We start from the raw sequence: 70279 nt of genomic DNA on the forward strand, positions 1-70279 counted from the left end.
CTCTTTTCTATTTTTTGGATGAGCAAGCTTCAGTAAGAAGCTATCGTCGAACCGGCTTGGATTTCTCAGGATATCGTCGATGAAACTCCTGTATTTTTTGCGGCGCATTCGTGAGATTTCCGGCCGGCTCCCATGTTCGTTAATTAATATCGTAACCGCTCCAATGCACAAAGTATTCTAATTTACCCCGTCTTTGCCGTGAATCCAGGACCTTTTTCACCTCATATTCTTCGTGGTTCTCTATTTCTATGCTAGGTGGTAGACATTGTACTCTTCCATGAAAAGACGATTCTCGATAAGGCTCCAACAAAGAAACATGAAAGACAGGATGTACCTTCATAGTAGCTGGTAACTCCAGACGATACGCTACAGGATTGATTTGCTTTTGGCCGCTTGGTCTTAATATTTCGTCGAAGCAGCCAAACTTTGTCTCCAATCGTGAATTTAGGTGCCTGATTCCGAAATTTGTCCACGGACGCCTTGTAAGATTCTTGGGCAGTTTGCAATTGAAGCTTCAATGTAGTTTGAAGCTGCGAAAGCTCCTTCACCAATCCTTCAGCTGCCGGATTGTTAATCGTTGACGAACTCCATAAGTCAAGCTTTGGATGGTATCCATAATTGGAAAAGAATGGCGTTTGTTGAATTGATGCATGAAGGGTGTTGTTATATGCGAACTCGGCTGGCGGTAGATATGCGGCCCAATCATCTTGTTGATAGTTGATGGTGCAACGTAAATATTGCTCTAAAACTTGATTCACCAGTTCTGTTTGGCCGTCCGTTTGAGGATGAAATGCCGAAGAAAGCTTGATATCCACCTTCAATATCTCAAAAAGAGATTTCCAAAACTTTGACACAAACTGGGTTCCTCGATCCGATACGATATCATTTGGTAGACCATGATATCGATACACATTATCAAGAAAGAGTCTTGCTGTGTCTTTGCTTGACGATGTCTTCTTGCAAGGGACAAAATGCGCCATCTTTGTAAGTCGGTCTACGACAACAAAAATGCTGTCAAATGAATTCGATGGTCGTAGATCCGTAATAAAGTCCATGGAAACCGAAGACCATGGTCGGCGCGGAATAGGCAATGGCTGTAGAAGTCCATAAGGCCGATGTCGAGGGTTTTTGGATCTTGAACAAATGTCACAAGATACAACAAAATCTTTCACATCCTTCCACATTTGAGGCCACCAGAAATCGCAGGAAATAAGTTCCAAGGTCTTATTGAATCCAAAATGTCCCGCAGCTGGAAAGTCATGACGAGATTGAAGAACTCGAAGTCGTGCTGGTCCTTTTGAGATATACAACCGCTCTTCGAAATATACTAGATCTCCTTCCATCTTGAATTTATCATCACTAGCATGTTGCTTGATATCAAGGGCTAGAGAATCTTCAATGGTTGCGGTCCGTACCTGGTCGAGGAAGTCAGCATCAATTGGTACAATTGCTGCGTTGAGCCAAAATTTCTCTGGCTTCAACAATGTCGTGCACTGTTGATCAAATGCTGCATCTTTAGCCTTTGGCACGAGATATGATCTCCTTGATAATGCATCGGCCAACCCTTGTTGCTTCCCAGGCCGATAAGTAATAATAAAGTCGAACCTGGATAGCGACATACTCCACCGAGCTTGACGCCGATTCAAAACCTGAGTCGACATAAAATACTCCAAATTCTTATGATCTGTATATACGGTCACTGAATGTGCAGTTCCTTCGAGAAAGTGGCACCACTCTTGGAAAGAATCTACTATAGCAAGGAGTTCCTTATCATGGATCTCATAGTTGATCTCAGCAGCAGAGAATTTTCGAGAATAGAATGCAACTGGATGGAGCTTCTCATCTACGCCCATCTGTGAAAGTACAGCTCCCAAAGCAAAATCCGAAGCATCTGTCTCCAAATAAAAGGCCTTTGTAAAGTCCGGATGTACCAAGATTGGAGCTGTAGTAAATACCATCTTCAAATCTTGAAATGCTTTTTCTGCGATAGGTCCCCATTCGAGCTTGTCCTTGCACGTTAATCGAGTGAGGGGGGTAGCAACTTGAGAATAATTCTTGATGAAGTTCCGATAGTAGTTAGCAAATCCAAGAAAACATTGTACGTCTCTAACCGTCTTCGGAACTTCCTAAGACATGATTGCTTCCACCTTCTTTGGATCCATCTTCAAGCCTTCCGTAGTCGCGATGAATCCCAAAAACTCCATCTTAGTTTGGTGAAATAAGCACTTCTCCAATTTGGCATAGAATCCTCGCTCCCGTAGTTTTTTGAGTACCAGACGAACGTGCTTCTCATGTTCTTCCTCGTTCTTAGAAAATATCAAAATATCATCTAGATAGATGACAACAAAATCGTCTAGATGCTCTCGAAAGATGTCATTCATCATGTGTTGAAAGACCACTGGAGCATTAGTAAGACCAAATGGCATGACATTGTATTCAAAATGGCCATACCTTGTTCGGAAAGCTGTCTTCCATTCATCTCCTTCCTTGATTCGCACAAGGTTGTAAGCTCCCCTTAGGTCAATCTTTGTAAAGATCCTTGCACGCCCAAGTTGTTCTAGAAGACCAGATATCAAAGGCAGTGGGTAGCGATTCTTTTTTGTCACCTTGTTGAGACCTCGATAGTCCACGCACATCCGTAGTGAGCCATCCTTCTTCTTCACAAATAAGATTGGTGCCCCAGCTGGCGACTTTGAATGACGGATGAAGTTCTTGGCTAGATTCTCGTCAATGTACTTCCGCAACTCAGTCAACTCCGTCTGCGACAAATTGTAGATTGGTCCAAAAGGTGGTTGTGCTCCTTCTTACAATTCAATGGCACAGTCATAGGGTCGATGCTCTGGCAGCATATCAGCATTCTTCTTTTCAAAGACATCTTTGAATTCTTCATACTGCTTTGGAATAACCAAAGTCGGAGTTGCATCTTCTCGAGTCGGAGTTGCATCTTCTCGAGTCGGAGTTGCGAAGATGACAAGAGGTGTATTTTGCTTGGCTTCCTTCATGAAAGCCCTTGCACCTATAAACAAGGATTTGTTTCTAGACATTTTCTTGGCAGATTCCACCTTCAAGGAGTTTGTTGGAAATGTCACTTTCCGCAACTTCCAATCTATCAATGGATTATATCTATCAAGCCAAGATAGTCCCAAAATGATAGGACATGAAGGGGTCTTGATAACATTAAACACAATATTGCTCTCATGGTTTTCAAGACGTACCTTCAATGGTTTAGTTTCATAGATAACATTGCCCTAAGACAATGGTCGTCCGTCTATGACTTCTATATGGACAGGCTTAAGTTTCTTTACAAGAGAAATATTGTGAAGCTTGGCAAACTCTTCATCTATAAAGCAAGCGGATGCACCCAAGTCTAATAAAGCATCGACTTGTAGTTCTTGAATACCCAGATGTAAAGGTACCATAAAACAATCTGAAGGTTGAGCTGAGAGAAAGGGACCTTGATTAATTTTGGATGTTGAGATGTCCAGCCGCACGGTCCCTATTGTGGCTGGGCGTCCTTGTTTTTCTACATGCTTGTACTCCTGAGTCTTGTTGTTTGAGGCTTCTGTTTCTTCCGACAATCTACAGCTTTATGGCCCACTTCTCCGCAATATAAACACAAGTTTTGTTCAAACCGTCGCTTCCTTTCCTCAGCTGTGAGGGGTTTGAAACGTATCGCATCAATTTGCATGGATTTAGGATCTGTGGAGTGATTCTCTGGACCTTTTGAAAATGTAGAAAATGCTCCATCATTTCTCCAGCCTGATCGTCTTTCTTGTCATAATTCAAAGAGGCGGTTGTCACAAATAATTGCCTGAGATATAAGTTCTTTTAAAGTATCCGCCTTAGGCATGGTGATCAATAAGTTCTTGACATCATCTCTCAGTCCATATCGAAATCGTGTCATGAACGCCTTATCATTCCAATCAAGATCACATGTAAGCTGTTGAAATTCTGTAGCATAGATTGCAGCAGAACGTGATCCTTGTCGCAGATTTTGTATCTTTCTTTCAGCCACTCTTTCTCGGTCGCTATCTCCAAACGCAGCAGTAAGTCTCTCTATGAAAGCCTCTAGGTCGTACAATATTGGAGAATCCTTCTCCAATAGTGGAGCAAGCCAAGAGCGAGCATTTCCTGATAGAAGAGTACCTATGAAAGCAACCTGGGTAAATCCATTCGGATAACGAGAAGGATATAGGCGTAGATAAAGCCGTACTTGTTGCACAAAACCTCAAAAGTTGGCTCTTGTTCCGTCAAACTTGTCTGGCATACTCGCTTTTGGTTCTTTCGTACTAATCCTTGAAGTATCTATAGGGGTCGTATGTGACACATGTCTTGCTTCTCTCAGTCGAATAATCTCTTGTTGTAGGCTATGAATTTCGTATCTAGCTTCTTCGATCACTAGATCAATTTGAGGTTCTTTATTTGGATTGCAAAGAAATGCAATCTCCTTTCGTATACTATTCATAAGAGCTTGAAGATCTGCAAGAGTTGCCACTCTATTATCTACTTGTGGAGATGCACTGTCTATGACCTCGTCTACTTCCATATTTAGAGAATAGATGGATTAAAATTTTGAGAGAAGAAGAAATTGCTAAGTCTCTTAGAGAAAATTGTAGCACTACCTGTCACTAAAACCTACTCGGAGGAAAGAAAAAAAAACACTAAACGATTTCAGTTTTAGAGGAGGGTAATCCGCAACCTCTAAAAATGCCTCAATGCTTTCGAGAAGAGGGGTAATCCGCACTCTATCAAGAAGGCAAAGCTCTGAAATCGATGTTAACAGTCTTTTCTACTAGCTATGCTAAACAAAAAGAAGGAATTAATATCAGTCCAAGACAGGGTAATCCGCAACCCTTAGAACGCTCAAGTATCTCCAAGGAAAGGGGTAGTCCACTCTTTGCCTCAAAGAACTAAGCTCTGATATTGTGATTGAGAAAATATCAGTTTAGAGGAAGGTAATCCGCAACTCCTAAAGCGCTAGAACACCTTCAAGAAGAGGGGTAATCCGCTCTCAAACAAGAAGGATTCAGCTCTGATATTAAGATAAAGGCAGTCTCGACAAACTGTCACGGACCAAAAATACAAACAAGAAATCTAAACAAGAAGTTCAAGAAGAAATGACAAGAACTAGATTATCAGATGAGTACAGGAGCAACGCTAAGAGAATTGAGCTAGAGCTTTAAGAGATGCGTTGTCGAGACTGAAGACTTCTTCAGCCTCGACTCCTATATATACTACTGGCCTATGGTTCTAAGGAAGCGCATCAAGAAGCTTCCCAAGAACTATGAAGCTTCTCGAGCAACTACCCAAGAGCTAGGAAGCTTCTTAAGTAACTTCCTAGAATCTACTAGAATATTCTAAGAATCTTCTAGAGCCTTCTAAGGGAATCTTTAGGGAATCTTCAAAGAATCTTTAGAAAATCTTTGAAGAATATTCTAAAAGAATATTCAAGGAATCTTCTGGAAGTTTCTAGAGACTTCTTTCTAGAAGGTTCTAGAAACTTGTCTCTAGAAAGGTCTAAGGACTATGTCCCTAACACCGTAGTAAATGCGATCTTCAAGTCTTGAAACGCCTTTTCCGCAAGAGGTTCCCATTCCAGCTTATCCTTGCATATCAACAGAGTAAGAGGAGCAGCAACTTGAGAGTAATTCTTGATGAAGATCCAATAGAAGTTGACAAAACTAAGAAAGCTTGTACATTTCTAACCATCTTCGGAACCTCCCAAGTCACGATTGCTTCCACCTTCTTGGGGTCCATCTTCAAGCCTTCTGTAGTCGCAACGAACCCCAAAAATTCCATCTCTATTTGATGAAATAAACACTTCTCCAACTTGGCATATAGTCCTCGCTCGCATAGTTTCTCCAAGACCAAACAAACATGCTTTTCATGCTCTTCCTCGTTTTTGGAGAATATCAAAATATCATCCAAATAGATGACAACAAAATCGTCAAGGTGCTCTCGGAAAATATCATTCATCATATGTTGAAAGACCACTGGAGCATTGTTAAGACCAAAGGACATGACATTATACTCAAAATGGCCATACCTTGTACGGAACACTGTCTTCCACTCATCTCCTTCCTTGATTTGTACGAGGTTGTAAGCTCTCCTTAGATCAATTTTTGTAAAGATCCTTGTACGTCCAAGTTGTTCTAAGAGACCAGAAATCAAGGATAATGGATAACGATTCTTCTTTGTTACCTTGTTGAGGCCTTGATAGTCTATGCACATCCGCAACGAGCCATCTTTTTTTTTCACAAATAAGATGGGTGCTCCAGCTAACAATTTTGAATGACGGATGAAGTTCTTGGCTAGATTCTCGTTGATGTACTTCCGCAACTCCGCCAACTACATCTGCGATAGATTGTAGATTGGACCAAAAGGCGGTTACGCTCTTTCCTGTAAGTCTATGGCACACTCATATGGTCGGTGTTTCGATAGCATGTCGGCATTCTTCTTTTGAAACACGTCTTTAAAATCCTTATATTGCTCAAGTATACTTGCTGTCGAGATCTTCTCCCCAGTAGTTGGAGCCGCATAAGTGACAAATGGTGTACCTTCCTTGGACGATCTTATAAACGCTCTTGCTCCAATGACTAAAGATTTCTCTATTCGGGATTTTTTACTAGGCTTGCTCTTGGATGGTTTTGTAGGAAAGGTCATCTTTTGCAACCTCCAATCTATAGATCAGTTATACTCTTTTAACCAGGAAAGACCAAGAATAAGAGGATTTGATGGAATTCTAATAATATTGAAAATAATATGACTACTATGGCCCTTAAACGTCACTTCTATAGGTTCTGATTCATGGGTGACACTACCAGATAATAAAGGTCGCCCATCTATGACCTCAACGTGAACAGGTTTGGATTTTTGTACTAAAGGGATCTTATGACGCTTCGTAAATTCTTCGTCTAAGAAACAAGCAGATGCTCTTGAATCTAATAATGCTAAGGTTCTCAGTTTCTAAGGGCCAATAAGCAAAGGGATTATAAAGGAAAGGGCAGGTTGAGTGGAAAGAAAGGAACTTGATTGTTATTGCGATATTTCACTGTCCAGCCGCACGGTTCCTATTGTGGCTGGGCATCCTCGTTTTCCTGAACAAACATGCACCTAGTCCTGACAATACATCGATTTTGCTTCTTGGGACAGTTTCCAACTTTGTGGCCTTCTTCACAGCAATACAAGCATAGACCTTCCTCCATGCGTCGCTTTTTTTCTTCTTGGGTAAGGGATTTGATACGTACCGCATCAATTTGCATGTCTTTTACCTCTGAATGTAAATTCGCGCTGCTTGCCAATATAGTTGGGGCATGGCAAACTGTATGTTGTCTTGAACGTTGGTCTTGGTGACGTTGGAATAGGCGATTATCGCACTTCACAGCTTGGCTAATAGCTTCGTTGAGCATTTGCGGATTAGGAAGAGTTAACAGCAAATCCTTCACATCGTCCCTTAAACTGCAATAGAATTGACTCATCAATGCTTCTTCGTCCCAATTGATGTTGCATGCTAATTGCCTGAAGTCCGATACATAGACTGATGTAGAGCGCATCCCTTGTCGTAGTGACCGGATCTTTGTTGTAGCCCATCGAACCTTATCGTATTCATCAAATGCTTCCGCAAACGCCTCCAAAAAGGTTTCAAAGTTGTTTAGTATGGACGATCGTTTCTCAAACAAAGGAGCAAACCATGATAGAGCTTGCCTTGTAAGTAAGGTTCCAACAAGCCCAACACGTGACTCCTTCGTTGGATAGCCTTTGGACTGTAAAACTATTATCAACCTGATTTGATTGATGAATCCTCAAAACTTGGAACACGTACCATCGAACTTGTCCGGAAGGCTAATTTGGGGCTCCTTATGTTGTGGAACTAGCGGTGCTTATCGAACCTGAGGCAAAGTTGCTTCTCCAAGTGCATAAGTTTGAGGTTGGTACAACCTAGATTGTACCATCTCAGATGTTCCATCATTATGAAGCCTTGCCACGACTCTTTCAATCTCTGCAGTTCTTTGCGATAACGTAGCAAGGGCATTCATGATAGCATCTAACTTGGACTCCGAACTTTCCGTCATACTAATGTCTTGGCCTCCGGCCATTCTAAGAGAAGGACAGAAATGACTCTACAAGAAGACAATATTGATTTAGAGGAGGGTACTCCGCAACCTCTAAAATGCCTTAAGAGCTTCAAGAATAGGAATAATCCACTCTCTCTAAGAAGAATAAGACTCCAATATTGTAACAAAAGAAATATCAGTTTAGAGGAGGGTAATCCGCAACCTCTAAAATACTAGTACACTTCCAAGCAGAGGGATAATCGCACTCTAATGAGGAAGAAACTAGCTCTGATATCTGAGGTGAGTGAAGTCTCGACAAACTGTCATGGACACAGAAATACAGACTTGAGATCTAACAAGAAGTTCAAGAAGAACTGGCAAGAACTAGATTAATCAGATGAATACAAGAACAACACCAAAGAGGTGAGCTAGAGCTCCAAGAGATGTGTTGTCGAGACTAAAGAACTCTTCAGCCTCGATTCTAATATATACTCTTATTTAGGAAGCTTGTCAAGCAACTTCTACCAACTAGGAAGCTTCTAGAAGGTTCCAAAGACTTGCTTCTAGAAGGTTCTAGAAACTTGTCTCTAGAAGGTTCTAAGGACTATGTCCCTAACAATTAGTACTATACAATAAGCTCGAGAAATAGAATGGAAGAACTTCCAATTATGAAATCATTAAATTAATTTAAATGTCGGTGTTTGTAGTTCAATTAAAATTAATGCCTTCCAAAGAATGGTTACCAATATTAAATTAAAATATTAAATGGAATTCACTGTACAAAAATGAAAAAAATAATTATTAATTAAATTATTTCTATTAATTCACAATAAAAATAAAAACTTTTAAGTTAAAATTAAAAGTTAAAGTTGAAAATTAAATTCAATAGTTTAAGTTAAAAATTAAAGTTAAAAGTTAAATTTTAAAAATTAAAGTTGAAAATTAAATTAAAAATTAAAAATTAAAAGTTAAGTTAAAAATTAAATTTAAAAGTTAAAGTTAAAAATTAAATTCAGTAGTTTAAGTTAAAAATTAAAATTAAAAGTTAAAGTTAAAATATTAAAGGTTAAAACTTAAAACTTAAAATTTATTAGCTAAAAGTCAGAATGTGGAGATTACAAGTCACTATGAAGATAAAAGTAAAAATAAAATAAGAGAGATAAAAGCAAAGGTATCTTAATAACATCCAAGGATTGAAGGTTGTAACCCCCTTCTACTCCAAAATTTGCCAAAAATTGTAACTAGCTCCAAATTGAATGGTTTTTAGTGTTTTACAAGTTTAACATAAGGATGCTCTTGCTCTAATAAATCTCGTTGCATTTTAGTGATCCAATCGTGAGAATTGCTCCTTTGAAGTTGAGTGATCCAAACTGCCTTGGTGACCAACTCTCTTCACTTAGAAATTTGCTAAAAATCCAAATTATCTTCAAATCTAGCAAAACTTGAGTCTTTCAAATCTTAGCTTACAAAGCCCAATTCTTCTAAAATTTCAATTGAATCCAATCATAAGGCACTGAGAAATTCCTTCCCAAACTTGATTAATCCAAACTGCAAAGGCAGTCGGCTCCCTCGCACTCAAAATCTCACCAAAAATTCAATTCAACTCCAAATTGAGCAAATCTTATCTTGTTGGAAAGCTAAATAAAAAAGCTACAATCAAAAGGGATTTTACATTGAAACTAAAAAGAACTAAATAACTGATTGAGCAAAATCCGAGGCCCTTGAAACCCTTAGAGTACTTGGGAGGCTAAGGGAGCTATCTACCACAATGAAGCATGTTTTAGAACCCAATGACTATCATTCACAACTAGAAATCCATGCACACCCATCTACAAAGTTCACAATGAGATTTTAAAATCTAAATAAAATTAAGATTAGGATTTTTGGCCAAATTTTAGCATGGCTTCACTCTTCACCTAAAGAGGAGAGAGAGAGAGAGAGAGAGGACTTGAAAAACAAAGCCTCTCTTATACAATTGAGTGGAGGGTTGTAGAAGGGTAGCTACATCTCCATTCTTGATTTCTAAAATCCCTAATCCTGATCTATAACCTTCATTCACCCAAAAGCTAATTTCGTTATTAAGGTTGATGGCTATTGTAAGTAGTCAAAAGAGTAATTTTTGGTAAATCTAACTTCACCATTATATTCAAAACACCTTTTTATGCTAAAATTGACTACTCACATGTCTCCATATTTATTTATAATTTTTATGAAAGTTATTATCTCTAGAGATTTTAGCAATTATTGTAAAATCCTTCAAAAATGAAAATTTTAGTGCTCCACTTATATATTGGAAGAGAAGGTACCGGTCTTATTTTCTTCACTCCATGAGGTGAATCCAATGCTGCCATCTTATTTGAAAGCCTTTATTAATTGAAAAAATTACATTATCACTTGGATTTGTTGAAGTTGAAGAAAAAGCTTCAAAACCACCATCACTAAACTTCACTAAATCTTTTAGAAAGTTCTAATTCTAATGCATTCTAAATTATATGAGATGATTGTAGGTGAACTCATAGGCTCACAATCAATCCTTATAGCAATGACTAACAACCTCTAAATTATTAAAATTAATCAAATTACTATTATAATATTTTAATCCTTATTATTTTGATCTTAATTAACCTAACTCAAAGAACCAAGTTGAGATTTATACCATCAAAGGTTACAATCCTAAAAATTTAATAAAACCATATTTTACTTGTATAAATCTTAATCTACATGTTCAATTATCATAAAATAAGAAAAAATAAAAAATAAAAAAATTGGAGCATAAATGAGAGCTCATACTAAGCATGCTCTATAACTATGCATTTTATCTCATTGTATTTTATGTATAGATATTTAGGATTCTGATGAATTTGGCTTTTACTTTTATAACTACAAATTATATTCCAAATTCTACAATGATTCTATAGTCTCAAATGCAGGTGGATAGCTTATCTAATATCAAGATGGTTACACCTCTTAAGTATCTATCCCTCTTTGTAGAATATATTGTATTATTCTAAAAAACTTTACTTCCCTTAAATTAAAATTAGTTTTCCATTGCAAGCAATCATCAATATTGTAATAGTATTTTTGTAGTAGAATGATTATAGATTATGGTTACACTTTTTATATAGGTTGTATATTTTAATTCCCTTTCTCATTCTTTGTATGCCTTGCTCAAAAGACTTAATATTGAAAGAGGCAAGGATCATATTATCCATAGTTATTTTGAAAGCATGGCAAGGTTATTAACATTCTTTTCTAGGCAAGTGTTCTTATTGTGTTTTGATTGTGTTACTTTTGGCAAATAGGTAGGTTTGGCTTTTCTTTTTTTTCTTTTTTTTCTTTTTTTTTTTTGGTCTAAGAAGAGAGAGGTCCTCCCCAAATTGATTTTTTTTTTTGAAGAGTGTATGTGTGGTTGTCTTGATTTAGGCTAGAAGTGGTCTTAATACTCTTTTCTATGTGGTTGACATGAATTTATAAAATACATTGTGCATTGGAATTCATTTGTATTGTTCTAATTGTTAAAGCATAAGTGTGCTCATCATGATTGTGATGAATGCTATGCAAAGAAAGTATATCATATTATCTCTATTTCTCTTCTAACTATATCTCCATATTATATCTTCCCATTTTTTCTATAGATTTCTAACATTTTATATATTGACAATGACCTTCAAGAGTGCCATTGCTATTTTTTGGAAGAGTAGTATTATTGCTTATATTTGAGACTATTATGTGTGGTTTTTCAAGATTGCTACTTATCTAGATACTACCAGCTAACTCTCATAGGTGTTGAGATTGACAAAGATTTTGTAGAATTGTTTATTTAATATTTTTTTCTATTATCATAAAAAATATGAAAAATACCTTATATCTTGTAATTTGTGTGCTTGGATGTGAGATGAATGATATTGCTTTGAAGAATTTCTCTAATACTATTGTGATTTCATTTTCCTTTTTTTATGTATCCATGTCTTTTAGAAGCTTTGCGAATGTTAATTCAAGTTGAAGGTAGGCTTTTTCCAACTGTTTCTTCTTCTATACAAAATAGAATCCTTTTGTGTGGTATATGATGTAGAGTTGGTCTTATTAGGATCGATCATTGCTCCTTGGTACTGTGTGTGTGTCATTTTCTTTGTTTGTTGATTGTCTCTATTTATTGGTAGATGTCACCTTTCAATCTTATAATTGTCTTATAATTGTGAAGATCATTTGTACAGATTGAGGAGTCTCAGTGGTCAAGTTTTGTTCATGTATTACCACCAATTTTAGTTTGTATAACATTTGAAGAATCTGTCAAGTTTTTTGTTTTTATGAAATATTTTGAGGAGGACCATCCTTAGTATTTGATATTGCCAATTGTAGATAGGTTGGATTTTTTTGTTTCCTCTCTCTTTGTTGTCCTTTTTGGATAGATCTTAGATTTTGTTGGGATTTTGGAGCATGGATTCTTTGGTCTTTGTGGATGTTTTGCTCCTAATTCTTGGAGTTGCATAGCCTTAGTTTGCATTTCAATGCATGGTGTTTGAATATTTGATACTTAGTACTTGGTACATTAATTTAGATGTCTCAACACAATTATCTTGTATATGAGAAAAGAGTCTAGAGACAATCTTAGTAAGCTGATCTTATCTAGTAATATTATTGGATCCAAGATACTGAGTTTAAGTCTTAGTTTGTTGTTTTTCTTGTATATGAAGACGACTCCTCTACAAACACCACTCTCCCAATTGGAATGCTATTATCTTTAGATAGGATTCTTGCTGCACGTACTAGCTCAATCCTAGCAGATATACTCAAATCAAATATACAAGGAACTTGTACATCTCTCTATTTTCTGCTAAAAAGAATGGAGTACATGAAATAGAGGGGATTTTTTTATCTTTGTAGCTAACCAAAATGTTGATAGGCCTTCATCATTTGCTTCAATTTCATGTAACAAATTTGCATTTTGAAACCTACTTAAATGAGATAATATCAATTTTTTAATATTAAAATGATAGTTTATATAACTCGACTGTATTATTTGAAATATGGGGCTTGATAAGCACATATAGCATGCTCTTTGGAGCAATATAAAATGATAAACAAGGATTAATTATTGTTAATTAGAGACTTTTTTTAAGTATTAAATATTACAAATTAACTAAAAAATAAACCTTGCAAATAAATATGCTAAGTTGCCTATTTGGATAGTTTTGCATAAAGAGTTGTAATGCTAAAGGCTCAAAGATGATAAAATTAAGGTAAAAGAGGTTAATATAATAATTTTATTTTAATTCAAACATTCTAAAATCAAAAATAGCAAGGCACATTTATCTCAACTACATTTGAAGAGTTATCAGGACAATCTAAGACAGATTCAAAATAAAGACTTTTCATAAAAGTTTAAAATGAAGTTTGAGAAGATAAAGATCATGACTAAGAAGTCAACAACAATTGTCTTTTTTAAGATGGAAGTACAAAAATGTATAAAAGACAAGAACTGTTGCAATTGAAGCATGGTCTTGTTTAGGAAAGTTTGAGTTTAAGAAGAAAATTCCTTAATCAATAAGAATTGGGCACAAAAAACCTACATTAAAAACAAAGCAAGATGTTGCAGGAATCAAAATAAGAATACTGTTTACGCTTACAAAAAATACCTTATTAGTGGAGGCAATAAATAAGATTTCTCAGAGACTAGGAGTTGCATGATGATCATCAAGCGCTTTATGTACTGGCCATGAAACTGACCATCCAAAACCAGATCTGAACGAGAAGAACCCATTAAACATTTCAAAGCCATTCTGCAAATCTTGCTTGAAAAAAACCAACAGAAAAACCAACCTTGAACATCTTTATCAGTGATTTTCTGCTCAGCAACAGTTGAATTGGTACAACTGTTAAAAATATGTGACCGCAAACCTCCTTGGAAGAAATTAAACCGTAGTTGTAAAAAACATGAATCTCCTAGTTTCTAGAGCAGTCTCGCGGAACCACCCCAACGCACTCGGTGCTAAAAAAGTTCCTATACATGCTCACCATTCCAAAGCTCGTGCAATGGAAATGCCTAGACAAGCTACAAAAGATTGTGCAGCAACTCAATTCCAATTCAAGTTATTGAGCTCCATCGAGTGCTAATACCATCAGTAACGCTTGGAACTTCGATTACTGGTCATAACTTTCGGGCGGCGGCTTCCAGCAATCAAGCAGCTGACTCAAGCTTGTACAATAGAGAGTGGTTATATTTATCTCTTGAACATGAGGATAAGTCGTGGGCTAAGGGGGCGATTAACCCACTCATGCTGACTGCATACCCACGTATTCTTCGGCAGTTTTGAACCAAAATCCATAACAGCGTCATACTCCTCCCTGCACGTTAACTTGGAACTTAAGTTTAACTCTTAACCTCTTTTTGGATGCATCCTCGAGGGTAATTCCTGATGCATCGTGTTTGCATCAGACTCATCCCAAACTCAAAATCCTTCGGGAAAGAACGCTTACCGTCCGCCAGGATGTCCAACATATGCAACAACACTAATAAGCCCTCCGGATTGTAATACGTTGCTTGAGGACTGAAGCGCTTGTATTGTAGTGTCGACATTTGTTACCACATTGTGATCGCCACCAGGAAGGTAACCAAGATTAAAGGTTACAAGTCTGCATGTATACAATGTCCACATCGCAATAAGTGAGTTCTAATGCTGAATTGAGATGGGGTCACAAAGTTGTAAGTCTTAACAAACCTTCAGAACAGCATACTGTTCGAAAGGGCGCTCAAAAGATGCCTACTGAAGCAAGTAACTAATCTGATACAAGCTCATCGGAATGAGCAGTAGCGATCATCACAAGAGTGTACAATATAGCAGAAGCATATGCGAATATATTTGCTAATACCTTATTGGAGTCTCGCCTACGATGTTTTCGAGCTGACTGTGGCATAATCGCAGAAGCTTAACGCGCTTTCTCTGGACAATGACACACCAAAAACTTGGGATTCCATGTCACATGCAAAAGATATACGAAGTGTGATGAATGGCGATGACAAATCAGCAGGAAATCTAATATTAAAATGATATCATTATTATAGAGCCATAGTAATCTAATAGTATGACAGGTGAAATATTTCATCTCAGTGCGGACTTTTCTTTCCTCATCAAAAGGTCTAGGTTTCAAAGGTACCTGCACTGAGTCAAGACGCTGGTCAAGAAGGTAAGAAGAGTTCGCCAAGGCATCTTCTTGAACATCGAAAGCATAAACGTAACCCAAAGCATTGTCTGCACACACCATCTTTACCAACGCTAGTGTGTCGTGCCCGTTCCCACATGTAGCATCTACTACTGTGTCACCTGATCTTACAACCTTCCTCCACACCCTGCACTAGTTTGCCTCCATAACGTGGAGAATCAAGTGAGATTATATAAAGAGAAAAACACTCAACTTTAGGATTCAAGCACAAGTACTGCAATCTGTTCCAATAAGGGCAATCGTATCATACCAATGTACTGATACAGTTCAGGTCTACATCCATGGAATGCAACGAGAGACACCAATTTTAGTTCGCAGACTGGTCAATAAGAATACCCGTGAGCAACTGAGGTTACTTTCCCCCCAGTAAAGACGAACTCGCTTAGGTCTACCGCGTCTTCCACATCGGAAACAGCTACTGCAGTGCAACAAGAATGATGCGTTATTTTTCCCGTCGTGATAACTTAGGTCAAAATGCCAACTGAAGAGTAATCCAACTCAAAACATGAAGAGGCATTGCAAAGCATGGGAGTGCGAGGCAATTTCACTTCTACTAGAAAAGTGATGCTCACTATCTGATTTCTCTTCGTGCGTGTGTAGTAGACAACAACAGTCTACGCTGGCTCAGTTTCACTCAGCAGGTTCAATGCACAACTTCTGAGCGCCTTACGTGGGAAATAGAATTGCAATTTACACCGTGAGACTTGAGCTATACATAAATTGAATCTGATACCACTCAAACATTATGTGTGTTCAATGTCAAAGTGGGATATTTCTGGCGCGTGGGGTGATGCCGGTAGAGAACCAATGTCACCACCGCGAATAAACATTTTTTTTATTTATTTATTTTGCAGCAGTCTTAGGGCATTTTCCAAAGACAACTTCTGTAAATTCGGAGCTATCGAAAATATTCCTGGAAGTTGCACTAATCTTCAACAAGAAACACGAAATTTACAATACTATACCTAGGGGCCGTTCCAAACAAAAACTCTAACGCTCATAACCATGGTCTCACTACGCAATTCACAGACACCATTATAAAAAATAAAAAAAAAAAAAAAAAAAAAACACTGTTAAAGCCCTAAGCGCTACGTCGTGCAGTGAAAAAACCCAACGGAAACAGCCATAGCCGACGCCGGAAAATCATTGTAAACTGAACCAGCTGAGTGAAACACATCATTGCAATCGTAACACCGAGCAGCAGATCGTTGCATCAAAATACAAACACGGGCTGCTCCTATTCAATTGTGAAATTCGTCGAAAAATTAAAACTTTCACAAAAACCTAAGTAAAGTAAGGTGAGGGATGCAATTCAAGAAACGCCTTACAATGCACACAATTAAGAAACAGACCGACACTTATTCTGTGACGCTCCATTACCTCCCAGTAGATAAAAAGGGACCTGGCAGAAGACGAATACAGGGGAAGGAGAGGGGGGGAGGAAACCACATACCGGCACTCGTGGCGCTCACGCGTCCGGAGAAATCAAGCGTCGAGCACCTGCTCCGCAAGTGGGTTGCGTCCGGCCGAATCCTTTGGATTGCAACGCCGTCGTCGCTCCGACCAGCACTGGGTGACCGCATTCGGCTTCGGAATCGGGTAGAGATGCAGACACGAGGCTGGCGACCACCACATTGCGCTGGAGCTCTCGACGCCGGCGACCAGAGGCTACCAGCGTGCAGCTTCAACAGCGCTCTCGGAGACATAGCCAGACACAATTCTCCCTTCACAAATTGCGCCACTGTGCTACTGTCTCGCTCTGTCTCTCTCTGTCCGTAGCTGCCGTGGTTTCGCTCTACGCGTGCGCGCGCGAACTGCATCTGACGGAAGCGAAATGGCAGCGTGCAGCATGCAATCCAACCCACGAATCCAAACAGTCTCAAACTGCAGATTGCGCAGCAGCAGCAAAAACCTCGGCGATCGATAGGCCGTCTCGTCGCCCCACCACGCGAATCCGCGGCCAGTATTGCTCCGAGTTGGCTGCCACGCCAGCAAGGGCATAGTTAACTTTGGTTGGTGGCCCCATCTGCAAGCAAGTAAAGTAAAATATGGGGGAATGATAAAGCGACCCAAATTTTTACTAAAGCAACCACTCAATTTTAAGCATCATTGCACCCTTGGAACCCCCCTTGTTTGATATATGTGGGTTGTTTTTCGTATACATGGGTCCACACATAGTGGTTATATTTTACTCTCTTGCTTTTTTGTCTCCTATTATTGATTTATTTATGTATATATCATAAAAAATTTAAATAGATAATCTAAAAAAAAATTATACCATTTATGTTGTGAAGAATTTTTTAAAAAATATATTCATTGATGGAAAAACGGTATTCCTTTGTACCTTGTAACAATAGAAATACTTAGATTATATGACATCAAGATACACATCAGAAAATTTCACTCTATGGATGAAGACAAACATTTAAAAAAAAAAAAAAAAAAGTAAAAAAGTAAAAAAATATAAAAAAAAAACTCAGCTACAAACCAAGTCAACTTTTTCCCTTGGGCCTTGAAGTTGCTTTTTTATTTTATATTAATTTATTTTAGCAATGCAATGAAAATCTACACTCCACTTCTGTCACACTTCCTAGACAACTACTGACCTTGCTATTATCCTGCAAGTGGAATTAGGATAGAAAATATATATATATATATATATATAATTAAAAAAATCCAAGTTGAAGTCAGACTTGATGTCAATTTTGTTGATTGAGTCTCAAAGTAGACTATGTTCCATTCATGCCCTCCACAAAAACAATTATAAACTTAATCCTTGTCCCACTTCCTTGCCCTACTAGTCCTGCCAAAGTCACAAATTGCCACTTCATTGCTTCAATCCCGATTGCAACGGAGAAGAACTTTACAATGGACCCCTCTACTCCACCACATCAGCAACTCCAACTCTGACCGTGACTCCCAAAAACTTTGCCTCAAAACTTATGAAGCATATCAAATCCAGGAAGCCCTTTGCCAAGTGGGACGTCAACCCCAAAATTCATTGAAGTAATAAATAAATAAAAACAAACAAACTTCTGGCTCACATTGGTCAGTACAAGTGGGCAGTCACAGGCAAAGAATGCACGGGCCACCCACTCACCTTGAATGGATGAGGACACTTTTTTCCTGATATAAACCTGGTGAGAGGACTGAGGCATCGAGATTTGACGTGGTGTCCACGTAGACGCCACGTCTCGAGGGAAGGTTGGCGTGGCCCACGATCATTGCACGGACTGCGAGGAGGAGGAGGACGAGGGGACGGTGATGGGGGAGGAGGAAGAGGGGATGGTGATGGGAGGAGGCGGAGGAAAGGGCTTTTGGCATGATCGATGATTACGTGCACAAAGAAAGGCTTTGCGTGGCTTCGCAGGCCTATGGCCATGGCCATGGCTATGACTACGCCTAAGCTGTAGCTTGGCCCTTGACTGTTCCGGGGACTGGACTTGACTGCAGCGGAGACCTAATCTATGGGAAGATGCAGGAGATTTCTCAGTTGGAAATTCTCCGCGACAGATTGAGAGTCTACGGCGCTCCGCCGTGCCACTACCCCCGCTGCAGTTTAGTCGACGTTCAGCTGTCACTGCTCCGATCGATCGATCAATGCTTGATTTTGGCCTGTTGCTTTGATTCCAGGCTTGAGCTGCGGGGACGGGACCAAGAGCGAAGCGAGAGCGAGAGAGAGCAATAGCCTAGAGGAGTGAACGGAACGTGTGTGTGTGTGTGTGTTTAAGTATGTTTTTGTCGTAGCATGTTGCAATTGCTGTTTGACAGCGTTGAGCATTGACTGAGACTTTCTTGTGTTCGGCGAGTGGCGAGCGTCGATCTTCATGCTGATCGACGCCGAGAGGAGTTTTTGTTGTTGTTGTTGCTGTTTCTGAGCCTTTGGAGTGATAAAGAGAAACCCATTGGCTTGTATTCATGTATCCGCCCCGGCTTGTCGTAAGTAATTGAAATTGTGTGATCGACCTCTTCGTATAGTATTCGAAAGGGCTCTGCAGTGCAAAAGTGCATGTCCGTCGATTTAGTTTTAGAATTATCCCCTTTAGTTTTTTTTTGGAGCTTCTTGTAGTCATTCTCGCTTCGTGGGAACGAGGAGTGCTAATTGGAGAAAGAAACAACGAACTCGATTCATTTGCACGGACGCGAATTCATACAGAGATCTTTTCATGTTTGTGCTAGAGCACTTCCCTTCCAAAAGGTCTTGAAGCAGTGGCGTTGGTGTATGTCGCCTTAATTGGCTTCATTTTTCGTGCAGCAAAGAGGAGGTTGTACTTTCGTAGAGGACTCTATTTTGAACATTCAAGTGGTCCTTGAACTCCTGGAGGGATATGGATCAGCTTTCTACCCCCAAAGCAGGGAGACCGCACGGGTTGGGAGAAATTCTTAACGACGGTTATGCGCTCACAGATCATGTTGTGGTTGACGAGAACCACACTTTCGACGGGAACAACGATGTAATAGAGAAGCTCATAACTGGATTCAAGACTTTCAAGGAAGGAGTGTTCAAGTATTCAATTTTTACTGTAAACTCAAGTAGTCTATCTTTTTTCTGTTGGAGCAAATAATTTAAGTAGCAGATTTTTCCTTGCCCACGTTTGTCCATAGCTGCATATCAACGTTGTAAGAATTTACAGGCTAATTCATTTGAAAATCACAGATTGTCTTTTCTCTAACTCTTTTCATGCTTCGAAACGGCTTAGGTTTATGTGAAATACTGCTTTTGGCCAGCAGCTTTAGTTTGTATTTAATAGTGTGTTTACTTCAATGGTTGTGTGCAGACAGAAGCCAGAGCTATATGACAAACTTAGAGTGGGACAAGAGCCTAAGGTAGATTCACACCTTGATTTGGAAACATCGCTACATCTTTTTCAGGATTTTTTCTCGTGTATGTAACCAAGAAGCAGCAAATGGATCAGATTAAATTTTAAATTTTGTCTTCTCAGTAGGTGGTGATTCAGGTGATCAATTTTCAGAGCGAAGATTGAGGTATTATTATGATTCTCAGATTTTGTAATCCGGTCGGTTCACTCGTGAAAATATACTTATAGTAGTGTTCTCATGCGTTTATAATGCATGGTGTTAAAGCTGTATGTTTTTGGCAATGTAGATTATGATGATCACATGCGCGGATTCGCGTGTCTGTCCAACTATGCTTCACGGACTTGAGGCTGGTGAGGCGTTTATCGTCCGCAACGTTGCCAACTTGGTTCCTCCCTGCGAAGAATCGGTATGTACGCTGGAGTCATTCTCTGTTTTATACATGAACTCAGGAAAGGACAAGTCACCTGCTTTTTTGTTTCGCATTCTGAGAACTGGAGGGCCTTTCATCTTCCCTTTTTTTTTTTTTTTTTTTTTTTTTTTTTTGGTTCTTCTTGGTTTCTGCGAACCTAATCTTACAACCAAGATGGATACGTATCAGGTTGCCAAGTGTAACTTAGCGAGGTCGAATGTCAAATGTTGACCGATACTAGTACAAATTTCATCCATTTTCCTTAAAGTTCTCTCTGCGATGTAAGCACAACAATAGACGTATTTTCTGAGTTATCTTCTTACTTTGCTCGAAGCGAAGTAGTGGCTGAAGACTGCGGTGCATTCTTTTTTTATTGCAGGGCCAACACCACGGAACAAGTGCTGCCATAGAGTACGCAGTCACTGTTTTGAATGTAAGAAGAGTCGTTTATTGCCTGAATTCAACCTGGTAACCTTTCTTTTGCAAAGAATTTCAAACGAGGATTTGCCGACATGGCATTCTTTGTTATAATAAAATAACTCTCAATTACCTCTGTTCCATCTGCGCTATGTCGTGTTCTTCCAATTTAACTGCTGAAGAGATGAGGAAACAACCAATTAATTATTGGATCTATTTAATTTCTTCGTCTGAATCATATTTTGGCGAATTGGCAGGTGAAAAACATAATTGTTATGGGTCATAGCAGCTGTGGTGGTATCAAGGCTCTCATGTCCCGGGATGACTTCTCAGGGTACGGCGCTCAATTCTATTGTCATCAACAATAATATGCTTTTACTCTTCTGCTCTTGCAGTCTCAAGTCTTTTGTGGCAGCTATATTAGGATTGTCGTGCATTTTAAGGTACTAATACAACCTCCGCGGCGTGCAGTTCAAGGTCCTGACATGCTCAAACATTTTTGCAGAGATTTCATTGGGAGTTGGGTGCAAATTGGAATGCCTGCCAAGGCAAAGACTCTCTCTCTTTTGGGGGACAAGCCTTTCGAGCAGCAATGCAGTTTTTGTGAACAGGTATATGTTACCGATGCCAACCTTTTAAAATGACAAGTCCACATTTCAGCTTATCGAGATCCTATTAACTTGCGGAAAGCCTGTCAACTTGATTTTTGTTGACAATGGTTAAAGTTAGATGATGTTTCCTTTGCACTTGACTATGTAACTACTTCTAGAGTCGGTTTTGTAACATACGTAGCTTCTATTCTCAATAATTTACATTTGTGACTTATTCAACAATCCACACAGGAAGCGGTCAATCTTTCTTTGGCCAATCTGTTGACATTTCCCTTTATCGAAGAGCGCCTCCAGAGTGGACATCTGCAGATATATGGTATGCACTACGACTTTGTGGAAGGCAGGTTAACAAGCTGGCGCATTGAACAAAAACATTAATTGACTGGAGTGCGTAATTAGAGGTTGCCATTATTCTCTAACTTTACGAGCTGTAGAAATAATATGTACGTAAAAAGCTACTGATGTATGATAGCATGTCACCCGAAATAAATTGAAGTGTTTGGCACATTTTCATTCATTCTTTTTGTCTCGTTCACCGAAGCAGTGCGTTCTCAGCAGCATGTCTTCCCATGGTAGACATGTCCGGAATTCTTCGTCTTGAGATTTCGTGATACCATGAACTTTCTTATGTTAAGTTTGATTCAGTATTCAAACAACACTCAAATATGAAGGATAGGATTCTACGATAAATGGCGTTCTGGATATGCTCAATATCGACAGTATGTTTACAGATAGGTACTGAGCAGCGCATGCCTCCAATCTAGACCCTCTAAAAAAGGTATGAATGTCTTATATTTTCTAATTATACTTAGAACACTGAACGACGGTAACTAAATCTGACAAATAATTTTCCAATCATCCTTAGGAACGGAATTCTCCACAGGAGCCCAAAGACCTCAGCCGGCTCTGCATTTGAGGAGATGCGGAAACTTGTTCTCTGCCTCAAATCATGATTCGACCACCAGATCACAGGCACGGCTTTATCAAAATTTTGATAACCGAAAATCTCCATATGCTCCACTTCGTTCACAAGCTAAGTGAGTAAGTAGTAGATTGATTGAACAAAAAAGTAAACTCCACCCTCTCTGCTGAACACATAAATTTAGCAACGTTTTCATTTCGTTCACTCATGGGCATGAACTTTCACTCTAGCAGCATTATACTTCAAAAAATAAACAACGTCTACATTCTTGAATACTCCAGTGGTATCTGTTCAGACACTCAACTCAAGGGGTTTCTAATTTCATTTTGATCTCCACTGTTAAGAAACATGCATATTTTATATATTCAAAGGCATGGGCCTGAGTTAATTACAAAGGATTCCTTAGAAGGTGCCTCGTTTTGCTTTGGCCATCGTCTTGTCAGCTTTGGCCTTTTACGTCCATGAACGACCTGATTCAGCCTGCCCGTTGCTCACATATTTCTCGACCCTGCCCGCTGCCCAGGTGCTTTTCACTGCTGTCCGTCGCCTGCCCCCATTCCAAAGGAGGCGAAATATGTATTGTAATATCACTTGTAAATCACAGGTTTAATATGTTTTTATAAATGTAGTGATTTTAAATACATATATATATACATATTATTTACGTGATTTTCTTAACAAAGATCGATTTTTTTTTATACAGTGAGGTATACGTTTCAAAGATCTTAATAGTTCAAGTAAAAGTCTCAGTTTTTGTTTTTGTTTTTGTTTTTCTCTTTGATGAAAATAAAATAAAATAATGTATTAATTTTAAAATGAAAAATTAATGAAAGAAAGAAAGAAAGAAAGAATTAATCAATAATTAGTAAATCATGTATATTCTTAAGTATCTTTAAAAAGAAAAAGAAAATATTTTCATTTAAAATTAATGGAATATTATTTTCATATAATTTTTTTTTGTGTTCATTGTGAGTATAAGTATTAAATATAAAGATGTGATAAAGAAAACAAAAGGTAACAAAATAAAGGTACTAATTTGATACATTAAAAAGTAAATATCACCTAAATTAAATCGAAGAAAATTAAGAAAAAAATAAAAGAAAAGAAATTCAAAAGAAGGGGCTTTTAACAAGGAAAAAAATCAAATAAATCTAATTTTATTTTTTAATATTAATTTTTAAAACTATTTGTTTAGGTGGCTGTATAAAGAGAAGGTTTACCCTATTTTCTAAACCCTACCATGAGTTGGCTGAAGAGAGGATTTGGCCCATTATTTACCTGTAAGTAGATAAATGGCCATCAATTAGGCATTTTCTGCAACACAATCACAAAGGATATCAAAGATCATTTTCCATTATTTTTATAACATTCTGCTTTTGATTATAGTTTAAAATTACTGTAATTTGGATGTTCTTGCTCCTTCTATGCTCAATCTACCTATATTGAGTAGTGCTCCACTTTTTTTTCTTGTCTTTTTAAGCTTTTGTTTCTATTAAAATTTATTTATTTTGTTATTACTTTAAGAAATTAATTTATCTTTTGATAGTGTATAATATTATAAAATATTGCAAAGGAGTGTAATTTCTTGTTAAAAGAAGGGACTATAACAAAAAGAAGGGCATGCCTAATAATGTTAATATGTTGAACTTTTTAATTTTTTACTTATGCATAAATTCTTGACATTATTGTTTTATTTTATTTTTTAAAAAATGAACTATTTTTGTATTATACCTTGTTGTGTTGGCATGTCTAAGTTTTTGTATCATAAAAAATCTTAGAAATGTTGGAAGAAGATTATTATTGAATGTCAATACCAATATAGTTTATTGCTGAAGCAACCCCTCATCCTTTAACAACCCCCCTTCTCATTGAATAGCTCTACCTTTCTACAATATTTCACAAAATCCTACAATGTCAAAAGACTAAACAAGGGAAAGAAAACATTGAATGAAATGAGATTGCTACATGAAAGATGAACAATCAAAATAAAAATAGAGATTCAATTGTGACAAAATTTTAAAAATAGTTATCATTTTAAGAGGAGTGTGTTTATTATTGAGGCAACTTATTGCTTCATCACACACTAGTTTTCATAAGAAATATAGAATATAGTGAAGAGACAAATGTATATGATCAACAATCACAACTATACAACCAATTGCAATTAATATTTCTAGATGATTCATGATATACTTACATTAGAGATGACTTTGTGCCTCAAGAGTTTTGAAATGTTTTTGAATTTGTAGTAAACTTAATAAGTATATCAAATTCATGTAAAATAGCTAACCCATCATCAACCACTCCCTCATTTCCAACCTATAGGATGTGCTATTTTTGTTAGTCCAACAACTAGATTTGACCTCAATCAAAAAAAAATCATTTCCATTGATTGGAAATAAGTCATGGATTGGTTACAACAATGTTAAGCTGTGAAGAAATAAAATTCATTGTACTTGGAATGGATTTGCATGAACTATCAATAGGTGGCAGTTGTTGACTGAGGTGGAATAATAGTATAATTAGGTGCCACACTACTTTTGTGATAGCATTAGTAGGTGCTACACATCACTGTTTTGTAAAAGTTAGATTCTTGGTTTTGTAACTCACCATTGGTTAGAATTAAGTAGGCCTATATGTCCAAAATGGATCAAAGAGAATCTTCAACTTAAATATTTATATAAAAATACTTGGAATCCTCATGAATTCTATTTCACTACATGGGGGAATTTTTTTTCCATTTTTACACCAAGTAGATATATGCTGAAATGTTTAAGTTATCAGAAATGGATTGTCTACCTTAGTTTAGGTGATTGTAGCAAGTGAATATCAAGGTTGGAAAGAGGTGAGATTCAGGTGACAAGAAGATATTCAGTTGTAGCTTGAGACTGCCAGCACAGCAACACTTGTCGGCACTGAGTAACTCCTTGAAACATCACAACCAGTAGGACTCAAGGCAGCTTTATTGCACGTTCCACTCCACGCAAGTTAGGTTGATTGGTGTCGGATAGTTGGCAGCAACACGTAAAGTGCAACTTGGATTAACGTGTGATTGTAGGTCGCAGCGTTAGACACATAGAGTGCTCATATGCAAAGCCCACTCGAGGGCAGCTGATCATTGCTCACCAATTATTGTGAACGGTCTTCAATTGAGGTATAACATATTAACGAATTATAGGTACAGGAAACTTCGGGAACAATACGCGAGCGCCTAGTGGAGTCATTCACAACTGACACAAGTATCAACCGACACATCAAACACGAGTATGTGAGCACTGAGCCAGCAAAATCTAGTTTAGATTATCGGAAACCAATAGGAAAAGTAAATAGCTTTTCACAACGAAACCCTACCTGAGATATGATTAACTTAGAATGTGTACATGATGGACGTTGCAGGCCACTCACCTGTAGCAGCTTCCAACACCCTACTGTTAAGCCAAATCCTTTCCTATTAGCAACCACTGTAATACCTCTAAGCTCTTACTTATACCAGGTTATTCCTCACCCCATAATTGATTGATTGTTTGGGAGTTACCAATTTGTACAATGAAGATAGGTAGGAAGGAGGGTCGGGAGAGAGCTACTTGCAGCAAGGAACCAGCTGCAGCATGTGCATCTCGGCGTCGAATCCGAGACCAGTAGCCACTCCTGGCAGAAGCTCCCCATCGACCATGCCCCCGAAGACAAGGATTGAGTGCCCGGAGTCCAGAGCACATGCACCATGGAAGGATCGTCTGCTCGGGAGCTGACCCAACTGCTTAAGCTTCTTCCAGAACCGAGGCGCCATTTTTTCTTCAATCAAAGGTTTCTGGGTATAACTCGACATGCACGAGGATTCACATCCAACCTGTACACCAGCCCTGGGGTCAAGCACCCAGGCATCTCCTTTTCGTGACCTACGAGCATCCTCACCTCCAAAAATTAAAATTCTTCCGCCGAATATTGGAGTGGCAGAGTGGCCAGCGCGGGGAGTCGGCCGATCGTGGAGGGGTTGTTCGCAGGGACGCAATTCTACCCATTGTGGAAACGTACCCTCCATGTTGAGCAGCCACACATCGTTCAAGACTTCGAATCGTATCCCTCGTCCGCCGAAGAGGATCATTCTTCTACCACCTATCCAGGTCATTGTGTGACCCGACCGTGCGGGCGGAGAGACCGGGGTGATCACCTCGTGCCAAATAAGGGGGGATTCTGCCAAGTCTAAAACCCAAGTGTCGCAAAATCTGTTCAGCTCAGTTCCAATTCCCCCGAATATGACCACCCTGCCATCACCGCCACAGCAGCCTGCATGGGCACCGCGAGGAGGAGGCGATTTCACCACATCAACCAGCTCCCAGACAGGGCTGTCATGCATGTTCCCGCTGCTTAATCCACTTTTGATCCAAGTATCGCATTGACGCGCCCCTTGATCGTTGATCCCCCCGAAGAGCACTATCGCGTCATTGACAACCGTGCAGCTCTGTCCAAATCGTCCAGAAGGACTGCCGAGGTTGCTTCTTTGCCAAACAATACCTTCAGAGATTTCAGTGGGCAGGGAAGCAACCCATGTGTCGTCAAGGTGGCGCCCTCCCTGACACCCTCCTCCGAATACTATTAGGTTACCTGCAACTGTACAAAGAGAGTGCGACGCCCGAGGCGCAGGCGACACACCCCCTTGCTCTACTTTGCGCCAGGACCCAGCCTTGAGCATCAGCATTTGTCTGTAAACCCACTTCCAGCCCCCTCTCTCTTTACCATGCTTTGGCCACGAGTGCACTGCTCGACTGCCCCATTCCCGTACGCAAATGAAAGCCCACAGGCTGTCCCCCTCTGCGATTTCTTTGAATCTCTTGCATGTGAGTCCGAATGCAATCAATGACTGGACGGGGAGAAACTGTAAGATAACCAAAATCTGATCTAACCCAAGAAAGGCAAGGCTGCACTCTGCCGAATTGGGGTTGTGCCCATTTCCTTCCTGGAGGACCTTCATTGCTACGTTAAAATCATGTCTCTGCAAACACATTAAAATGGCTCCCGATCTTCCGCGGAAACCACGGCTGGGCCTTTCACTCTACTGTCAGCCTGTAAAGATGCCACAATTCCACCTTACCATACCCCTTTTCCCTCATAAATAGAATCCGGCACTCTTCACCTGCCTAAGAGCGAAGAAAATGCCCAAACCTCTTTTGTCTTACGCTGCTCATCAGTATCAGTATGTCTTGAACCTATGTTGCTTCTCTCTCTGACCACCCAAACCGAAAATTTACGTTCTTCTCCAAGGCGATCTCGGGGCACGATATCCAGTGCATCCACCACGCAAAATTCACATGGACAATATCATCACACGGCTATCCAAACGAAAAACAACTGCCCCCTAATATAGCTCCGAACAATCTTCGAAACATTCAGGTACCTATAGCCCTACTTTATCTCACGCTCAGTCTCTCCCTCCCTCTTGCAGGCGACGTCTTCGGCGAATATCTTCAAACCTTCTTCTGTCCATCACAAATGTGAGGATTCGTTCCCGAGGCTCCACAAGAAACAAACATCACGGCCTAGAGCGCACTATCACAAACATCACTGGGGCAAGAACTCTCGCCGCCTTCTCCTTCACAACGTCGAGTCATTCCTCACCAAAGTCCACGTATACCCGTGACTTAAGCCCCGCTCCACGCCCGCTCACGGAAAACAAACCGCGAAGGTCAGGGATGCCGATCTCGAGGTCGCCACCACACGATTCGTTACGCAAAGGGGCATGACGAGCAAGGCGAGATCAGAAGCACCCAGAGTGCCAATGGTGGTGATCGTCGCCATAGCTATAGATACTTCCGCAGCTGTGCTGCAAGCTGCGTGGATTGGACCCCCTTGCCACGCATCTTATTGAAGCGCGCCAGGTTGCTCGACGGCCATGCAACCTGACGCCAGTCGACGCAGCAGCAGCAGAGTTTCATAACTTCGTTTAGCGAGAGCGCATTGATTAAGAGCAATTCGAGTTGGATTTTAGGGTTTGGAGGAGACTTGAGCGTTTCAGGGAGGTTTTAGGGTTTCTTCTACCACATCGAATTCAATTGTGAAACAAATAAAGAGAGGATTCTTAAACTTTCTCTCAAGTTTGAAAACGGCTCAATGCAACAAGCAACACTTTCTTTTCTTTTCTACTTCTATCACAATAGAGAGTTTCAACCATGACATTTTTTAGTGATATTTCAATAGTGATGCAAGCTCAAAGTATCTTGTGATATTTCTAAATCAAAATATCAAAAGACGGGTGGGTCAAATATCAAAAACCACATTACTCACCTTAACTTTCTTCTTTCTTTGAATTTTTTAAGCTAATAGAAATAATCATTTAAAAAAGAGAAAAAAAAAAAATGGAGATATAAAAAACAACAAGAAAAACTATTAAGCTAGAAGTGAAAAATTCTTTAAGATCCATCACCTCATAGAAACATAGATCCAAATAAAAATCTATTATATATATATATATATATATATGTGTGTGTGTGTGTGTGTATGTTTATGTGTTATTAAGAAGAAAGTAAATAAACTTAAAAGAAATAAGTATAAGACGTGAGAAATTTGTAATAATTATTGTCAAATATAAAGAAAAAAAATATATTAAAATATAATAAAGATATTAATAAGATTGAGTATAACTCTACTCTTTTCTTTATATGTATTAGCTACCAAGAAGATCTAATAAAAGCTTTTTAAGTACAATAAGACTTGTAACCTAAAAATCAACTAATAGATTGTTTTGCTATGACTTTCTAACAAACAAAGAATTATAGGATAAGTTTCAATAGCCACATATGTGAACTCTATTAATAAATTTTAATTAATAAATACTTAGAATGATATTTTATTATAACAAAGATAAAAAAAATCCTCATTTATAAGAATTTTTTATTTTTTAAATATTGATTAATATTTAGAAGATTTTTTATATAAAAAGGATTTTGTAAGGCAAATAATTCATAAAATTGGAATATTAATAAGTCTTAAAGGAAATTATTCTAGTAGATGTACTATTTTATTTCAGTTTTTAATTTTAATTATTTGAGTAAATTTTAAATAGTTTTAAAGTTTAGTATATAAAGCATGGTATATATACATATATAATATTTAATTTAACATGCTTTTAATTTTTTAATTTTAAAATTAATGTAAAAAAGTACAGATTTTTAGTGTTATATATATATATATATATATATATATATAGTTTCTTAAATTGCTTCTGTTGCTAAAAAAATAAAAAGGTATAATAAATTAGTTTTAGTCTGAAATTAGAATTTAAAATAAAATGATAGATTTTATAATGTTTAATCAAAAATTATATTCTATTTTAAGATTTAAGAATTATTTTTCCATAATAATACTTTATGATGTAAATTAACATAATCCTATCAATTTTTAAAAGCTATTTTAAGAATTGAAGTAATATATGAAGGTACTTACAGAGTTTTAGACTATTTTGATGTTTTCAATTACCATGGTGAAGTTAAAGTTTAAAATATATAATATTATTATAAAAAACTGAAATAATTAGCAACTAAAAGGAAATTAGGTGCATATTTTACATATAGGTTGTAATACCTTAAAAGTAAGTAGTAGGACAAGACTAAAGCCTTGAGGTTCTTTTAGAAAATTCTACACCACTCAAAAAACTTGGTGAGGCTTAATTACCTAAGCTCATAATTAAGTGATTTTTGAAATAAATCTCAATTATCTTCTAATTTTTTATTTCAATTTATTATGGTTTTTTAATAGTGAGTCTAAACTACTTATTTTTTTTTCTTAAAAAAAAAAAGAAAATATTGTACACAAAATTATAATAGATAATTTCATCTTTTATTATATATTAAATAAAAATATTATAAAAATATATTTCTAGTTATGAATGCACATTTTTTTTATTATATTTATTTTCTTGAATTATAATAATTAATCAAAAAATAATTAAGAAAAAATCCTTAAATGAAGCCACAGTATTAATTAGTTCTTATACGATTGTGTCTTGTAATTGATCCACACAAGATACTATTTATTAAATATTAGTTGCTTTAAATTGATCTTCTCAATATCCAAAAGCCGTCAATTCTATCTACAAGAATGACATTTTTTATTTTATTTTAAATTCAACAGTCTTATTGACTACATAATCTAAGCTACCACATCAATTACTTGACTTTATTTATAGTAGGCCATTGACCACTAGAAATATATTATAATAAATATTATAGAATATTTACTATCCAATAATTAATTTTTACACTTGCTTATTTCAACATTCAATTTTCAAGTAATCATAACCAAGTGTTATTTCTTTTTAGATAACCAAAAGATGTTGCTTAGAGACCTTGAATCTTTATATACTATAAGAATTTTTTACATAATTTACTCTTATTATACAGGGTGCTAAAATATAAATATAATACAATTCAATCCATAAATAAGTAGCATAGTTTTTTACACTTACAAATGATGATTTCTATGGTTTTATTAATATTATGACGAATTTAGATGATAGAAATAACTTTTATATTGTAGAGGTGTCTATTAATACTTTAATTTATAAGATAAAATATTTTTAGAATTAAAAAATATATGAAAAAATCATAAGTATTTATACAATAATATAAATAATATTATAAAATTATAAAAAAAAAAAAAAAATGAAAGGATTAGAACAAAGATTTCTTAGATTTGATGTAATTTGAAAATTTTGATTGAAAAGATTTTATTATTATAGGGAATTTTAAGATTTAGTCTTATTGATTCCACTTATTTTTAAAAACATTTAAATTGCAACCAGTAACTCAATGTTATTCTGTGAGACTTTTTTCTTACAAAAATATTTAATCAAAGTCTATGGAATGAAATAAAAAATAAAAATAAAATAAAATAAATCAAGAATATTTTAAAAAGTTGACCAAAGAAATTACTTATATTTGATATAATTAGAGATCTTGCTAAAATAAGAATTATAAGGTTCTAAAGCCAAAGTATATTTTGATTACAAAATGTTTTGGTTTTTAGATTATCTAACATGAATGTATGTAAAATTAATTAATTATATAAGAGTGCAAAGTAAATTTTAATTTCGCATTAATACTACTTTTGTTAAATAAACCAACTTAGAAACTAAATGATTGATTATTTAATCTATTAAATAGTAGTAGTTCTATTAGATTAGAAAAAATCTAATCTTTTTATATTTGAAAGTCTACCTATTAGCTAAAATCAATAAAAGTTAAAAAGCCATGAAAAAATTACAATCAACATTAATATAATTTTTTCATATGCAAGGTAGATTATCCACTATGGTTGAAATATCTTTTCAAAAATAAAGAATTTCATGATTTACCAAGGCTTCAAAAGAATGTTTTTCTAAAAAAATCTTAAAAGATAGAACCTCAAAATCATGAGATTCTAGATAAATTTCTAGCTATTTTATAAATCATTTGTCATCTTTCTAAACATACAATCTAGGCTGTACAATTCATTTTTTTATTTTTTTTTGTTTTTTTAGTTTTATTTTTATTTTTAGTAGTTAATAATAAAAATATATTTTTTGATTCTTTTAAAGTCAGAGATTTAAATGGTTCTACCTATTAAAATGTCTTATCTTAAGAAATAATTATATATATATATATATATATATATATGGATATATTTATACATGTTTATATATTTATATAGTATTGCTTAAATAGATTCTTACTTTAACGAGGTTGTGCAAAATTAAAATTTGCAAATTTGTAAATTTGAATGATATAACTTCAATCAATTATGCTAATTATATAAGTTAACAATCTACTTACTTCCAACTCTAATTTTCTTATTATAATAATAAAAAAAAAACTAATAGTTGTGACCATAATCTATACTATAATTTTTCCTTTTTAATTTTAATTGAAGATACCTTAAATTTTATAATTTTAAATTCTTAAGTTTTTTTGTTGAAATTTATGTAAATTTTTAATTTTAAATTATTTGAAAGATTAGACTAGGTGATATTTTAAGACTTATTTAATAAAAAAAATAAAATTTGAACAACGAAAAATTTAAAGTTTTAATATTTCTATTTTTTTATAAGTAATTTTCAAGAAAAAGATTTTAGATAAATGACCTTGTTTAGTCTCCTAAAAATCTCTATAAAATAAATTCTTCTTCAACTATAATATATTATCCTATTTTCAAGCTAAAAATTATAATAAGTATGCCCTTGAGTACTCATTATAAATATTAAATTATTTATCTAGATTGTCTTTGTAGGTCCTATTTAAAGAATATGTAATTCTAATTTAGATTAGAAAATTAGAATTAAATTATAATGAATATATTTTAAATTGAATATTTTTTATGTCTAAATAAGAATATGATAAATAATGCATTTAAAACTAATTAATCATATACGCTATTCTAAAGTCTTATATAATGACTACACAAAGAGACAATTGACTTTAAATTGTTTATTTATTTATTTATTTATTATTGAGAATATTTTATTTATTTTTATCTTAAATATTTGAGTTATTTAACCTTCAAGATTTTTTGAAATTCCAAATAGACTACAAAAAATATAGAATAAAAAAATAATGATTCAAGAAGGTAAAAAAAGAAAAAAGAAAACTAACATTCATTAATTAAATATATAAAATAGAGTCAAAGCAAGAATATCAAATTCAAAATTAATATAAATCTAAAAATATTTAATATATATTTTTTTTATCAAGAATACAATATACAATGATATTACTTAATATAAACATTCACTTATTTTTTAAAAAAATTAATTATAATGTTTTTTTATGTAATGACATCATAGCTTTTATAGATTTTTATATATATATATATATATATATATATATATGTTCTTCTTATTTTATCTACTATACATAAAAAAAAATGTATGAAAAAAAAGAAACAAACAAACAAACAAAAAAACAAAACAAAACAAACAAAACAAACAAAACAAACATAAACTTTGAATAAAAAAAGTTTAAATGTGGCAACTATATAAATTGATTGTAGACAGGAATAATTATATGATAGAATGTGCAGAGAGTATTATAAAAGTATATGAGAGAAAGTGTCTAATTACAATGCAATATTTTTTTGCAATTTTTAATAGAATATCTAGTAAAATATAAAACTTGTCATTAAAAAGAGCTAATAATTTTATCCATCCAAATACAGTTTTTGAATCTAAAACAAATAATCCAGGTTTATCCATCAAACAAAAGAAAGATTTAATAGAAACTCATGTGCAAATGAAACAGAGAACCAAACCTTATAAATTAAAAAACTAAACATGTTTTATTATACAATATAATTTTTACTTGATTTCATTACATTATATATTTAATATGAAATTTGTATTTTCTTTTAATCTATTTCCTACAAGTTTAAGTAAAAGCATTTCAATTTTGACTAAATCATGCAATAAATTATTTTGAGATTTTCTTACCACTCTTTTGAAGATTATTTACTCATTTATTTATTTAATATTTATATTTGTAATTGGTTTCTTATATCTCACTACACATTATACAATAATATTGTTTTGTAAAGAGTCAAATGATTTATTATAAATACCAAAAAGAATCTTAATTTATAAAGTTTAAAAATATCAATACATTTTATGTTATTATAATTGAAATATTTCAAACACACAATGCAATTCAATATTATAATTAAGCATTTTGTAATACACATGCATTTTTATACAATTTTTCTAATTAATATTGTTACACTTTGAGTTATTTGTAACATATACTAAAGTATTTATTATGTATGATTTTGATTTAAATAACAGAATATTTAACTCAATTCAAAATCAATAAAATACTAATAAAATTATATATATATATATATATATATATATATGTATATATATGTGAATGTTAAGTAGACCTAGACTTTTATAAAACTGACCCACCCATTCTAACCATCATGAAGAAATAATTAACCTCTAGATTCATTTCTCCACTACTGGATCCAAAACCAACCACGTTTATCATGATTACCATATTCTTCACTATGGATAAGGTAGTTTAGTAAAAACTTGGGTCTATTTAACATTCCTCTAATAATAAGAATAATGCATATTATATAATACGGGTAGGACAGGGGCAGGGGAGAGAGCCAATATGGGCAAGCGGTGACTGCAGGGGCTCTGCAATTCTGGGTCATCTGCAACAACGGCATTGATAATTCGTATTAACGCTGGATGTGTTTCGACCCAGCGACAAAAAATAAAGAATTGAATGAACTTAAGTTCGGCAGTCAGAGAGAGTTCTGATAGGGTCACAAGAGCGTGTGGAGAGCGGGCATTGGAGAGCGGATTCCATGGACGTCGTGTGTTGCGTTTGGGGAGATGGTGGAATTGAATATCGGCCTGTGCTTGTCCTCTTGTGTGTGCTGTTGGTGGGTGTCGCCGCACACGATCCATTTGTATCGTGTGGCCATTCATTCATTCCCGTGTTACTGATCCCCTGACGAGTTTCACTACTTGAGCAGGCGCGGGAGGTGGGAGGTACCTATCAGACAGACAGCAGCTGTGTGGTGTGTCCGATCTGGGTCGGCTTTGTTAATTGATCACAGTACTCTCGGGATCCCGGTGAGGTTTCACGAAGTTTGCAGCTAATTCCACTACATGAGGCTTTCATTTTGTATCGAGGAGCTTGTCTGCTACGTTGTTCGAAAACGAGTACCATGAATCCTTAGCTTTACATTACATTTAGACAGCTCCTTGCAGGATTAGCGGGCTCGTGTTGGATTTGCAATCAGGTAGCGGCCTTATCTTTCTGGATATTTGCACGGACTGCAGGTTCTTGAGAATTGTTACATAGGAATTCGATTGATCTGGTGAGCGTTTCCATAGTTTAGATTTTTTTTTGTGCGTGTGTCGAATAGTTCTGCTTTCGGGACGCAGGGATCCTTAAGCTTAGTCCATTTGAGTGATTGCTTTTCTGAGATAAAATTCAAATGGAAAGGATATGCTAGAAAGTGTGAATCATGCTCATTTCATGACTGATCCGATTTGGCCAAACTTGTAGATAATTTGAAGAAATCATGGTGGCTCTTATTTGATGATGTAGTTACTGGCTACAATTCGTGACATGGAACCTCTCAGCACTGATATAGGTTGGCCATCAAAGAAACCTCGAGAAAAACAATCGCGAATTTCATAATCACCACATCAGCTTGCGAGATAGGATCAAGGAGCTACAGGCCAATTTACAATTCAGGGCGCAGCTTCTCAAACAGGATGCTCATGGGAACCCACAGACAACTAAGGCAGTGGCCTGGGCCGTGTTCCAACACAATGGCGGAGAGAACATTTCCCAGTGCCGCACCCACGGGTGGGCTGTGCGACGACCCACGCGCTTCAAGATTGAAGCGCTGATGAAGCACGCAATAACACAGAAGTCTGAGTCAGAGGCTGCTGCACCCAAATGGGATGCTGGTAGCACACTCTTCGATTCCTTCGAGTTTGACTCGCTCATGAAGACGCTGGACCAGGCTGTGCAAGTTGTGGGAAGTAATCCGACCAAGGAAGCTGCAGATGGCGACGCGGATCATGACGAAGCACCGCCCATGATAGTGGTGTACTCTCCGAAGCATTCGACCAATCGTCCCGACATGCCACACGCTCCCCCTCAACGTCTTTATAATCAATTCTACAGCCGCAGCTTCCCTGTTCGAAGAGACGGAGTTGATGAGTGCCAACTTGATGCCGTAAACGAAACGCGCTCATTGCAACGCGCCAGAAGCTACAATCTTGTCCGAAACGGGGATTATGTATATGACCATGGCTACGATGATGGGGAGTGTGATTCGACCGCTGTGACCTCGTGGCATATGACAAATTGAATTAGTGTAAGGGGAAAGGATCGTCAATTATTCGACAGCTCAAAGCAGGAGACTTCGAAGGGAGGCTGTCATCGTCAACCTGACCACCATCACCACCACAACAAGTGGAAGAGTTTCTTGCACTCACTACATCTAGACGGCGGCCGCGGCGGCCTGTTCCATAGTTTCCACAGATCCCACTCTCAAGTCGTACCAGATGAATCACTCAAGACTAGAGACCACAGGAACAGAGGTCGCAAGCCCTTTGAGGAGAGCGAGTACGGTCTTGGTGCCTATTCGGATACAAGTAGTGAAGAATTTGACGCTCACTTCCACCGCAACAACGTTCATGTCTCGAAGGATGTTGACATACCTAGTGACAAAGACGACGATGATCATGGCCATCATCACCTTTACTTTTGGAAATTTGTATATAAAGCGATCCTCTCGTCGCCGTTCTGTCGTCAACGGCAGCTCCTGAGCGAGGCTGAGGAGTCAGAAATGGAGGAGAAATTCTACGAGAATAACAAGGAGCTTCACCAGGGGCATCACTACAAACGCGTCTGGTCTTCTCTTTCGTCCATGCTTCGTCACCATGACCGTAATCACGAGAACGAACACCAACTCAAGCACAACCACATACACCATGGCCAAAGTCATGATTCTAAGCATGACCTAATTCATGGAGACGAGCATCCTTCACTTCAGCGTCAACAACATGAGGAACACAAGCACCAGTACCAACACCATCGCTATCACCACCACCATTATCACTATGCGCAATCTGAGTTCGAGGATTTCGAGCTCACCATTCAGGCTAAATCCAGGCGATCCTCCCGGTCGTCGTTCGAGGAGAAGGCTCGTAGATTCTCCATTGAAGGCAGTGACTCGCCAAAAGCTCCGCGCAACTCTCTCGAAGACCGAGACCGGACGTGGGTTAATCCTTGGGAAGCCACCAAAATCGGAAACTTATCGAAAGATTCATTGGAGAATTTCCGTCACATTTGAAGATAGGTGGAGGTGGGCTCAGACGGAACTCAAAATTCTAAGGAAGGAGCCACATTTGCTTTGAATCGATCTTCGAAGAGATTGCAACCTCAAGAATCAGAGCTGGTGAATGCCTACAGTGATATAGAATTAGTGTGTAATATAATGGACTCTAGGCTTCAACGTGCAGCTGTAATGCTCAGGGTTTTGCGACAAGGGTGTGTCTTGGGAAGAGACATGTATCAGGATCAATGGTGAGTCATGGAGCTCCTTTGAGGAGTGAAGGTAATTCTGTCTTGAATGTGAGACATTGCAGCTTGCCATTTGCAAATGAGACACTGTACACGTCAGCTTGACACCGTGCGATGAAATTGCAGTTCCGAATATGATCATTTTTCTCAAGTTTCTGGTAGCCTCATATAATCCTGTTGGTTTCAATCATGTGAATGACAGTAGTTCCATGCTTGCAGTTACCATGATGAAGCTAAATGACTATCGCTTGAGTTGCTTGAAAATATTGGAGTTAATAATTTTTGTATGGATTTGTTAACGCCTGAAGAACTTATCTGTTGCTGTTTATATATTTATATTTATATTTATTTATTTATTTAATTATTTATTTTCTCTGGTTGGATTGGGTTTTATTCCGCTTTAATGCTCGCTGAGTGCACCCAATGTGAATTTCTTTGCAAGTTGTGGGGATATTTCTCACTTTAAGGTGAAGTTACCGGCAGTGTAGGAAAGTAAACTTCTCCTTTCAGGCACTACGTTGTTGGAGTTTATGTGAGGTAAGTTTGTTTCTGTGTAGGTTGTTTTGACCAATCTGGTTGCATAACTAGAGGATGGTGGATTTCTCTTCCTTCATCCATGGTAGTCGTCCTAAACGCTGAGCTGGTCCTGACAAGCAAATAAACCGATCGCCGACTTAAGGAATAATAGTCCACCTATCGAATCTCAGATTGGTCAATGGCAATATAAAGTCCAAGTGGTACTTAAAGCAAATAATTGGTGAGGGAGTGAGCTCTGTTCCTAAACCATCCTAATTCAATCCGGCGCATCTTTCTCATCAAATCATCTCATCGGCTGTCTAGTTCATGCACGATTCCCAGATAAATATTTACACCTAATTTAATGCCCTCGGCTAGGTTTGTTTTAACATTCCATCATATTTTCCTATGTGTTGTTATAGCGTGTCTGGTCGTAGTTATATTTTTATATTAAATATATTGTGCATAGTTTCAAGCATTCATAATACAACCCTGTAACAAACATGATACCTTTCTATTTCATAAACAATGGTACATGATGCATAACAATGCACTTTTTAAAACTTTGACGCTAACCCTAACTGCAAAGGTTTTGCAATCAACAGCGGCTTCTCATCTCAATTCAATGAGAGAATGAGAGGGAGGAATGCACATTTTCGTTGGCTCAGGGTTTAAAATCCTTCGCTGCCGTTGCATGTACTCAGTGGGTTCACATCAGCTGATCGTGGATATGAACAAATTTCAGTCATGTATTCACAGTTACCATTCACTCCAAAGTCGATGTGCCTTTACACGAACTGCACATGACAACTTGAAGATCTGTACAACACCGATGGTGTGGTGTGGCGCAGAGGGTTCAAGCGTGCGTTGCGGCCACCTGGAACAAGTAATCCTGATGACCCACTTGGTCTCGCCATTGCGATGAGAACGGCGAGGTTTCGTTTCCCAGAGCTGTCAGGGACTCCATGGACACTTCCGAACTGGAACTGAGTCGATGCAAATCCTCCTCATCGGCAATTCGTGAGCTACTCACCGAATAATCCGGGTAGTTGTTGTAGTATTCGGATGTCTCTGCTTCATGGTGGTAGAAATCCAAGCTTGGCATCTCGGGATGGGTGTGGGGTGAGGTGTAATTGTTGCTGTGGGACGAGGAATCGCAGTCGAGGTCGCCATAGCCAACGGGTTTGCCGCTGCGGAGACCTTGGTGGCATGTCTGTGAGCTAGGGACGTCTGCTTGTTGGGCATTGCCGGATACGGACCTGCTGGACGGAGAGCTGGAATTTGATGCGTCAGAGACGAGCTTGGCTCGTTTCTCTTCGGTAGAGCCTGTCAATTTCTGCACCAGTTCCATGAAGTGGGTGCTCGATGCCTCGAGGATGGTGGTGGGTACCTTCTTCGAGGGCCGCTTGCGCTTCTTCTTCTCGGTGGTGCCCTTACCCGGTTTTACAGTCACGGAGTTAGTGATGATATCGTTCCCGCCAGCCATGGTTTTTGAGGATGTGTGCGGCTGAAACGTTATGTGAGAGCTCCTACCGAATTTTTATCTTCTGTTTCAAGGCGAGGGGAATGTGACTGATTATTGCTGCGGTGGTCCCAGAAATGTTCCAGCAAGTTTGAATTTAAACGATTTCGAAACGGAATGGTGGTGGAGCTGTAATTCCTGGAATACAACCAAAGAAGAGGCGTGAGAAACATGAAAGATAAGTGCCATTAATACTTCTCCGAGACGTAACACTCTGATTACGAGAGAGCCCTACGAATCTGTTCTCGCTCGCCACATCAATGCTCGACTTACAGAGCTAATGATACGAATCTATTAAAGATAAGTGCAATAGGCCGCCTTCTCAATTGAAGGAATACAAATCCAACTAAATTCAACGTCACAATATCAATTTCCAATAGTCTCTCCATTTCAATTGCGCCTCAAGGAAGACCCACAGCCCACGATTCAAATCCAGAATCCACGCGCTGTACATTCGCACAATGCGTTTGGAAACTTTCTCCCCCCACAAAACTCTGCTGCATCTTAGCACACCATTCAAAATTCAAACGCTCACTCACATTTCCAGAACTGTTAGTTCACCAAAAATCCCCAAGGTGTGTCAGGAGTGGGACTTACTGGCAGCAGAATAAACTCGCAAACGCTCCCACGCACACACCCACACATGACCTTTGCTCTCTCTCTCTCTCTCTCTCTCTCTCTCTGTGACGTGATGCTTGCTAATTGCGCTACGATGAAGTGAATATTTTTTCTTCACCCAAGTGTCGAGCAGGTGAGAATACGAAGAGCAGAACCAAATTGGTGACTGCGCAAAGGATGTGAGCAGTTGTGGACTCAACGGGGGTGAGTGTTTATGCGATCCCCAAGTCAATGCGACGCGCTTCCAGTGGAGTATTTTTATCCGGGGTCTGTTTTTCTACGAGTACACGGTTTCGTCGGTCAAGGACACGACTGACCCTAGACCACGGATCATATGTTTAAACCGCGCCTCCCGGGGACGGCATCAATGGGAATGCTCCGCGAGGAAAGTAGCGCCGACTGCTGGAAAGGCCCTCTTTACCAAAAAAACTGAACCTACTTGGTCATATTAAATCCAGTTTTCCTCGTCTCCCTAATCCGTAAATGATAGTATTAATGCTCTCAGCTTATTTCTGTTTTGTGGCAAACCATGTATCTGTAAAGAATTGAATGTGGGTCGGTCAATATTCCATGTCTATCCATGTGTTAGGGTTTAGGGTTTAAAATGTTTCACTAATCCTAAACCCTGAACCTAAGTCATATTTACACATATGTCTGTAGCTTGAGAGATTATTTGCAGGAGATTATGATGGTGTCAAATTATGAGCTTATCAGGATGGAGATCTGTAGGTGCAAATACGTATATTCTTTGCAACTCAGATAAAAGATTTTATCGAAACAACCTGTTTTGTCCACTTTGATATTAATAGACATAAATGCCAGAGATTATCCTTTTGAATCTGTTATCGTACAGCAGGAAAGAATCAAAAATAAAATAAAATACATTTCAGATCAAAGCTTTTTGTCGAATGTATTCCACTTCTACATAACCTTCATGGTACAGTTATAATGTTTTGAGATTTTTTGTAGCACACCTAAACACACAGCACGAAAATAATGGTTTAAAACCTAACGAGCGAATCATGTCCAAAATTTTAACTGGAGTTCGATGGCCCCAGCAATTGATACCCTCGTCTATACATAGGTAAGAGTATGCAATGGCTCCGACAGTTGAGTACAACATTGAATCGGTGTAACATTAAAGTGACACAGGGCATCTTTGTCAAGATCCGGGTATCAACAGATTTTACTCAGATGGCGCGTCGGACTTCAGAAACCCCAACATTCGTCGTGTCTTCTGGAACAGTTCATTCTTAGCAGAGTGAGAGATAGGGTTTAGGGTTCGAGGACGAGCGAGTGGTCATGTGAGGGACTGTTTTGATTGTTGTGGAAATTGCAAATGCAATTATCTCGCGGACACTGGCTGCAAGTCGGATACGCCATTTGCAGTGTGGCAGAACGCTTGAGATAAGTTGTTATGGAGCGGATTTGTAGGTGAAGAGTTGAGAAATGTGAGGATGATGGATGGAGGGGTTTTGGCAATTGTGGCTTCTGCGAGAGTTTCTGTAGCAGCAGGGAAGTCTGCGTCCTCCACGGTGTCGTCTGCTTCGGTGGGCGGGTTACGCACCGGTACTTCTCTTGCTGCTTACTTTTACCCCGGCGTGATTTCTCCTGCAATGTTCATTCTTAGCTGATAATGAGAGATAGGGTTTACTTCTCCTTTGCACGTCTCAAGCTTTGCCAGGGTTATTGATGTAATTGTCTTGGGTTTTTAATGTAATTGTGATTGTGTTATCTATGTATTCATGTTTTTGTTTCTTGCTTTTTGTGTTGTGGCATGATGCCGATGGTTACGTTGGATCGGAAACCGCAGGTTGGCAAGTGTGTTTGAACGCAATGAATGAGCAGTAGAGTCCTCATGCAGTTGACAGAGATGCAAGATGAAGCCTGAGCATGGCCCAGGAGTGTTTTATTCATTGGGGGAATAAAATACAAGAATGGGGGAATGGTGGTGCACTATAGACTAAAACTGAGAGATGGCGCACCAAAAGTGTGCCATATCATCTGTCTAGTCTAAATGCCTAGCCCTGCATATGAACCCTAGGGAGGCGTGCATTTGGAAAGCGGTGCAGGGTTCACATCGGGTAGAAGGTGACCCCTGGGGCCAGGGTGACCTTCTTGCAGGCGATGGGGAAGAGGAGGTTGAGGGGAAGTCGAGGAGGGATCGAGACTTTCATGAGGATCCTCCGGCCCAGCCTCCTCGACAACAATGGGGACACGGTTGGCATGATCTTAGGCACCAGCACTGGTGTAATGTTGCACCGTGGCCTCGGCCTAACGCGTGGCCTTATGCGTGGCCTGAGCAGTTCAGCAGGCTTCGGCTCTGGCTGCACAAGAGGATGCTCGGGATGCGCGGGTGTCTGCAAGGCAGAGTTCGAAGCACGGGGTGGCTTCGAGTGCGCATTGAATTTGGGCTTGGGGTTTTTGGAGGTGTGCCTTGGAAGCTGCATTGGCTTGGCAGGAAGGGTAGTTGCCTTCTTCTGCTTGATTGTGGGGGCAGAGATTATTGTTCGTGGGGGCAAAGATCGAGGAGTGAGGACGATGATGGTCCTCCTCTTGGGGGGCTGCTTGGAGATGGGTGCCATGGCTAGGGAGGAAACACAAGCAAGCCCAGGTCCTCTACGAAGAGAGCAAAATAAAAACAGGAAAATGAAGTGGAATGAAGGTGGCAGCGCACAGCATACCTAGTCATAGGAACTCCTGGAGCAAAGTGGAGGGAGGAGGGCGCAAGCACTGGGAGTTCCAGTAGGAGTTGAGTAGGAGTTGCAGAAGCCGAGAGCAGCTTCAGTCCAGGGCAGCGGTTGTGGAGCACGTGGAAAGGTTGTGGAGCACACAAGCCAGCGTGGGGAGGAGGATGGGGAATCCATGGGGTCTTCTTGGTCCTGATGTGTGCCTTATTCGTTGGCCCTCGTTCTCTGTGGGAGGCGCAGAAGCAGTGATGAGATTCGCGAGGGTTTGCGACATGTCTGATTTGGGTGAGAGAGCGAATGGAAGCGGGAAGAAGCGACTTGGGGGAACGGCGTCTGATATGGGGAGTGTGAGCGATTCCGGGTTTTGGGACGCTGTGCATTTGGTTGGCGCTGCGTGGGTGTGTGGACGGATTTGGAGCGTGCGATACGGGTGCCCACGGCATGGGCGAAACGTTTCATCACTTACTCCACGTTTAAAAATGTTGAGACCACCGAGACACCGAATTAAGGCCTCATTTTTCTTCAACAATCAGCATGTGCTTAGTAATGAAGCATTTGCGCGACGCAATGCAGTCAGCAGGCTGAAGTGTTGGTCGGTCCCCTATACACCATTTTATAACTTCTAAAGATGGCACGGTACAGGTGCTTCCATTACTTTTGGACTTGCACAGAGGGCATAGCTTTGTGAATTTCTGGTACCGTTTATGCAACGGGCTCCGCTTGAATGAGGCAGAGCTTCAACTTATCTTGCTTCTCACTTCCATCGGTTGCATAGGACGTGTTCAGTCTTTGATTCTGTGTGTCTCGTGTAATTGACTGCTTATTCTTGTAAAATTTTGGACCTTTTTAGGTAATTATCGAAAAATGAACCGACTTGTTCATTTCACTGTCACAGGTATTGCTGAGCCTGGAAGATGATAGACTTGTCGAAGCTGTTGGTATCCCGGTGACGTATAGGAAAGGAGGGTCAAGGCTGACTGACTGTGTGTAATCACAGGTCTGAATCTATTTTCTCATCTTGGATTGTCCTTTTCCCGATTGCGCTTTAAAATCCACTATTTGAATCAAACGGTGTACTTAGCTGTAATGCACTCTGTAACTTATGAAGCTCGAATCTAGAGATTGTATGTAATGAGAGTAGGTTAAGATAATGTTTATGGTGTTGTACCAATCAGATGTTGCTGTGTTTTTCTCTTTTGTTTACAAGAACTGCAAAAGTAAAAATGCTGAGTATAGTAATCTTTAATAGCTGCAGTCTTCTTTGTAGCTAGTTCCTTAGTTTTTGATTGCATGCACTCAAACGATTATGTGTAAACTTTCTGTGCAGGTTGGCTGCGCACTGAATTGTACATTTTGTTGCACAGGAAAAGATGGATTTGCACGTAACTTGAAGTCACATGAAATAGTTGATCGGGCATGTATACTTCGTTGTGCTCCTGGTTTCAGTCTTTCTACCAATTTTAGCCGTTGACTATTTGTCACTGGTGGCAAGTTCAAGGTTCTCAGAAATATACATTCAGCATCAACCCACTGGTGATGATGTGCTTACCAGTTACTTCGTGGAATTCGGTTTTTGCATGTTGTTACTGCAGGTGCTTGCAATAGAAGACTTGCTCAGGAAACCCATGACAAATATGGTGTTCATGGGCATGGGCGAACCATTAATTAACCTTGGAGCTGTTTTAGATGATCACCTATCGTAAACAAGGTTTGCATCAATCCTATGGTTGTAACAGGGTTGATGTGTGTTTTTTTATACGTTGCTGATAGTAAGTTGTGTTTGCTTAAGTTATAAAGAACTCTCCATCTCTCAATCTCTTTCTCTCTCAGAGTTCGTTCCAGTAAAACTGATGTTCTGTACATAATAATTCAAGAATCGAAAACAGCTCAGCAAATGATGGTAATCCTCACCGTGGGAATTCTAAACACCATACGACGCCTTGCACCTCACAAGTTTCACTCAATGCTAGTTGTTAGGTACAGAAACTTTTGGAGCCGCTTGTATCTTCAATTTGTTATTATCTAGGGTACTTTTGTACATTGTTCATTCTTTTGTGTAGGTTCATTCAACTCAAGTCTCTCTCGCTCCCCCTTTTTGAATGTATCACAAAATATCGAGTTTTTTTTTTTCAATGAATTTTCATTTTTGTGTCGGTTCTTTTTTCCTCGTCTTCTCACAATTCCTGCAGAAGAATGTGATGTCTTCTGATTCGACGTCGGATGCTTTTGTTCTTATTTTTAACTGTTAGCTGTTGGAAAAGCATGAAGATTGCCATTGTTTTCGACGTTCAGTTTACATGCCCCAAATCAAGGGCTTCGGTCAAAACTGGTTCCAAGTGCCAATCGATATTCACTGGACAACTGCGATCCAAATATCAAAAGTTCCCTTTACAGACCATGCATGCTGAGACATGAAGTAATATAGAGGAATTGAAATGCGTATTATTAGTTTTTCATTTGTTCAGAAATATCAGTGGATATCTGAATGAACTCGCAGTTGCTGCATCCTGGTGTGTATAAACGAAAATCGCAACGAATCTTTTTAAGAGCTTCAGTTACACATGGTAATGTATGAGTTTGCTTCGTGATATTTAGTTGTTTCTCTATCTCGAATGGAAAGCATGATTAATTCTGTAACGTTTAATTACTGGTCTTAGATTTCGATTCTGGATCGAGGATAATCGAGCGTTTATTATTTCAGAAAACTTTGAAATTCTCTGTTTCGGGCGATTAGTTGTCATTCATTGGTCCATGTATATTTGTGATTCATTTGTAATGTCTGATTCAACTAGCAAACAAATCTGCTTTGAGTGATTCTCATAAAATTAACAAATGGTGACCAAAGGTATCATTAATGGTGAACATGGAATATCAATAATGAAATAGTAAACCTCATACGATTCAAGGAATTTGTCGCAAAATCCGCAAATTTGTTGATAAATCACTTTTGCTAATGTGTAGATTTTTCACCGAGTCACTGTTCAATGTTTTGAAGCCATAACTTTCATATTCTTTTCTTCTGGATACTTTTGGCAAGCTTGTATCAATTTCGGAGCCATCAAATTCTGCCTCTGAGAGTCTACAAGTTTTCGAGGCTGATTACTGGTGATTAAACGAGCTCCGTTTCGTGTCACTCTGACACTCGCAGTGAAAGGATTGAGAGAATTGAAAGAGGATGTGGTAACAATGGTGATGTAAGCCGAGATCTATCCTTCAGAATGGCTCACTTCTCGGGGTAGCAGCCGCTGTAGGCCCATGGGAGTCTTCAGGTCCATGAGGAAGTCGGGTCGGCGAAGATTCGAATATCCATCTAGGCCAACGAAATAGTAATTTTCACTGGGCCAGACTTGAGCGTGCCGGCCTTAAGTTTGGACAGAATTTGACGCCGGATCTAAGCCCATCCCCCTTCGCCACACCACTGCACCTTTTCAGCCATCGCCCATCCCCCGCGATGGTAAGCATCTGCAGTCACGCTTCAACAAAAATTGATTTTTCACGGTGAAGTCCAGCGGGGCTGATTGAATCCCCGGGGCATGGCAGAGCCGGATCCTTTGTGAACTTGCCGGGATTGGCACCAGTACTCAAAATTCCTCACAGGTTGCTGATGTGGAAGCTGTGTTGGCAATATGGCATCCGAGTTCGCATTTTTCTGGGGTGTTCCCACTGGGTCGCTGGCGAGCCGTGTCACATGTGGCAGACAGACTCCCAGTTCAGGGATAATGTTCTTGCTAACTGAAATGTTTTGGCCGCTTTTAAACACCGCTTGAGTATTCGGGTAACCATCTGATGACGTGTTTTTAGAATAGGAAGTAGTGTTGGCAACCTGCTGATGTCACAGACGCTGGTTTCGTAAGGCGGTGTATAATCCTTCGGGTGTGGTTTATTAGGACATGCTGTCCTCCTGCCCTGATTCAATCTGGTATTGTTCGGATTGGCTGCGTACTTGACCGATCCTTCACTTGTAGGCACAGAAGAATTTCCTTACGATCGATCACATCTTAGAGAAATTAAGCGACGCCACTACTGTGCTGCTCTTGTTCTCTCTGTTCCTGTTCCCGCTCCGAATTTGGTTGTCCTTCATGTCTTCCTTGATCATTTTATAGGTTCTTGAGAACGACGAAACGAAGATCTGAATGTAGATGTTTTACCAGCTTGGAGGGGTAACGTTGCGGTTCTGCGGAACTTGTGCTTGGCAGGAATATGGAACGAAATAGATGAGTCGCGAGTACAAATCAATTTTCCTCGGTGCGTCTTCTGATTTTCGTTCGTGGAGAATTCAGCGCTACCAGATTTCTTGGATCCTTGAGTTGATAGATTTTGAGGATCGTGCGCATTGTGGACTCCGAGAGAAGATTAGATCAAAGACTGCGTGAATATGGGGCGTGCTAAGATAGAGATTAAGAAGATAGAGAATCCAAGCGCTCGCCAGGTTTGTTTTTCCAAGCGAAGAGGGGGGCTCATCAAAAAAGCCAGCGAGCTTTCAATTCTTTGCGGATCTGAGGTGGGCGTGATTGTCTTTTCGCAGGCGGGAAAAGCCTTCTCTTTCGGCCACCCTTCGATAGACTACGTTATAGACAAAACCTTGTCCGGAGAGTCTTCCGACTCTGACAGCGGGTCCGCCGTCACCGACGTTGCGAGCCAGAAGGTGCAACAAGTCCAAGCGCTACAACAGCAACAGAAGCAGGTCACGCAGCTGCTCGCTTCGGAGCGAGAGCTTCAGCGCCGACTGTTATCTTACCCCTTTTGGTGGCAGAAGCCAGTGACGAACTACCGACCCCAAGAGCTTCACTATTTACTGCAGCGCCTCGATGGTCTCTACGAGATGCTGCTAAGCCGTGCCGCAGCTTTGCAACATGGCACCACCGTCAACACATCCGTTGAAATGATGCAAAACAGACTAACCAACACAGAGTCGGGGGAGTAATCGGGTGTGATGGAGGCAGCGGCGGCACAGGAGGTGGCAAAGATGTCGCGTGCGTCTGAGCAGGAGCGGAAAATGGTGATGCTGAGGCAAGGTTGCTAGTGCTTGGGAACTTGACCCCGTCATCTGGACAAGCAGCTGGGGATTTGTATGATCGCGAGGTGTCTGCCTTTGTTGAGGATTGTCTACCAGATGGTCCATCGGCCCCGGCGGATAATGGCCAGTTTATCATGAACTTGGCGGCTCCATGTTGGGATATGTCGCCGAAGCCAGGTTTCTTTGACATGACACCATTTTCGAAGCCTGAGAGCGAATTCGAAACTAGAAATTCCCGAGTAAAGTTTCTACTAAAGTTGATCCTTACAAGTACTTGCAAAAACCTAAGAACAATTTGGCAATCGTTCGGTTGGGATGAAGTAGCGCATGCCAGGTTTTACGGTTTTGCAACGCTGTCAGGAGAAAAGCTCTTGTCGTGACAGCAACAGGAAACACGACAAGAGGCCATATACAGCTGCCTTAGTAGTACCTGCCGATCTTTGTTTTCGACAAGGTTTTTGGCTGTTGAACTTTGTTGTATAGCTACGCAAGAGGAATACGGTGTCGAGAATTCGGAACACATGGGTGGAATATACCAGATGTAGCATATTTGTGGTGCATTAAGTGAAAGATGAGTAGGGTTAAGTTCAACTGTACTCAATATGTAACTATACTATGGTGTACAATTGTGTACAATGATAGCGAACAGTTGTTAATATTATTTCACGTCTTCGAACTTTGTACAGAACTACGGCGAAATCAAACAAAAAACAAAAACTTTTTGTCGTTTCCACGTGTCCTGTTCATCTGGTAAAAGACAATGTATCATGAGTAAACTGCGCGTTCGAAGAGCTGTTTCGTGCTCAACAGTAGCTCTAGATTGCTGTAAGGTATGGCGATCAAGAATGAATTACCGATCGGAAAGTTTTGCTCAAAAAGAAGTTGAGTGACATCTCGTATTTTGCTCCTAGCAAAAATGATCGTTTTAGAAAAAACAAAGACTAAATCTGCAGTGCACACAAATCAGTGCATATTCTCGCGATCGCGTGGCAATGACACGCTTCACTCAAGTTGTGCTGCAAATAGTGGAAAAAGACCATGACTCGCACAAATTTACAACGAATCAAAGTAGTGCACTGAAACCACAGGATCATGGGTAGAGCTACCCTTCTTAACCTAATCTAATGATCAAGACACAGTCCAAGGAGCAACACGAGATCGACAAAGACGTGGACAAAATGAATAAATTCCTAACAGGATTTACTTGTATGGTTTAGCCTGAATCACATGTACATCCATACACAACGTAGGAGCAATCACCAATAAACTACACATTAGTTCCCAATTCCTGCATGATTACAGGCTGGAACCTTGCATAGAACACCTCATCGGTTGGTTTCAACAAATCGGCTAAAGGTAAGGAAATGCCACGTTCCTTGAGGAACTCGTACCTGGGTCTGATTCTATACTCTAGACTGTAACCAAAGTACTGAGGAAACTCCTTGAGGTCGTCTAAGCCACGGGCCATTTCTTCGACTAGATACTTCCACTTCGGTCCCAGGTTAGTGTCGATGCTGTAGTTAAAGATAGCCGGGAACCTAATGAGAGCCTCCACAGCTTCTCCTCTCGATAAACCAATCCCTTCCAAATACTCCATCTTCGGTATTAGCCTGTTTTCTACACTGGATGCGAGCAAGGTTGCGTTGTTTGCCACCACGCTTGACATGTGAGTGAACCCTAAGGATTGCAGAAAGCGCATCGTGGGGCGAAGACGCTCATCCACAGAGAGGGTCAAGAGGCGAGCGCACCTGTTCACCACTTTGCCCACATCTTTCTCCCGCAATCCAACGTCTGTCAGAAGAAATCTCACTACAGGCATGAAGGTTTCCTCCACGCTATACCCCAGGAGACGAGGATTGTTATTCAGCAATCTCACGATGTGCTTTCTTCGAAGGTTGTAAGATTCAAAGAAACGCACCACTTCCCGGACGTTCTCAATGGAGCAGTTGCTGAGCAAGGGGTACTCTGCCAGCAACTTACTGGAGTCTAAACTCAAGCTTTCCAGAAACAATATCACATCCTGAAGTTGTTGAGAAACTCGCCGAGGTTTAATTAATCCAGACTCCTCCTTGATGGGAGTCCGCACACCTTCCACGTAAAGCCGCCATCTAATCATATCAGGCCTGGAGTAAACATTACGTTGCTTCCGCCTCTCGCGGGTGTGCCTGGCAGATGTCAAACTTGATGCGTCCTCATCGCTACACGACGTTGGAAACTCATCAGAGCTAGCCCCAGAAGACCTTTCCACAGCGCCAGTATCGACTACGTTGTCATCGAAATCTCTAATAAGAACCTCTTTTGAGGAGACAACTGACGCTGGAGGGCCACCTTCTGCTGTAGGCCCTTTCACTCTCTGCCATGTCGCACCTTCCAATCGCCAGCTCGAGGTGTCAGCTTCGGTCTCAGCATCAATAACACTAGAACCCCGAGGACTGCAACTTATTCGGATACTCACTTTGTCGGCGCCACGAGAGGCCTTTCGAAGATGCAACTGCTTTCTGGAAGAGGTTGCAGTAGGCGGGGGCGATTGATTAGGAACCAAGGTTTTGGACTCCACCTTGCATACTCCCGGCACTATTGCTACTTGATTCAGATACAAAGCTGAATGAGGCATACTGTTGAGCTGCATCCACATTGTTACTATAACCTGTCATAACGCAGCTCGGGACATGACAATCGGTCCCCGCTCGGAAGTTACGGGTTCCAATAACTCTGGGAAGGGCCAGATATCACTTCAAAACGCAGAGAAGTAATCCGACTTGATGCAAACACTAGAATCCTTGGAATACAGTTGACGATGCCACCCTCCGCTATTCTTCCAAACCTTAAGTCTCTTTACCTCCTTGTAACCTCTCCAACAATTCTTGCTCAAAACAGAGACAATTTCAGATGCAACTGTAAAATCTATGCTCAAGGAGCTAAAATCTTGATCACCGTTGCTTGAGCTCACACCAGCAACCACCTATCAATTTCAACAATCAGCAGCAATCACCCATCAATTCCAATTTGAACATGCGAGGAAAGAGCAACTGCGGTCCTGAAGATTGTGGATTGCGGATAAGATAAATGAGATTCTCAACCCTAATATTAGAAAATATTTAACGACGCGGGCAACAGTTAACAGCGGACGAAGGAATCTGGCGGATAACAATGAAAACAAGGAAATTCACTAGAAAACCTCAGAACTCCCCTCCACGAGAATGAAAAACGATAAGGCGAGAGAGAGAGAGAGAGAGAGAAGGGAGTTCGACCCACCTGAAGTAGAAATGAGCAGCACCGCGTGGTGAGAGCATGGCAACGCAAGAAGCAAAGGGTTAAAGCGAACCCAGTTCAGAGACGCAACACGAGAGAGGGTGGGGTGGGGGAGGGGGATGAGAGAAGGGGAGGGGCCATAGCCATGCGTGGTGCCCGCTCCTCCCGTGGACTGTTGGGGAATACAACGCTGACGACGACGACGAGTCACAGCAGCAGATGCAGCAGCAGCAGCAGGAAGTGCACTGGGACTGGTGGTGCGGGAGCGAGGCTGCCACGCAATACTGGATAGACATGTTCCCCTTCTCTTTGCGTTCTCCTCGGTGACGCTGGCTGGCTGGCTGCCTAGCGTGCCTGCTGCCATTGGGCCCTGGATTCGCTGGCAATATGCAGCTTGAGCAGTGGGCCACAAGTTGGGGAACCCTCCCCTTTCCCCACATAGCCCATTTATCATCTTGCTGCTTTTTTACTATATTATGGACCTTCTTCACAACATATTCTGCATGAGGGATATTTTTCTTTTTTGTTGTGCTGAGATTTGATAACTACTACTGTAGACATGTATGCGTATGTGCGTATGGGTATGTATATAACTAATTGTTTGTGCATAAACAAATGGTTTTTGTGTAGAATGTTTATTGGATTTTAAATAGCAATGTTATGGACAAATAACATGTTGATATTTTGGGTCGCTTTAATATATATATACATATATATTTATTATTGTTGTTGTTGTGAAAAAATCAAGGTGAGATATTGTGAAATTCAAGAGGTTAATTCTAACACCTTGGCTCCATATAAAATAAAATGAATAAACAAACAAAATCCTAATAGCATTTGAAATGACATTAAAAAAAGTAAGAGTTCTAATTTTAGTTTTTAATTGTTAAGATATGTGTATAAATAAGTACTAGCATTAGAACCCTTTGCTTTGTTACAGGAGTAATGTATTAAAGCAATTTCATTCCAAATATTTATGGAGAAGGTAGAAACTAATTATTAGAAAAGTTTTATTTTTTAAATTTTTTTTAGAAAATTAAATAGCATGTCTACAATAAAATAAAAATTACTTTCAATTTTTAAAATGTTTATAAAAAAACAAAAAACAAAAAACAAAAAAAAGAAAGAAAAGAAAAGTGACATACTTCTCTTACAAAGTGATCAATATATACCACCAAGTTGCGGGCCTTTGTATAAACCTTGGATGTTGTGCCTCTCTATCTTTTTTATTTATTAAAACACTTAAACAAGAGAAGAATTGGCTAACAACTTTAGATAAATTCATTGATGGATAGAGGCATGAAGAGTTGTAATGCTCTTTATTGGAAGGTATACAAACAAACACCATTGTCCTTAGTATATAAGATATATCATATAATAGTATTATTTATATATAACTAATATTATTAATTATAAGATAATTATTCATTAAAAATAAATAAATAAATTTTTATCTAATATTGATAAAATATTATAAACACATTCAATATATACAAATATAAATTTATATATACATACTCATAAGAATATAAGACTAATATAATTTAAGAATTTTTTTTATTAATTTTAAAGTAATTACAATATAGTTTTTATTTCTACTAAATATCAATTTATTTAATAAAATATCATAAAAATAAATACATAATTTTTATTTTTTTATTTACAATAAGATGGTCTTATTACTATATACTATAAAAAATCATCAAAAATCCATAATAAAAATATTAAATTAAATGAATACATTTAATTTGCTAAAATATTTGTAGAATAAATTTAAAACAACATAAAACTATCTATAAATTATAACATGAATTTATAATATATATATATATATATATATATATATATATATACATAAATATGTATATTTTAAAGCATCTAATTATATTACATATTTTATTTATTATTATTTTATTTTTTAAAAAATAAAATTTAAGATTAAAAATAAAAATAAAAAACGTGATATTTAATATTTAAAAAATTATAAAAATACAAGTAAGATGCTCAAGCAAATTTATGTTTTAAATGTTGTCCAATAGATTTGCAACTGTTAGAGATCTTCACACGCTTGTTAACATTTTTAGAATCAAAATCTCATGCATTTTTAATATCAACCATGGGAGTAATATTCATGTGCCTTTAAAAGAAATCAACAATGAAGTTCAAAGTCTATGCCAAGAAGTTGTGCAATTGAGAGAAGCAAGTAAATCATATTCACAACTAAATTTGAGAAGACTTGCTACTACATGTATGAGGGAAGTGAAGATAAGTATGTTGAAGAAGTTTGATAGAATAAGATTAAAGTTTTGAGGATTTCTACAATAAGAGAAGCTTTATTTAAGATTTCATCTTTTCTAATATCATGATAGATTTATTCAAGTTAGATTCATAGGTATATTTTTATCTAAGAGTAGTCTTTTGGTTTGCACCTTTGACGGAAAATGATTTACGACTCTTTTATGATTTGAATTCATTCTTAGAAGTCTTCATGGCTACATTTAGAGAAAGTGATTGAGAAAGTATAGCAAAGACCAACCTTGTATCTTTACAATAAAGATCACATTCAACCACTATATATGCTATAAAATTCCAAAACCTTCCTTGCAATGCAGATTGGAAGTACAAATTCTTATCAATCAATTTTAAAATGATTTGAAAGATAATATCAAAGATTTATTATTAATAACATCAAGAGCAAATTTATTAGAGCAATTTATTGTTAAAGTCATTGCATGCAATAATCGATGCTTTGAAAGATGTCAAGAATAAAGATTTGGTTGGAGATGTACAAGTTAAGTCATAAAAATAACTTCTAAGTTTTGATAAGCTTATTTATTAAGGCTAAAATCTATGCAAATTGACACAATAAGTTTCTAATATTATACTGAGCAAGAAAAGACTTCACATTATTAATTAGATTTATACTTATATTATAGAGAACCTAAATATACTATTCAATATTATTCAAAGAAGCAATCTAATCAAAAAATAAAAAACATGGTTATTAAAGAAAAAAATGTATTGGAAAATAAGTTTCTTCAACTATAATAAAAAATGTGCAACTAGAATCTTGTGCAACACCTAATAAAGGTCTTATTCTTTACTTAGATTTTTCACATTATTTTATAATGAATTTTTTTTTATGACCAAAAAATTTCAAAGTCTTTTTTTTTATGAGATTTAAGAGCCTCAATTTCTTTATACATGAAGACTTTGTCAAAAAATTAGAAATATCTTTAGTCAAGAAAACTAAATCCATATATGTAGAAGTAATAGATGTTTATTTATTATCTTTTGGAGATGCTACTAATAAAACTATTTCTTTAGATATAACAATTAATGGTCATAATAATTTAATAATATTTAATATAATTAGATCTTTTTTTTAATCTAATTATTTTTGGATTATTGAGGCTAAAGAAGTATAATCCTTAAATAGATTGGATTTCTTGTACCTTGATATTTTCTATGGTTTAATTCAAAATTTGAATAATTAAATAAAATTCATAAGTCCAATACAACCAAATCTCTATTAGTAGATGCAAGCGCTTTTATATAGGCTGTAAAAAAATGGTTGTTTTTTCATTACATATGCCATATCCATTTTTGATGGTAAAAAAATTATAATTAATATTTCAAGTCAATACCAAGATTATCAAGATATTTAAAAAAAGAAAAATATAGATATTCTTCCAAAGCATTGTCTATTATCATATAATAATAAGACCATTAAGTGAAAGAAGAAAAAAAATCATATTAAAAATTAATTAAAAAGATATAATAAAAAATTTAAATAAAAGATAGGTAAGTAATAAAAATTTGTAGTTTTAGACTTTATTTTTATAAAAATAAAATTTATTTATTTTATATGGCCATAAATAAGGCAAAACAAGATAGATTAAAAAAAATTGAAGACATAGGTATATATAAGAAAGAATTAGGGATTGATTTTAGCAAAAATTATGTCATAGATATACATACATACTCTAGTAAATACTTATATTATTAGATAGAAGTAGATAAAAATAGATAAAAATAGATTAATTTCATAATACTTTTTAAAAAAGCTTTCTAGAGGCTTCGTAAATACTGCTTTGACTTTACATGTATTTGTAGTTGATTGATAGATAAGAAACTTAGTTAATAAATTAACCATGTATATGTAGCTTAAAATACAAGCTAATTATGTAGTGTACATATAGAAAACTTACCTTGAAAGTTAAAATATGTATCTTACAAATTCAACATGTTTTCGAGGTCATATAGGACATTGCCATGTAATTCCTAATTAAAAGTATATATGGAGGCAAGAGTGAAGCATTCTTCATTCATATCAATGCCTTTCTAGTCTTTAGGCTTGTTGCAAGACTTTCTACTTTTTTTTTTTTTTTGGCAATAGCCATTCTAGTTCAATATTATATCTTTGAATAACTTTCTAATTCTTTATAATGATATAAGAATGTATTGAGGATTTCTTTCTTCCAGATTTGTGTCCTTGATAGTATGACAAGAGCACTAACTTATTATTTTTCTCTTGTTTTAAAAGTGAGTAGATTATCCCACTTCTATTATTTTGTTTGAAGGTTGTAGACTCACCATTTTTAAACAAACAATCTTATTTTCTAATATTGATCTTTTTCTAAAAGACATTGAATTATCCCTCTTTGTAGAAATTTTCATTTGATATTAGAGGTTCTGAGTTATCTTCCTCTAATTTAACTTTTTGAATTTGTTTGAGTTGTCTATGGAAGGAAAGATTATGGATGCTACTCTCAGTAGAAGTAAAAATAGATTTATAACTATTACAAATATTTATAAGTTTGTTGACACTTTAAGAGTAGAAAACTTACATATTTCTAATATGAATCATGGAGGTATTATTCCTATACCTATAGAAAAAATTTAAAGTTTGCAACAAAAAGTTGTGTAATTGAAGGAAGCAAGTAGATTGACGTCACAACCAAATCCGAGGAATTTTGCTTCTACAAGTATGACGGGGACAAGAATTAGTATGCTTAAGAAGTTTGATGGAATAAGATAAAAAATTTGAAGATTTTTGCAACAATTCAAGCTTTATCTAAAGTTACGTCCTTTCCAATATCTTCATGGATTTATTCAAGTTGGATTCATAGGCACACTTTTATCAAGAAGTGCTCTCCTTTGGTTTGCACTTTTAATGAAAAATGATTCATGATTCTTTTATGTTTTGAATTCATTCCTAAAAGTATTTATGACCACATTCAAAAAAAAAAAAAAAACAAGCAAGAGTACTAGAGATTAGGCTCTTATCTTTATGGCAAAGATCATAATTAGCCACCATATATATTGCTGAATTTCAAAACTTTGCTTGCAACTTGGATTGAAATGACAAAGCCCTTATCAATCAATTTTGATATAGGTCAAAGGATAACATCAAAGATTTGTTATTGACAATGCCAAAGGTAAAATCTTTGGAACAATTTATTACTGAAGCCATTACATGTGACGATTAATTATTCAAAAGATGTCAAGAATAAAAACTTGGTTAGAGAAGAACAAGTCAAATAATGATGGCAGCTCCCGAGTTTTCAAAAACTTATTCATCAAGGCCAAAATCAATACAAATTGATACAATACATTTTAAACTCGTCATAGAGCAAAAAAAGACTTCACAACGTTAAAAGGGCTTATGTTTATATTGTAGAGAAATTAAATACAGTGATCAATATTATCTAAAGAAACAATGCAATCACAAAATGAAAAGCATAGTTGCCAAAAGAGATGATGTATTGAGAAACAAGTTTTTCTAGCTACAATAGGGACTGTGTAACTAAAATCTTGTGTAATTCTTAGTAAAGGTCTTATTCTCTCTTGAAATCCCTTATCTTATTTTACAATAGAAGTTTATTTATGACCAAAAAATCACAAAGTCTTAGCTTTGTTAGATTCAAAAATCTTAATTGTTTTATAGACAAAGATTTTGTCAAAAAACAAGAGATATCATTAGTCAAAAAAACTAAACATATACATGTAGAAGTTATAGATGATTGTTTGCTATCTTTTGGAGATATTATGTATGAAACTATTTCTTTAGATGTAGCAATTAAATATCATAATAGCATAGTAATATTTAATATAATAAGATCTCTATCTAATCCAATTATTTTAAGATTATCTTAGTTAGAAAAGTATAATCCTCAAATAGATTGGATTTCTTGTAATCTTAATTTTTTTGGTAGTTTAATCCAAAATTCTATTAGTCAAGTAGAAATACATAAGTCTAGTATATCTAAATCCTTATTGGTAGGTATAAGAGCTTTTATATATGCTATAAAAGAAGGGCCATCTTTTGCTATGTCTGTCATGTCCATTTCTGATGGTGGAAAGATATCAAGTAGTATTTCTAGTCAGTATTAAGATTTTTAAGATATTTTTTTTAAAAAAATGTGGATATTCTTCTAAAGCATTGTTCTTATGATTGATCCATTGATCTTCATGAAAGAACTCAACCACCATTTGGACCAATCTATAGCCTATTACAAAACGAGTTGGTTGCACTCAAGGAATACATTGATGAAAACTTTACTAAGAATTTCATACATCATTCTAAATCTCCAACCAAGGCTCTTATTTTATTTGTGAAGAAAAAAGACAGATTTCTATGGATGTGTGTAGACTATCAAAGACTCAATAAGATCACCATCAAGAATAGATATCCTCTACTTTTGATTTCATAACTTTTTCATCAATTAAATTAAACAAAGATCTATACAAAAATAGGTCTATGAGAAGCATATAATCTAGTATATATTAAAAAAAAAAATGAATAAAAAATTACATTTCAAATCAAGTATGATCATTTTGAATACAATGTCATGCCTTTTGGACTCACAAATGCACCAGCTGCTTTTCAATATCTAATGAATGATGTCTTTTGTGAGTTTCTTAATGATTTTGTTGTATATTATTTAGACAACATCTTAATCTACTCTAAGAATACAAAAAAGGAAGAAGTTCATGTTTTTTGTGTGTTACAAAAATTTAGAGATGCAAGATTATATGTCAAGTTAAAAAAATATATATTCTACACTATTCAAATTGACTTCTTAAGATACATCATTTCAAGTGAAGATCTAATGATGGACTTGAAAAAGGTTCAAACTATCATAAATTGGAAGATTCCAAATACAGTAAGAGATGTACGATATTTTTTGGACTTTACTAATTGCTATTGGATCTTCATCAAGAATTTTTCTTAAATTATAGCTCTACTTATATGTTAGATTTATAAAAGCAAATTTTAGTGGAGTAAAGAAGCCGAAGCATCATTTGATGCTTTAAAAAAAGAATTTATTTTTGCACCAAACTTATATCGTGTTGACTTCTCCAAGGCATTTTTTATGGAAATAGATGCTTAGACTTTGCCTTGGGTGAAGTATTGTTACAAATAGAAAGAGATTATAAATTCCATCTAGTAGCTTTCTATTTTAGAAAATTTTCAACAACCAAGATTAATTATGAAATCCATGACAAAGAGTTCTTTGCAATCATGGATTCATTTCAAGAATAATGTCATTATTTAGATGGTGCTTCTAGTCCAGTCACCGTATATATAGATCATAAGAACTTCAAGTACTTTATGTCCGCAAGTATTTTGAAATGTTGCCAAGTTCGTTTGAGCTTGTCTTTATCAAGATTTGATTTCAAGATCACTTGTTGATCCAAAAAACAACAAGGTTTGTCGAATGTCCTTTCTAGATGTTCTTATCTTACACCAAAAGAAGGAGATGCATCTTTTGATCAATAAAAAATGATTCTCTTGAAGTCGAAGTATTTTCAGAGTTAAGCAATAAAATCAATATTGACTATTGATTCAACCTTTGTCAAACAAATTCAATCAAATATGTCCTCTGATCTCCTTGTCTATAATATCAAGAATAATTCTTCTAAATTTGATGATACTTCTAAGTTCAAAAATAACCTATTATATTTTAAGATATGATTATATATTTAGAAAGTGAAGTACAATTAAAAGTTCTTCAAACTTGTCATATCTTTTCAATAGCCAAATATTTTGGATACAACAAGACTTTGGAGCTAATATTGAAAGATTTTTAGTGGCTTCAAATGTATAAGGTAGTCAAAGACTTTGTACAATCATGTCATATTTGTTCAAGATCCAAAACTCCTTACTATCAATCTTATAGATTTCTACATCCATTATCAAGAACTATGATATTTTGTTTCTATGGATGTTATCACGAATCTTCTAGTCTTATGTTAATATGATTCTATATTCATGGTAGTAGATCATTTTATGAAGGTGGTACATTTTGTACCATATACAAAATTTATCACAAATGAAGAAACAGCTAAGTTTTTTCATAATAACATCTATTACTATTATAGATTGTTTAAAGATATTATATTGGATAGAGATTCAATTTATATCAAGATTTTGAAAAACTCTTTTCAAGATTTTAAAGATGGATATAAATTTCTCTTTGGCTTTTCATCCTCAAATTGATGGACAAATAGAATGGATAAATCAAGTTTTGAAATAGTACTTAAGATGTACCATCAACTATCATCAAGATGATTGGACAACTCTTTTACCATTGGTAGAGTTTGCACATAATAATTTGGTACATTCTTCCACTCAATAAATACCTTTCTTTATCAATTATGGTTATCATCCATGACTTGATATTTTTGACTTTTCAAAAGTTCATAATCCTATGGCAAAAGATTAGGCAAATTGTTTATTATAACTACATGCAACAATAACGGCATAGTTAAAAGGAGCTTCAGAATGAAAAAAAATTAATATGGATGCCTATTGCAAAGAACAACCACAATTCAATATCGATGAAAAAGTATAATTACTTTATCGTAATATCAAGACTACTCATCCTTGTAACAAGCTAAAATTTCAACATATTCATTGCATCTTTGATATATTCTTATATGAATGCCTCTTTTTTGATGTGCTAAATATCAAAACTTTATTCCGCTAATTATATTGTGTTGAAAGCAATGATGCATACAACTTCTTAAATCCACTTGATGCAATTGGCTTCAAAATTTTATGAAGTTGCTTTTGTAATGGAAAGAGAGATGTATCTTATTCTATCTATTGCATCTTTTGCTCTAATTTCTTTGTAGTCATCTCTCTTTATTTTTAGCCCCATATATCTCAAGTTGTAATTGTGCGTTTTTGGCAAGAAGTTTGTTGTGGCATTGTCTAATCATTTTGTTGGATATTTTTAATGTTGCAATATTTTAATATGTGATGTATAGAGTAGCCTTGTAAACTACAATTGTGTCCTTGACCTCTTCAAACTTGTATTTGATATATGCTAAAGACAATTAAAGCTTACAAATAGTATTTTCATATTCATCTATGGTATATTATTGCTCCTAAATCCTAACATGTAATATAAAAAACTTTGTGGCATAATCCATTATACCTTATACATTGCTCTATAATCTTATTAGCTACTACAAGTCAAGTTGCATGGTCTACATTGACTTCAAGAAGGAAAAAAAAAATATATGAATCATTGTTTAAGAAAGCTTTATTAAGCATTTAAAAAAGAATAAAATATTTTAGGTTTTGGCTTATTGTAGACTCTTAATACTTGGATTATTTTTGGTTTTTTTGCATTGAATTGATTTAATGTTTCTACCTTATACTTGCATTGTTTGCATATCTAGGATATTTTATTTTTTATTTTATTTTGCTTTATCTCTTTGTACCTTAATTTTAATTATTGTAGTTTTGGCATAATTTTTCTTATACACCAACTACGGATTTTAATAGAGGTAGTATATTATATTTACAATAATAGACTAAATAGTGATGGATATACAAGGTGAAGAAAGAACCAATGGAACTGTTGGCGTTTAAATTGCAACTAAGATGGTGCAATTCAATGCAGAGATATTTGTCAATGATCATAACCTAATTGATGTCTTTGTCATTGCACACTATTAATTATATCTGCATGTGATCCCCATGAATGTGATTATAATTGTTATGGAAAAAAATGGTATTTAATATATCTAGAGTTGAGTAAATGTAGGCTCTGCATGTCATTGTCCAAACTTGAAGATGTCATATCCAAAGTCATTATAATGTATTCCATTTACAAAGTGTTTGATGTTTGAGCAAGAATAGTTACAAGTAGTTTTGTCCCATGCAACAATGCTTTTAAAGTCCATGCCAAAAAATAGATTCAAATAGGAAGGTGAATATTTCACCTTGATTCTCTTGATAATACATGTGTGATATTCCTCATCAAGAGTAATTATTTGGACAAATTCATTGCACCATTGGACTTTGACATTATTCTAAAGGTGAATATAATACTTCCACAAATTTGTCTTCTTAGTCTAGATAGTATTGGAGTGCGACTTCCATTGAATCAATGTCTTGTGGACATAAAACTTTGAAATTTTCTTAGAGGACAAATGTGCCATCTTCTCCAAATCACCTACTATAAGATAAACAAAAGAAGAAAAAGAACTAGAAAATATAAAGCCAATTGCATCACAGATGGTTCGAGTACTAGTAAAATAGAACATGCCTGTAGTGCAATTGAAAAATGTAATAGATTTGGAACAAATATGAATTGGTTTTGGTAGATTGAAATTATAAAGTCTATTTAGAGTCCTTGTGCCATGATTTTCAAAATGTGATCAAATTAATGCAATGTAGGTAAGAATTATAGTAACGCTAGGGCTCTAGAGGTTAACAAGTGGATTTGGACATGTTCAAATTGCATTATAGATAAAGGCACCACCAATCATATAGATGTGATTTTTGGGCATTTGAAATAGCAATATCAACTTGAATTAAATAAAAAGTCATGGATGGTGGTGAAGAAAGATGAATATTGTTAATAAGTTATATTTGGAAATTAGGGACTTAATTTGCCATATCTTAATTGTCCATGTTTTCAAATACTTATTATAATAGTATTGGCACAGTGATAGAATCTAATTCTTTTAGATATTAATATTTTAATTTAGCCACATTAACAATGGTTGTTTATAGATTGTAATGATCTTAGTTGATGAAGAGAACTAAATTACTAGGCAGCACTAACTTGATGCAACAAGAGCCATGCCATATGATCAAATTTTTTCATGCAAATTTTAGAGTTTCAAAGATACCATAAAATTAGATTATCATTTTTAAATGTACATTATGGTTTATTGGATTAATAATATTTAGCCATTTTTTTTTTGGCTATTAGTGATACTTTGTTGCACCATGTTATGTAATTGATCAATGTAGTAGATATTTGCTAGTTGAGCTATCAATATTTTGTATAGTGCATACTTTGATGGAGTAATTGATTAGAATGTTGGAACAATATACTCAATAAGAGGCAATGGATTTTATTACATACTATTTTGAAGGAAAAACTTTGATTTTTTATTTTTAAAAAATTACATTTAATCAAATCATTTTGAATAAAATAATATTTCAAACAAAAAATAATTAAATGAAACATATTTTTTAAAATATTTTTTATCCACTTGACTTTCATTTCTTTGTAAATAATATGTTTTCAGTTAAGGAGCTAAAATACAAATATTCAAATAGACTTTATACTCAAATGTTTTTAAAACAAACAATTTGACAAATTTTGAAAAGAATAACTCTCTAAAGACTTCAAGTTCCAAAATATATCATCAGATAATGAGTGAAAATTAGAACTAACCATCAAATTGTTACAAACATCAAACGAGGCCTTTGTACCAAATGTTTGCTGGACTTGCTGCACTTGCATCTGCCTTTTTATTCTCTAATTGGGGCAAGTTGTTTTTGGCATGGTCACATTCTCTAATGAGGCAAGTGACTATTCAATTTACACACAAATGGCTGGACAACTAAGTTTTTACTTGACCTAAGTAAACAACTGATTGGGCAACTAGGTGTTGTGAGACTAGGTACTAAGTGCGTGGTAATGATCTAAAGTAATACATTTATGCAACAAGACAAAAATAAATAAATAAATAAATAGTAATACCATATAGAGTGGAGAATCTATTGTACTATCTACTAAGTTTTATCCGACTCTACATTGATATCCAGGATTTCAAACTTGGGTCCAAGAGCACCTTTAATGGGACATTTACCGAGACCAAAGGCGAAATCAAGTCACAAGAAAGAAAACAAGTCTAAAGTAAGTTGATACAAACAGTAAAAGCCTACCAAGGCCTAAAAACTAATCACACGACACACTAAACAAGCATGGGTTCAGAGAATTTTATGAATTAAGTCCACTACAGCATCGCAGCTGCCTCACAACAGTGTGAAGGAAAACCTGAGATTCACGACTAACAAAAGCCTTCCAATCTCATGCCGAGGCTACGACAGCGCAACAGCTATTTAGAGGAAATGCCCTCGCTGCCTCAGCAATCAGGAAAGAGTGAGCACTTTCCCAAGGACGCACAGCAAGCACGAAAAAAAAAACAAAAAAAATACAAATGCTTCTAAAATAAGGAAAGAGAAAGATCAAAAGTGAGGTAGCCCAATGACAAAGCGCCAAAGATATGACCCTCTTCAGACAGCGATTCTGCCAAAGACGAGGATTTGACATTGAATTTTGACAATGAGCTGTAATAAAAGAAAAAGCATATACATAGCATGTAAAACAAGACTTCCTCCTAGGACGCCTAGATGTGCAAAGATGTCTCCAAAGAAACTTGCGAAGACGTGGCAGTAGGTAAGCTGGCTGGAGTAGCACCAGGGTCCGACGCAGCAGCGATTCCTTGCAGCAACTTGATAACTTCGGCAATATCATCTAGGTAATATTTTGCCTTGCTGGGCTTCTGACCAACAGTGCACGCAAACACCTCAGCGAGGCCTGAGCGAGCTGTGACCGTAGCAATGCTCTCAAACATGTCTTCATCAGATCGGTCATCACCAATACACAGCACAAAATCTGGAGCAGCACTCTTCAGAGCCATCATCGCCAGTAGTTCTTCCACAACCACCCCTTTACTCACGCCCTGCTCGGTCCCACATACGAAATTAGAATTGATCGGGACATCATTGCACATCATGCTAGAAAAAAAGTGATGCACAGAACTTTACCTGAGGTTTTACTTCGACAATGTGCGCCCCACTCTTAACAGACACGGGTTGATTTGCAAGCACACTATCCAGATGATCCTGAAGTTCTTTTGCTTGCCACGACCCAAAATCTGGGTCAGCATCACGGTGATGCCAAACCATTGCGCTTTCTTTCTCCTCGATGTAGGACCCATCAGTACTTTCTGTGTACTGCTGCATCACTGGTTCCACAATCTCCTTCCATTCCATACGATCATTCTCATACTCGTCGAAGTCATCTCTTTGATATCTGCAAGTCACCCAATCTATGTCCTGATGCCACCTGCCAATACGCAAGTATTTCTCTCAGCAGAAAGTATGTCACACCGAATGAATATAAGGAGATCTCTGAGCATCAAGAAATGAGGACATTCAACAAGTAATGAGCTAGTAACCCTAGAAAGGGTTAACAGTACCTGTAGAAGTAGCCATGCTCGGCTGCAAGACCAAGTCTTTTACATGTCGAAAAACATTCGTTTAAAATCTGTCGAGGACGACCACTGACAATGACCACGAAGTTTTTGCGATCACTGCAAAGTGTGTTCAAGATAGACAACACTTCCGGAGTGGGCATAGGATTGTTGATGGATGCCTGCGGTATCATGGTGCCATCATAATCCAACAAAATGGCTCGGCTAGTACTCTTCTTGTATGCCGACACAATAAGGTCCGTTCGAAGCCTCCGGAAGTCAGGATCAAGAGCCACAACCCTGAAACCCAATCCAAAACCGATACCATAGCACCTCCGTCGTGCATGACCTTTACACGTGCGCACAAGATCAGTCATGAAGCTGCGTGCCCAATACGCCACGTCATGTGTATTTACATATCGAAAATGCTTTTCGTGCCGCATTTGCTGTTCAATGTCTGGCAAAGTGATGGACATATTCATGGCTTCTGCCAGGGCCTCAATATTCCATGGGTTCACACGAATCGCTCCACTCAGAGACGGAGAACACCCTATAAACTCTGACACTATAAGCATGCTCTTCTTCAAGGGGGCAGGACATGGGCCGCGGTCCACACCTGCATCCAGCTCGGGACTACCCTCCCGACAGGCAATGTATTCATACGGAATGAGGTTCATGCCATCTCGAACGGCTGTCACGACACAGCATTCCGCAATCGTATAGTATGCAATTCGTTCATATAGTGCGACAGGTCTCTCGAGAAGCACAACCGGTTGATAGTCATCATTCCCAAACTCATCGTTGATTCTCTGAGCAATCGTGTAAGCTTCATTCTGAAGGTCTTCGATATCTCTTCCTCGACCCCTTGCAGGATTCGCAATCTGCACAAGCACAACCCTATTCCGTGTTTTCGGGTGCTGCCGAAGCAGCTGCTCTAGTGCAAGGAGCTTCAGGCCTATGCCCTTAAAGATGTCCATGTCATCCACACCAAGAAGTACCGTTCGGTCTTTGAACTCTGCCCGAAGTTCCGCAATCCGCCATTCTGTATCAGCAAGCCGCAACCCTGCATTCAACTGCTCCATGTGTATACCTACTGGCAGAATCTTGATCCCGACTGTTCGACCGTAGTACTCTAATCCAATGTAGCCCCGTTTTGATTCATATTCCAACCCCAGCATTCTACTACAGCATGATAGAAAATGCCGGGCATAGTCAAACGTATGAAACCCGATGAGATCAGCATTCAAAAGGGCCCGCAGAATTTCGTCTCGCACAGGTAGAGTCCGGTAAATCTCTGACGACGGGAATGGGCTGTGCAGGAAAAATCCAAGCCTAACCTTGTTGAACCGCTTCCTCAAAAACGTTGGCAACACCATCAGATGGTAGTCATGGATCCACACGTAATCGTCATCAGGACTGATGACCTCCATGACCTTGTCGGCGAACACTTTGTTCACGGACACATACGCTTGCCAGAAAGATCTGTTGAAGCGGCCCCCGTGCTCGGGACTCAAGGGTAGCATGTAGTGGAAAAGAGGCCACAGCATCTGCTTGCAAAAACCATGGTAGAAACGCGACCGCACTTCTAAAGGCAAAAACGCAGGGACGCAATTAAAATTCTCAAGCAGGGTTGCCGCCACTTCATCCTGTTCGCTGTCGTCAACCTCCACCTTCAGGCAACCGATGTAAATGACCTCCATATCCTTGGGCAAACCCGCCTTAAGCTGCAGCGCAAGGGAATCCTCGTCCCAGGTGAACGTCCACCCTTGCTCGTCCGGGCCGCGCGATGCCGTCAACGGCAGCATGTGCCCCACGATCAGCATTCTATAGTCATTGTCGTCCGATGCAGCTGTAGAGGCCTCCACAAAATCCTCTCGGGAGCCTCGAGCGACAGGACCCCTGGGGTACTCCCGGCTCTCCCCTTCCGCCATGGCGAAGAAAGAACCAGAAAAAGCCCTGTTGCGCTCCCCACACCCGCACCTCCGACCTCAACCTTCAGCACACAAGATCACGACCCCGCTAAAACATCACGACGACAAACTTCTCCCCAGTTCCTCCGCCTCCAACTCTCTCACATCCCTACAATTCTCACACATCTCATACATCACCACCCAAACCTGGATCAAAACACCCCACATAACCCAACCAACTCCAACTCCTCACAACACTCTTTCGTCCACGATCATGGCTCCTCCGTGACCTCCCTGCTCCATGGCCACAGTAGTAAACCAGACCCAGTGAGCTACATCACACCTCGTAACTGTTCACACATAACCACCGTCTCCCTCTTCACTAAAAAGTCCACCAAACTCCAAAAAAAACTGATAAAAAAAAAAAAAAACAAAAAAAACAAATACAAAGAGAACAACAACAACAACAACAACAACAACAAAGACCATCAATCCCTACATCCTTCTCCTCCGACGAACTCCACCGCAAACCGAGATAATAAAAAAATAAACAAATAAACTTATCTGCAATCCCCCCTCTCTCACCTTAAAAATCCCCATTCCTCCACAACCATCGCCTCTGAAGCCTCCATCCATCATCCTACCGCATCTCCAACCTCCTCTTCCCCTTCCCTTCCCCTCCTCGCTTTCCCGACAACACCCACCCCCTCCGCAACAATATATTAATTTCCGAACCCCTCCCTGCTCTGTCCGGGTTCAAAGTAGATGAATCAATCAACGTGCTTCTCTCTCGCTGTGTGTGAGTGAGAGAGAGAGAGAGAGAGAGAGAGAGAGTGTGTGTGTGTGTGTGTGTGTGTGTGTGATTTCCTCACCACAAACGCCAAATCCGCGTGGAATCATCCGGCCCCGTTGGCTCCAGAGTCTCCGATGCCTGAAAGCAAGCAAGCAAGCAACGAAGGAAGCAGGTCAGTCCCCCCCCCCCTCCCTCTTCGACGAGGATCGCCGGCTCCGCCCTTCTTCGCTCCTGGCGGCCCAGGAAAGGAAGGGAACCCACATGGAACCACCCTGGGAACCACATGGAACCTTGAGAACCACACGATCCCCGGCGTTCCAGGCGCTCCCTCCCCTGGGGGAGGAGGCGGTGACAGAATCTTTCTAGGCCCCAATATTGAGCCGGGAATGCTGTTCGCATGATCCGGGAACGTGTTCTTTTCGGTTCGCCATTTAAAAGTGCCCATTGTCCTAACCCGCGCGAACCCATTAATCATTGAGAGAGGGAGAGAGAGGGAGGCGCGGGCTGGGTCCCCACCCAGTAGTGCTGCGGAATCGCGGCTCGTCCCATCCGCCCGTCCTCCCTCCGACGTGGGGTCCTTTTCACATTGTGCGGGGATTCCCAGTCCCCTCTTCTTTTGCAAAGAAATGCCATGTCAGCACGATTCGCTCTCCTCCAATGGCACAACGCTTCTCCCTGCCCCTCGTCTTCCGGTTTTTCTGGCAGTGTGAATGGGACCCCGTCGTTGTGCCCCATCGTTCCCTTCGGATGATATATAAATAGTAAAGGAAAGAAGGAAAGTGTATGAATATAATAAGGGCAATGGTAAATACACCCCATGTTTGTACTAAATAGACCCACCCCTTGATGAATAGAGGTCTTTTTCCATGATGGTTAGAATGGGTTGGTCGATTTTGTAAAAACTTGAGTTTATTTAACATTCCCTATATATATATATATATATATATATGAGAAAAATGACGAGTGCTATGTGATCATTGGTTCTTATGTGTGTAATAATTCACGATCATTGATTTTTGCCAACATTCCACTTGAGACACACAGGTAATTTTCTTTGATACATGTCTTTTGAGATTTTTTGTTCTTTTTATTGTTTTATTAAATGTTTTTGATGTGTCCTCTTTTATTGGGGTTTTGATGTGGAGCTGTTTAAGTTTAGGCTTGGTTGATGAGCATGCTTTCTTGTAAAACAAAATGACATCTACATTATTTGTTTTTTGTTGAAAAAATATTTGTGTGTTTCTTCCTTTGAGGTTGTAATTAATTTAATTCAAGCAGTCAATAATCCTTGTCTGGTTTGAAATGTGATTATTACATACAACTAAATACCTGAAGATTTTTCGTTCATTAAAATAAATAAATAAATAAAACAAGAAAAACAAAAAGCAATTAAAGTATTTAATATCACGATCATAGTTTTTTTTTTAAATAACTCACTCCTGGTCTTTTCTCTTTTTTCTTTTTTTCCAATTTCATTCTAATGAACAGCATAATGTGTTTATATGTGTACACTAGATAAATTTTGTATCCATGCTAATACAAATAATAAACCAATATTTGTGCAAAGAATTAAAAGTGGCACAAGCAAACAATCGTGGCATCAAACATATAAAACTAAAAATAAAAATGTATACAATGGAATATTCCCAGAGTTCCAACCTAGCCAAAAAGAATCATGGGCATAATTAATTTCTCGAATTCTAAACAAAGCCTATCACCAAACTCCCTTTTGTCAGTCTAAACACAGACTATGCATGAAAACGTGTGCTACACTATTTATTTATTTATTTTGTTCCTATTCAATGAGAATCCAAGAGCACGTGTATAAAATCAGTATTATCATATGCAACATGTACCATATATACATACATACATATATACATACATATACATATACATTTGATATGATACGATACTTTCTGTGCACTGTTGCACCACTCTCTCTTTAGAAGGAAAGACAAAATTCTTTAATATCAATAGTTGAAATCTTGGAGGTTGTACTGGGCAATAGAAGCACCTTTATTTCATTATTCAAACACATACATATATTTATATATACTTGTATAAACGAATGAAAGTAAGAAAGATGCACCGGAATCCATCCAGTTCAAACCAGGAGAACAAGATTGTGATGATCTCCACACACTGTCTAGCAACCACCGCAAAACACTACTACTGAAATGGAAAGAATCAATATATATATATATATATATATATACATACACACATGTATGCTTTTCTCCCTCGCTCTCTCTCTCTCCATATATATATATATATATATAGATATACAGATAGATATATATAAAGCCAGCATGAAATAGTTTGGGTGGGGACGATGAAGAACAGACAATGGTTACAGACAGGATCCTCGCAATGCAGCAGCTCTTCGAAAACCATGGCGCACAAACATACACACATGTATATATATATATATATATATATATTACATTTCACACGCACTCCAGTCAGCCCGGGTTCACGTTGGGGCTGAGATTCAGCGCTCGGAGATTACCTGCAAGTTGGGCTTTGTAGATGCTTAGCCATGTGACCAACCACGCGCATTTCGAGCACAACCCAAATGGCAAATCCACTGATTGAAACCCCGGAAGCTTGTCGATGCGGGAGAATGTTCTTCCCATGCTCTGGGCGCGATCCCTGCATCCATTGATCTAAACTGGAAGGTGTTCCAAATCCCATGGTCGATTCAAGTTCCTCTAGTTCCACGCGGTAGATCACACTGTCGGCAACCAAGCTCACAACAAAGCAAGAGTTGCGAGAGTAGCGTGCATTTTATTCTAACTCTGCAACGGATGAGGAGGGGACAACCGGGCAGCTCACACTCCGAAGCGTGTTGTGTCGGTGGTAGCCTGAAACAAAGGCGCCGGTGTCGGTGATGCTGATCAATCAGGAT

At 37.7% G+C, this 70279-nt stretch overlaps 9 protein-coding genes across 16 annotated transcripts; 4 read left to right on the plus strand and 5 right to left on the minus strand.

Annotated features, from left to right (window-relative positions):
- Positions 1-13847: 13847 nt before the first annotated feature.
- LOC112293134 (tRNA (mnm(5)s(2)U34)-methyltransferase, chloroplastic) lies at positions 13848-17195 on the minus strand. Its single transcript, XM_024542263.3, has 6 exons — positions 16729-17195; positions 15612-15693; positions 15210-15402; positions 14925-14995; positions 14532-14687; positions 13848-14399 (listed from the first exon to the last, which is right to left on the minus strand). The coding sequence occupies exons 1-6, from the start codon at positions 17093-17095 to the stop codon at positions 14276-14278; spliced, it is 993 nt and encodes a 330-aa protein (XP_024398031.1). The 5' UTR covers positions 17096-17195; the 3' UTR covers positions 13848-14275.
- Positions 17196-18778: 1583 nt separating this feature from the next.
- On the plus strand, positions 18779-22050 carry LOC112293188 (carbonic anhydrase 2). Its single transcript, XM_024542355.3, has 7 exons — positions 18779-19782; positions 20054-20102; positions 20383-20502; positions 20885-20938; positions 21180-21256; positions 21428-21533; positions 21765-22050. The coding sequence occupies exons 1-7, from the start codon at positions 19604-19606 to the stop codon at positions 21909-21911; spliced, it is 732 nt and encodes a 243-aa protein (XP_024398123.1). The 5' UTR covers positions 18779-19603; the 3' UTR covers positions 21912-22050.
- A 3042-nt stretch (positions 22051-25092) lies between these two features.
- Positions 25093-28212, minus strand: LOC112293754 (F-box/kelch-repeat protein At1g51550). Its single transcript, XM_090256737.1, has 2 exons — positions 25807-28212; positions 25093-25685 (listed from the first exon to the last, which is right to left on the minus strand). Exon 1 carries the CDS (start codon positions 27455-27457, stop codon positions 26036-26038), a length of 1422 nt encoding a protein of 473 aa, XP_090112863.1. The 5' UTR covers positions 27458-28212; the 3' UTR covers positions 25093-25685; positions 25807-26035.
- A 6658-nt stretch (positions 28213-34870) lies between these two features.
- On the plus strand, positions 34871-37683 carry LOC149987603 (uncharacterized). 3 transcript variants are annotated; one of them, XM_090256740.1, is made up of 2 exons: positions 34871-35059; positions 35499-37683. In XM_090256740.1, the coding sequence occupies exon 2, from the start codon at positions 35848-35850 to the stop codon at positions 36313-36315; it is 468 nt and encodes a 155-aa protein (XP_090112866.1). In that variant the 5' UTR covers positions 34871-35059; positions 35499-35847; the 3' UTR covers positions 36316-37683. The 3 variants fall into 3 exon arrangements, with proteins under 3 accessions (XP_090112866.1, XP_090112864.1, XP_090112865.1); XM_090256738.1 differs by having other exon boundaries at positions 34990-35229; XM_090256739.1 differs by lacking the exon at positions 34871-35059 and adding an exon at positions 35173-35307.
- An 860-nt stretch (positions 37684-38543) lies between these two features.
- On the minus strand, positions 38544-40361 carry LOC112293718 (uncharacterized). The gene is made up of 2 exons (XM_024543475.3): positions 40168-40361; positions 38544-39708 (listed from the first exon to the last, which is right to left on the minus strand). The coding sequence occupies exon 2, from the start codon at positions 39532-39534 to the stop codon at positions 38905-38907; it is 630 nt and encodes a 209-aa protein (XP_024399243.1). The 5' UTR covers positions 39535-39708; positions 40168-40361; the 3' UTR covers positions 38544-38904.
- Positions 40362-41424: 1063 nt separating this feature from the next.
- On the plus strand, positions 41425-44692 carry LOC112293408 (uncharacterized). 3 transcript variants are annotated; one of them, XM_073539722.2, is made up of 4 exons: positions 41425-41757; positions 42002-43520; positions 43774-43875; positions 44206-44692. In XM_073539722.2, the coding sequence occupies exon 2, from the start codon at positions 42222-42224 to the stop codon at positions 42777-42779; it is 558 nt and encodes a 185-aa protein (XP_073395823.2). In that variant the 5' UTR covers positions 41425-41757; positions 42002-42221; the 3' UTR covers positions 42780-43520; positions 43774-43875; positions 44206-44692. The 3 variants fall into 3 exon arrangements, with proteins under 3 accessions (XP_073395823.2, XP_073395824.2, XP_073395825.2); XM_073539723.2 differs by having other exon boundaries at positions 41427-41757; positions 42002-43514; XM_073539724.2 differs by having other exon boundaries at positions 41427-41757; positions 42002-43470.
- A 2039-nt stretch (positions 44693-46731) lies between these two features.
- LOC112293409 (agamous-like MADS-box protein AGL61) lies at positions 46732-48628 on the plus strand. The gene has a single exon (XM_024542775.3). The coding sequence runs from the start codon at positions 47254-47256 to the stop codon at positions 47800-47802; it is 549 nt and encodes a 182-aa protein (XP_024398543.1). The 5' UTR covers positions 46732-47253; the 3' UTR covers positions 47803-48628.
- A 437-nt stretch (positions 48629-49065) lies between these two features.
- LOC112293407 (transcription termination factor MTEF1, chloroplastic) lies at positions 49066-51327 on the minus strand. Its single transcript, XM_024542772.3, has 2 exons — positions 51151-51327; positions 49066-50857 (listed from the first exon to the last, which is right to left on the minus strand). The coding sequence occupies exon 2, from the start codon at positions 50528-50530 to the stop codon at positions 49163-49165; it is 1368 nt and encodes a 455-aa protein (XP_024398540.1). The 5' UTR covers positions 50531-50857; positions 51151-51327; the 3' UTR covers positions 49066-49162.
- Positions 51328-63732: 12405 nt separating this feature from the next.
- Positions 63733-67561, minus strand: LOC112293519 (alpha,alpha-trehalose-phosphate synthase [UDP-forming] 5). 4 transcript variants are annotated; one of them, XM_073539779.2, is made up of 4 exons: positions 67448-67561; positions 64672-66658; positions 64238-64538; positions 63733-64152 (listed from the first exon to the last, which is right to left on the minus strand). In XM_073539779.2, the coding sequence occupies exons 2-4, from the start codon at positions 66594-66596 to the stop codon at positions 63817-63819; spliced, it is 2562 nt and encodes an 853-aa protein (XP_073395880.1). In that variant the 5' UTR covers positions 66597-66658; positions 67448-67561; the 3' UTR covers positions 63733-63816. The 4 variants fall into 4 exon arrangements, with proteins under 4 accessions (XP_073395880.1, XP_024398791.1, XP_024398793.1 ...); XM_024543023.3 differs by lacking the exon at positions 67448-67561 and adding an exon at positions 67161-67279 and having other exon boundaries at positions 64672-66869; XM_024543025.3 differs by lacking the exon at positions 67448-67561 and adding an exon at positions 67161-67272.
- Positions 67562-70279: the final 2718 nt, after the last annotated feature.

The sequence above is a fragment of the Physcomitrium patens genome, chromosome 16 (assembly GCF_059467195.1).
Source record: "Physcomitrium patens ecotype Gransden chromosome 16, ASM5946719v1, whole genome shotgun sequence".
In the NCBI taxonomy this organism is placed as follows: domain Eukaryota; kingdom Viridiplantae; phylum Streptophyta; class Bryopsida; order Funariales; family Funariaceae; genus Physcomitrium; species Physcomitrium patens.

Coding starts and splice junctions, on each gene's coding strand:
- LOC112293134 (XM_024542263.3), bottom strand. CDS start 17,095: ATGCAGTTCGCGCGCGCACGCGTAGAGCGAAACCACGGCAGCTACGGA. Junction 15,403..15,611: donor GTAACCTCAGTTGCTCACGG/GTATTCTTATTG, acceptor AAACTAGTGCAG/GGTGTGGAGGAAGGTTGTAA. Junction 14,996..15,209: donor AGCGTCTTGACTCAGTGCAG/GTACCTTTGAAA, acceptor GTCATTGTCCAG/AGAAAGCGCGTTAAGCTTCT.
- LOC112293188 (XM_024542355.3), top strand. CDS start 19,604: ATGGATCAGCTTTCTACCCCCAAAGCAGGGAGACCGCACGGGTTGGGA. Junction 20,103..20,382: donor GAGTGGGACAAGAGCCTAAG/GTAGATTCACAC, acceptor TTGGCAATGTAG/ATTATGATGATCACATGCGC. Junction 21,257..21,427: donor TCCCGGGATGACTTCTCAGG/GTACGGCGCTCA, acceptor ACATTTTTGCAG/AGATTTCATTGGGAGTTGGG.
- LOC112293754 (XM_090256737.1), bottom strand. CDS start 27,457: ATGTGTTTGCAGAGACATGATTTTAACGTAGCAATGAAGGTCCTCCAG.
- LOC149987603 (XM_090256740.1), top strand. CDS start 35,848: ATGAAGCACGCAATAACACAGAAGTCTGAGTCAGAGGCTGCTGCACCC.
- LOC112293718 (XM_024543475.3), bottom strand. CDS start 39,534: ATGGCTGGCGGGAACGATATCATCACTAACTCCGTGACTGTAAAACCG.
- LOC112293408 (XM_073539722.2), top strand. CDS start 42,222: ATGAACCCTAGGGAGGCGTGCATTTGGAAAGCGGTGCAGGGTTCACAT.
- LOC112293409 (XM_024542775.3), top strand. CDS start 47,254: ATGGGGCGTGCTAAGATAGAGATTAAGAAGATAGAGAATCCAAGCGCT.
- LOC112293407 (XM_024542772.3), bottom strand. CDS start 50,530: ATGTGGATGCAGCTCAACAGTATGCCTCATTCAGCTTTGTATCTGAAT.
- LOC112293519 (XM_073539779.2), bottom strand. CDS start 66,596: ATGGCGGAAGGGGAGAGCCGGGAGTACCCCAGGGGTCCTGTCGCTCGA. Junction 64,539..64,671: donor GAGCATGGCTACTTCTACAG/GTACTGTTAACC, acceptor GCGTATTGGCAG/GTGGCATCAGGACATAGATT. Junction 64,153..64,237: donor TTGTCGAAGTAAAACCTCAG/GTAAAGTTCTGT, acceptor GGGACCGAGCAG/GGCGTGAGTAAAGGGGTGGT.